The sequence below is a fragment of the Triticum urartu genome, chromosome 7A (genome assembly GCF_056163025.1).
Source record: "Triticum urartu cultivar PI428250 chromosome 7A, HENAU_Tu73, whole genome shotgun sequence".
NCBI classification, from domain to species: domain Eukaryota; kingdom Viridiplantae; phylum Streptophyta; class Magnoliopsida; order Poales; family Poaceae; genus Triticum; species Triticum urartu.
The window spans coordinates 27,927,175-27,999,263 of NC_141879.1; the positions used below are offsets into that span (position 1 = coordinate 27,927,175).

Genomic DNA, 72,089 nt, shown 5'->3' on the forward strand with positions numbered 1-72,089 from the left:
TTGTTGGGCTAGGCCCATGTAGAAAATCAAATTGGACTGGGCTGAATCTTGTGCCACGTCAGATTGCCACGCTGGATGCCTACGTGGCCTGGAGGTTGCTATTGACCAAAACGCCACAGTAGGAATATTTTGGTCGTAAACGTCTTCGACCATTCCAGAAGAAAGGTCGCTATAGTCAGTTTACGACCGCCAGCTTTTGACCTTCTGTTTTTGGTCACAAAAAGGTCGCAAATGGAAATTTGTGACCTTTCAGTGACCAATAGTGGTGGTCACAAGTTGACATATTTCTTGTAGTGTGGGTTTCATCTATTTACTGTGGCAATGACAGGTCATGCAGAGGAAAGGGGTTCAGCTACCGCAGCATGTAACAGTTGAAACGTTGTTGTCCTAATGCAGTAAAAGAGAGCAGGAGCGAGAGAGTGGGATTGTATCGGAATGACCAAGGGGGTTTTTCTTGCCTTGCACTTCTGAAGATAGTATAGTTCTTCATTGGTGTCATCGATCACATCGTCGATACCCGTCTACCGAGGGGGGACAAACACCGGCAACTGAGAAAGAACACAATCAATGCAATGCACAATATGATGCATGATCATGACATGGCAATAATGTTATGAATTGCACTAATGCATCTAGCAACAATTTAAATGAAGTCCATATGGACCAAGGGTTCATATGCAAACTCCATATTTAGCATTTAAAATGCCATTATCATGTTTTCACTTATACAGTCGGTATAAGTTGGTTGATCATGCATGAAAGTAGCCTAAATGGATAGATTGGATTTTTCTGATAATTTGTCATATATAAATTATTTCATTTGGAGTCACGGTTTAATTTCTATGAATTTTAAAAGTTTTGGGCATTTTCTGAAAATAATAAATCATTTAAGATTTATTTAAATTCCAGAAAGGAATTATTGCGTCAACATGATGTCGGTGTGACGTCAGTAGGTCAAAGGGGCTGGTCCAAGTCAAACCTGACAGTGGGGCCCATATGTTAGTGGCTAACTAACTAATTTAATTTAGATTAACCCTAACTTACTTGGTTAGCCAGGCGGGGCCCGTATGTCAGTGACCCAGGGGGGTCAAATCCCTGGTCAACCAGGGCTAATCCACCGGCGACTCGACGCCGACGAGGCTAGACGCGGCGGCGAGGTGCGGGATTCCTCCTCCGGCGGCCAAATGGCCGGCGGAGGGTATCTACGTGATGCGGACGCTCGCCCGCATCTAGTGGTGACTGTGTTTGGGCCTGGGGTGGCCGGAATCGTCGCCGGCGATGACAAGCGCAGCGGCCGGAGTTCGGGCGAGCTCGGGTTCGGTGTTAGGGAGCACGGTAGGAGGAGCTAGTGCATGCGTTCAGCTCCTGGGAGCACGGTGAGAACGGCGACACGCTCAAAAGCGGGCGGAGGCAGCACTGGCCGCGGCAGCGACATGGCACGGCGGCGGCGAGGTTCGGCCGCGGTGGCCAGCGGGGTTAGAGGAAGACATCGGGTGGGTGGAGAGAGGGGTTGGGAGCAGAAGCTCATGGCGATCACGTAGGGAAGGTCAGCGAGCTCGGGGAGGTCCTGGCGGCGCCGAATTGAAGGTGAGGTTGCCGGCGGCCGGAGGTTGAAGACAAGCTCGAGGGCGACGCTGCAGGGCTTCCGGCGAGGCGTGGCTCGGTGAGGGGGTCGAGGATGACGTTGTGGAGCTCATGGACCCGTCGGGAAGGCGAGGGAGGCCCGGTGGTCGCGGAAACGATGAGCGGCGGCAACGTGCATGCTCGGTGGTCACGTGGGAAAGAGGCAGAGGAGGGGAGAGCGCTCGAGGGAGAGTGAGGGACGGTCAGGGAGGCTGCGTCGCGTGCGCGGAGGCATCCAAGGCGGCGGGGACGCTGGCAGGAAGGGAGCTCGCGTGGCACGTGGAGCGCACGCGCACGTCAGGCACGCGCCCTGTCCGACTGGCGGGAGGACAGCGACGACTGGCACAGGCCAGTGGGCTGGGTCGTGCTGGGCCAGGCCAGGTGAGCGCCAGGTAAAACCCTCTCTCTCTGCTTTCTATTTTTCTATTTTGTTTCTTGGCTTTTGATTTAGTAATAATACTAAACCTTTTTTTAAAACTCCTGAGAAAATTTGTGGGCACTTTTAAAATGTTTACTAACAGCCCTCAAATGTTCTCAGAATTATAAAAGCATTTAAAATATTTATAGCCATTAAATGCTCCAATTCAAATACTTATGATTTAATCCAAAAACCTTAAATGACCAAGGGAAAATATGCACCAATTTTTGTCAGAGGTCTTCACCAATTTCAAAAATGACGGACTTTTCCTGAAGTCACTTTGTGTTTATTGGAAGTGATTTTATTGGAGCCTATTTTAATTCATTTGGTGCTAGGGTTTGGTCAGTCCCCATTTCAAATTTCCATGAAGGTTAAACATGATGCATACAAGATGCAAACACTAGGCAGCACCATAAGCTAGGGATGTGACACATATATGCATGTAGTATAGCCTATTTCTGTTCAATACTCTCTATGTGTTACATTGCCAGCATATTCCATGTGCTGACCCGTTTTCGGGCTGCAACGTTCATGTTGTAGACTTTTCAGACGACGAGTATGGAGCCTTAGGTCGTGGTTCTATACTCAGTGATGCCGTTGGAGTTGATGGACTCACTTATCTTCCAAGCCTTCCGTTGTTATCGTTATTAGATGGCCTTAAGCCATATTGTTTGTAATAAGTTCTCTTTTGAGACACTTGATGTAATAAGTGTGTGATTGCTACTCTGTTATAAATCCTTCAAGTACTGTGCGTGTCAGCATTACTGATCCAGGGATGACACTGAAGCACAGAGATCGGACCGTTTGAGGTTTGGTCGCTACAAGATGGTATCAGAGCACACGCTGACTGTAGGACACGACCACTAAGATAAAGACCTAGATCACGCAACCGGATTCAAGTACTATGCGTGATTTCTGACTTCTCATCTTTTCTACTCTTTTAGGATGGCGGATGCAAGGAACAAGTTCACGCAACCGGATCAAGATACACCCTTTGGACGCCACCTGAAGGAAGTCACTAAGTACCTGAACATCGGAGTACCAAACTTCACCGGGACCTACAACGCCACTTTACCCGAAGAGGAGCGCTGGATGATTCAAGTTCAAGTTCCAGGAAGGACGTTCGCGCCAGTCACCGAGCCCATAGAGTTTTCCTTTGATGCACCAACTTGGAGTCTAGGAAAGAGCATGGCAGTCCACATCACCATGGGACATATTGGAGAAGTTTACCACAATGATCTCAAGGATACTATCTACCAAATTTGTGGGCGCCGAAATGAGCAATGGGAGATGAGCAGCACCAGGAAGGATAGATCAATCGCAACTTCTATCCAGGTGTTAAACCAGCACATTCGACGTCAGGAGAACCAGATGTGCGCATGCATGATAGATCTGAAGAAGGCGATGACAAGAATCACGGAGCTGGAGGAAGAACTCAAGGCTACACGTGAAGAGTATGAGGAGGAAATCGTCGTTCTAGTGGAGAAGAATGATGACCTGATTAAGAAGATCAGAATATTCACGGGAGACCCCACACCAGTAGAAGAAGATGAAGAACCCAAGGAGATTCGCCCGGAAGACTACATCATCATCGACGACACCGACTCTGGCATGAGCGATGATGACTATGAAGACGAAGCTGGAGCAGATATCATGGAGTCTGCAACCGAGGAATATTTCTAGTAGACCACCACATCAGTAGTAGTATTCCACCATGTAAATACAGTAGTCCGAGCACTTTTGCGATAGTTCTAGATCGATTGTATGCCCTTGTTTGATTTGAGTGAAGTGATTTTGTTTGCAATTGCCTCATGTGCATATGGTTAGTGTTTTCTCTCTAGACCTCACTCTATTCTTAATTCTCATCTTTTCTAAACCCTCAGATGCCTCCGAGACGTGACAATAGATTTGCATTTCCACCGGAGCTTACTCAGTTGATCCAGCAGCAGAATGCATTGATGTAGTTGCTAGTCCAGAATCAGAATCAGGGGAACAACAACAACAACCCACCACCACCACCACCTCTTGATCACTTAACCCGTTTCCTTAGAATGAATCCGCCGGTGTTCTCCAGTAGCACCGAGCCTATAGTAGCATATGATTGGCTCCGCAAGATTGGAAGGGAGTTAAACACTACAAGATGTACTGACACTGAGAAGGTGCGTTTTGCCGCACATCAGTTGGATGGACCAGCAACATGATGGTGGGAGAATTACACTGTCACCTACCCTATAGCCACGGTGACATGGGACCAATTTCAGCAGGCTTTCCGTACAGCCCATGTTTCAGCAAGAGCTATGGCCATGAAGAAGCGTGAGTTTTGCAACTTGCGCCAAGGAGGACGAGCAGTTGGCCAATACGTGGATGACTTTAGTAAGTTAGCACGTTATGCCCCGGATGACGTTGCCACGGATGCAGTTAAGCAGGAGAAGTTTCTGGAAGGACTGAATGATGAGTTGAGTATGCAGTTGATGGTAGAAACTTTTAACAACTACTAGGAGTTGGTAGATCGTGCTCTTATGATAGAAGGGAAGCAGCAGCAGATTGAGAACCACAAGAGGAAGTATGGACAAGGGAAATACAATTCAGGAGCTCAGCAGAAGCCACGTTTTACCCCGAAAACGGGAGTACATTTTCAGCATACCCATGGAGGAGGGAGTTCGCATAATCATAATGGCCCCAAGAATGGTAATGGGAATGGGGGGAGCAACGGTCAGAATCGTACCAACCCATCAACCCCAGCCAAGAGAGACCTAAGCCAAGTCACTTGTTATAAGTGTCAGAAGACCGGACATTATGCCAATGAATGTCCTAAAGCCCAGAAAGGAAATGGCAATGGAAGCTCTGGGAAGAAGCCGAACCCTTTCAACAAGGGACAGGTGAACCACGTTAACGTGGAGGAGGTTGAAGCCCAGCCAGATGCAGTAATAGGTAAGTTTTTGGTTAAGTCTTTTACTGCAATCCTTCTTTTTGATACTGGTGCATCGCATTCATACATATCAAGGGGATTCGTGGATAAGTATAAACTGCCCACCAAGGTTCTTAGAACACCTATGTTAGTAAACTCACCAGGAGCGGAGTATATGGCCAGTAAAGGATGTTTTCAAGTGCCATTGAGTATAGGTAGGCATGTGTTTCCCTCGGATTTAATCATTTTGGAATTGCAAGGTTTGGATGTAATTCTGGGTATGGATTGGCTACCGATGTATGGAGGAAACATCGATTCCGCCAGTAAGTCGATTTTGCTTACCACCCCAGAGGGAAGAACGATCAAGTATGGATAACGGCATGTGCCGAATAGGACCCAAGTAAATTCCTTATCAGGAGTTATACAAGAGGAGGTACCGGTGGTAAAGGATTTTTCGGATGTATTTCCAGAAGAGTTGTCAGGCATGCCACCGGATAGAGACATTGACTTTTTTGATTGAGATATTTGCCAGGCACATGACCAATATCTAAGAGACCGTATAGAATGCATGCAAAGGATTTGGAGGAGATTAAGAAGCAGATTAAAGAGTTATTGGATAAGGGATATATTCACCCAAGTTCGTCACCTTGGGGATCACCAGTACTTCTAGTGGAAAAGAAGGATGGATCGTTAAGGATGGTTGTTGATTATCGAGGATTGAATGAAGTGACGATCAAGAATAAGTACCCACTGCCGATGATCAATGATTTGTTTGACCAATTTCAAGGAGCTAAGGTATTTTCCAAGATCGATTTGCGATCAGGATACCACCAGTTGAAGATTTGAGAGCAGGACATACCTAAGACAGCTTTTACCACAAGGTATGGGCTGCATGAGTATACCGTTATGTCATTTGGTCTGACTAACGCACCTGCCTATTTTATGAACAAGATGAACAAAGTGTTTATGGAGTTTTTGGATAAGTTCGTCGTAGTGTTCATTGATGATATACTGGTTTACTCGAAGAATGAAGAAGAACATAAAGAACATTTGCGTTTGGTACTTGGTAAGCTCAGAGAACATCACTTATACGCCAAGTTCAGCAAATGTGAGTTTTGGTTGAAGGAAGTGGGATTTCTCGGACATGTTATATCCGGAGAAGGAATAGCTGTAGATCCCACCAAGGTCGTCACTGTGACAAATTGGGAAGCCCCAACAACAGTTGGAGAGATCCGGAGTTTTCTTGGACTCGCAGGATACTACCGGAGGTTCATTGGAAATTTCTCGAAGATCGCAAAACCTATGACGGAGTTGTTGAAGAAGGATACAAAGTTCAAATGGATTGAAGAATGTGAGGCCAGTTTCCAGGAGTTGAAGAAACGCTTGGTTACCTCGCCAGTGTTGATTCTGCTAGATCAGCACAAGGATTAGGAAGTATATTGTGACGCTTCACGTTGAGGACTTGGAGCAGTGCTTATGCAGGAGGGAAGAGTTGTTTCATATGCCTCACGACAGCTTAAGCCCCATGAGTTGAATTATGCTACTCACGACTTGGAGTTAGCAGCCGTAGTGCACGCTTTAAAGACGTCGAGACATTTTCTCATCGGAAACCATTGTGAGGTGTACATGGATCACAAGAGTTTGAAGTACATCTTCACGCAGAAGGAGTTGAATCTCAGGCAAATGAGATGGTTGGAGCTCATCAAGGATTATGATATGAGATTACATTATCATCCCGGAAAGGCTAACGTAGTAGCTGACGCATTGAGCCACAAGAGCCATGTCAACACACTAATGACCGGAGAGTTACCAAAGGAGTTAGCTGAGGATCTTCGTCAGCTATATTTGGAGATAGCTCCGAGATGCTATGTAGCAGCATTGGAGATTCAGTCTACTCTGATGGATAAAATCAGAGAAGCTCAGAGGACCGACAAGGAGATTGCCACCATAAAGGAGAAGATTGTTGGAAATATGCCCTAGAGGCAATAATAAAAGCATTGTTATTATATTTCCTTGTTCATGATAATTGTCTTTTATTCATGCTATAATTGTGTTATCCGGAAATCGTAATACATGTGTGAATAAATAGACACCAACATGTCCCTAGTAAGCCTCTAGTTGACTAGCTCGTTGATCAACAGATAGTCATGGTTTCCTAACTATGGACATTGGATGTCATTGATAACGAGATCACATCATTAGGAGAATGATGTGATGGAGAAGACCCAATCCTAAACATAGCACAAGATCGTATAGTTCGTTTGCTAGAGTTTTTCCAATGTCAAGTATCTTTTCCTTAGACCATGAGATCGTGTAACTCCCGGATACCGTAGGAGTGCTTTGGGTGTGCCAAACGTCACAACGTAACTGGGTGACTATAAAGGTATACTACGGGTATCTCCGAAAGTGTATGTTGGGGTGACACGGATCAAGACTGGGATTTGTCACTCCGTATGACGGAGAGGTATCTCTGGGCCCACTCGGTAATGCATCATCACAATGAGCTCAAAGTGACCAAGTGTCTGGTCACAGGATCATGCATTACGGTACGAGTAAAGTGACTTGTCGGTAACGAGATTGAACGAGGTATTGGGATACCGACGATCGAATCTCGGGCAAGTAATGTATCGATTGACAAAGGGAATTGTATACGGGGTTGCTTGAATCCTCGACATCGTGGTTCATCCGATGAGATCATCAAGGAGCATGTGGGAGCCAACATGGGTATCCAGATCCCGCTGTTGGTTATTAACCGGAGAGCCATCTCGGTCATGTCTACATGTCTCCCGAACCCGTAGGGTCTACACACTTAAGGTTCGGTGACGCTAGGGTTGTAGGGATATGAATATGCAGTAACCCGAAAGTTGTTCGGAGTCCCGGATGAGATTCCGGACGTCACGAGGAGTTCCGGAATGGTCCGGAGGTAAAGAATTATATATAGGAAGTGCTATTTCGGCCATCGGGACAAGTTTCGGGGTCACCGATATTGTACCAGGACCACCGGAAGGGTCCCGGGGGTCCACCGGGTGGGGCCACCTATCCCGGAGGGCCCCATGGGCTGAAGTGGTAGGGGAACCAGCCCCTAGTGGGCTGGTGCGCCCCCCTTGGGCCTTCCCCCTGCGCCTAGGGTTGGGAACCCTAGGGTGGGGGGCGCCCCACTTGCCTTGGGGGGCACTCCACCCCCTTGGCCGCCGCCCCCTTGGGAGATTGGATCTCCAAGGCTGGCGCCCCCCCCCTTGGGGACCCTATATATAGAGGGGGGAGGGAGGGCAGCCGCACCCATGCCCCTGGCGCCTCCCTCTCCCCTCCAACACCTCTTCCTCCTCCGTAGAGCTCGGCGAAGCCCTGTCGGAGTACTGCTTCTCCACCACCACCACGCCGTCGTGCTGCTACTGGAGCCATCTTCCTCAACCTCTCCTTCCCCCTTGCTGGATCAAGAAGGAGGAGACGTCACGCTGTCCGTACGTGTGTTGAACACGGAGGTGCCGTTCGTTCGGCGCTTGGTCATCGGTGATTTGGATCACGGCGAGTACGACTCCCTCATCCCCGTTCTCTGAACGCTTCCGCTCGCGATCTACAAGGTATGTAGATGCATTCGATCACTCGTTGCTAGATGAACTCATAGATGGATCTTGGTGAAACCGTAGGAAAATTTTTGTTTTCTGCAACGTTCCCCAACAAAGATGAGCAAGGGAAAAGTTAAAGGATTTCATGAGGATGAACACGATACCTTATGGTTTGAGGACCGCATTTATGTGCCTAATGACCCGGAGATTAGGAAGCTAATTCTGCAAGAGGCCCATGATTCACCGTACTCGATTCACCAAGGAAATACCAAGATGTATTTGGATTTGAAAGACACTTTCTGGTGGACCGGAATGAAGAAGGATATTGCAGAGTATGTAGCAGTTTGTGATGTATGTCAGAGAGTAAAGGCAGAGCATCAGAAGCCAGCAGGATTGCTACAGCCATTGTCGATACCTGAATGGAAGTGGGATAAGCTAGGCATGGATTTTATCACGGGATTACCCAGGACCCGTTCAAGCTATGACTCGATATGGGTTGTAGTCGATCGCTTGACGAAGGTACCTCATTTCATCCTAGTGAAGACCACTTACACCAGTGCTAAGTTGGCAAAGATATACATGACCAGGATCGTATGTCTACATGGAGTTCCGAGGAGCATTGTATCAGATAGAGGAACCTAGTTTACCTCAAAATTCTGGAATCAGTTGCACGAAACTTTGGGTACCAGACTAGAGTTCAGTACAGCTTTTCATCCGCAGACCGATGGACAGACTGAGAGAGTCAATCAGATTTTGGAAGATATGTTGAGAGCTTGTGCGCTAGATTATGGATCTAGTTGGGATGACAACTTTCCATATGCGGAGTTCTCTTACAACAACAGTTATCAATCCAGTTTGAAGATGGCCCCTTTTAAAGCCTTGTATGCAAGAAGGTGCAGAACACCATTGTCGTGGGACGAAGTTGGAGACTGCCAGTTATTTGGACCAGATTTGATTAAGGAATCTGAACAGAAGGTGAACTTGATTCGCGATAGGCTCAAGGTAGCCCAGTCCAGGCAGAAGAGCTATGTAGATTCTAAATGCAAGGAGATAGTTTACGAAGCCAGAGATAGAGTTTATCTTCGTGTATCTCCACTTCGAGGAGTTAAGCGCTTTGGAGTTAAGGGAAAGTTAGCGCCACGTTTTGTGGGACCATACAGAGTTTTGGAACGCATGGGAGAAGTTGCTTATAAATTAGAATTACCTGAGGGATTGTCGGGAGTTCACGACGTGATCCACGTTTCCCAGTTGAAGAAGTGCCATGCAGAAATGGCGGATATACCGTTGAGAGATACAGTGCCGCTGGAAGCGATTCAGTTGGATAGTGATTTGACCTATGAGGGGAAACCAGTCAAGATTCTCAAGTATGCCAGCCGAGTCACCCGCAGCAAGTTTATCAAATTTTGCAAAGTTCAGTGGAGCCACCACACCGAGGATGAAGCCACCTGGGAGCGAGAGGAAGATCTGCTGAAGGACCACCCTCACCTATTTTCTAACCAACCCGAATCCGGAGGGCGAGATTCATCTTAAGGGGGGTAGGTTTGTAACATCCCAAATTTTCAATTTGGAATGTTATACATTAGATCATCACTGCATATCATATTTTTTATTTGCTCTTGTCCAGATCCAGAAATTCTACGCAACTCAAGGACCCACGAGAGAGTTGGGGATTTCGTTATTTTCATATTTGAGTTTTTTCAAATTTTGAAAATTGGATCATTTGATTTTATTTATTTTATTTTCAATTATTTCTATTATACAAATATTAAAGAGGGAATAAATTGACTTTCCCAAAATAAAGAAATGTTGAAGATTTAATAAAAAATCAAATAACATTTTATTTTGGGGTTTTTGGCTAGTTTATTTGAATTTAGGAAAAAATGCACGTTTTTCAAAACTGCATTTTAGGGCCAAGAAAATGTTCAACTTGTTCTAAATATTTTATTTAGGCGGTGAAAATTTATTTTGGCATTTTAGAATTTTATTTTATTTCCTAGAATTTTTCTTAGTTTTGGCGGAATTGTTTTAAAAAAACTATGCACGCGCCCGACTGGGCCGAAGGCCCAGCCGAGCCGGGCCAAGCCCGCCCCGCCGCCGTCTCCCGCACCGGCTCGGGACCGGAGTCCCGAGCGAAGCCGCCCCCCCTCTCATAAATACCCTGTCGTTGCTCGCCGTCGCCTGCTGCGCCCGCCGCCGTCGCCGCCGACGCCGCCCCACCCTGCCAGAGCCCCGAGTCCCGCCGGAGTCCGGCGAGGTAGCCGGGCCGTTTCGCCGCCGGTTTTCCGAAAAAAACCGATCCAGTTTTTTTGAAAACCCTAGGTTTTTTATTTGTTTTTAGATCGGTTTTATCGGTTCTTTTATTTAGCGAGCGTTCGCTCGTTTGTTCGTTTTAACGGACGAGTTCACCGTTTAGTTTCAGATAACGAATGTTTGTTCGTTAATCTGTTCGTCAGTTTTTCTTTTTCTCGGATTTTCCGCGATTATTTCTGATCGCGATTTCTGATCCGATTTTCGTTTTAGTTTAACTTTTCGCTCATTTATCGGAATAAGGCGATTCAAGCGCCTAGAGTTTTTTCTCGAAACCCTCTTTCCGTTTAACCAACTCAAAAAAGTTTTTGCTTCTGTAAAATTTGACTTAGTTCCAGATTAGTAATCGAAGCTTGTTTTCTTTCGCTGTTTGACTTTCGTTGTTTCGTTCGATTTGTTTCTTTTGCAAACTGGAGTTCTTAAGTTGAACCTTCTGGTTAGATCTCTTATTTGAGTTTTACCTGTGCATTAGATGAGTACTTATTGTATGCTTGTTTGTTTGTTTGCGTTAGAGTACCCGGAGTGCACCGCTTGCTACTTCGAATCTCTAGGTTTCACGGATCATCAGCAAGGCAAGTAACACTTTGATAATACCTTTTACTACCCAGTTTTATTGCATTAGATCAATCGTCAAACCATTGCATGAATAGGATCTGATTAATATGTGGGTTTTGGGAAGTAGATGAGGTAGTACCTATTACCTGTTTTATTATCAAACCTTGGGAGTTACTTCTACGTTTGCTTATGCCATGCTATGCTTGTAGACGTGGATTGGGTTTGAGTGAGTGTATCTATGACAGATGTGAGAATGTTAATTAATGGTTCAACTTAAGGTGGCAACTTTAATACACATCTGGGTGGATTGAGGCACCTGGGTATTCCAGCGATTGCCTGTTGTTTTTCTTTATGGACCGCCACCCAGGCTCAAAGGGATCATGAGATTATTCATACTAGAAACTTCCGTGTGCAGCCACAAGCTACTATGGGCTCTAGCATAGTTGATTAAGTCGTGCGAACTCTTACAGTGGTAGACTAGCAGATGTAGGGGAAAGTAGGTGTAACGGTCCACCCGATAGTAAGGTGCTAGCGCTTCTGAAAGACTGTGTCTCGGTCATCCGTTTCTTAAACACCATGTAGTGCGAGAATCCCAAGGGAGGAGATCGAGTCTTGTGGGGAAAAGTGCGCAAACATATGCAGAGTGTATAAACTAATCATGATTAGCCGTGTCCCCGGTTATGGACAACTTGAGTATCTAGTACTTGGATTATCATGTGAATCTCATCATGTGACTTTAATTAATTTTGTTGGGTTATAATGATGATATTTAATTGGGTTTGAGAGGGTGTCTACGCCCTCAATGTTTAACAACTACCATGATAGTTAAATAAAACTTATTCCTTTGCAGTAGGGAAAAACTGGCTTTATGCAAAACTGTAACCATAGAGCTTTCCACCAGCCATATATGCATGTAGTATAGCCTATTTCTGTTCAATACTCTCTATGTGTTACATTGCCAGCATATTCCATGTGCTGACCCGTTTTCGGGCTGCAACGTTCATGTTGTAGACTTTTCAGACGACGAGTATGGAGCCTTAGGTCGTGCTTCTATACCCAGTGATGCCGTTGGAGTTGATGGACTCACTTATCTTCCAAGCCTTCTGCTGTTATCGTTATTAGATGGCCTTAAGCCATATTATTTGTAATAAGTTCTCTTTTGAGACACTCGATGTAATAAGTGTGTGATTGCTACTCTGTTATAAATCCTTCAAGTACTGTGCGTGTCAGCATTACTGATCTAGGGATGACACTGAAGCACAGAGATCGGACCGTTTAAGGTCTGGTCGCTACATTTGTACTATAGTATTTCTCTCCTGTTCTTTACAATTAATTTTGCACACTTCAAATCTCATCACTACACTCTTGCAATATTTCATTTCCACAACCTCTTTTGCTTTGGATCATTTTGTAAGCTCTCTGTTCGACCGATACTCTTACTTCTAAAAGTCTACAACTCAATTGTATGCCCTTGTAGGACATTAAGGATATGTCACTTAGGCGGTGGCATCTTGATGTAAAATTTTCAAACTATGTGTTTCCCAAATCTGTAGAACTTGATTTCTGTCGCTTCATGTATTTGTACGTTGGTTGACGTCACATCGATGGATCCAGCTCAGTGGAGTTGGGTTGCTCGGCCTGATTTTGTTTTTTTTCAAAAAGGGGGGCTTCCCAGCCTCTGCATCAGAAAGATGCATATGGCCAACTTAAATAAGTAAGCAAATAGGTCCAACAAAGGTCTTAAAGTCTCAACGAAAGGAAAAAATGCTCACACAGAGAACAACAAAGTAAGCAGAGATAAAGCCACCACCGGCTGGCAAAAGAAAGATAAGAAAACTAATTGCCTATCCTATTACATGACCTCCATCCAAACCGGTTGAAAATAGTCTGAGCTACCATCTCCCACCGGATAGATCAGTAACCAAACGCTCCCTGGCCACTGTCGAAGTGAGTAGCGACCACATACGGATCAACGCGGTGGCTTCGAAGATAACCTGCAAAAAATGAATATTTGTTGTTCTATTAAAAACCAAATCATTTATGCAGTTCCAAACTGCCCACAATAAAGCACATACTCCTACGTGAATGTGTCTCGCTGTTTCAGGATCTATCCTGTTAAGTCACGCCCCAAATAACGTGCTAACAGAATTCAGAGGAGTAATGTTAAATGCTATGTGAACCGTCCACCATAAATTTTTTGCCAACGGGCAGTCAAGAAAGAGGTGTTTGATGGATTCATCCATATCACAAAAACTACGTCTTGTAGGTCATGTCCAGTTGCGTTTTGCCAGGTTGTCCTTAGTTAAGATGACTTGTTTATGCACAAACCACATAAACACTTTAACTTTCAAAGGTGCGTTGACTTTCCAAACATGTTCTGAACTAGCAATGGAGTTAGAATTGATAACATCCATATACATGGATTTAACCATAAACTCTCAAGTCCTAGTAAGCTTCCAGCGTAACTGATCGGGCTGTTGAGAAAGCTGAACCTCCATCAGTCTACTCACAAGATGGATCCAGGTTTCCCAACGGTTTTCGGCTAGCGTCCTCCTGAAGTGAATATTGAGAGGGATGGACTGAAGCATTGTTGCAACGGAATCATCCCGTCGTTGAACAATGTGATACAGGGACGGATATTGAAGCGCGAGGGGTGTTTCCCCTAGCCAGATATCCTCCCAGAATCTCATGGTGGTACCATTTTCAACTATAAACTTTGTCCTATTGAAAAACCAATTTAACTCTCATAAGTCATTTCCAGAAAGGCGAATCCGTCGGCCTCACTGTCACCTGGGACAAAGTTTTGGACTGAAGGTACTTACTACGGAGAATATGCGCCCATATGGCCTCCGTTTCTACAGATAACTTATACAGCCACTTACTAAGAAGGCATCTGTTCTTGACTTCAAGATTTTCAATGCCAAGACCCCCTTGGTCTTTTGGTCTACAAATAATGTCCCATTTGGCTAGTCTGTATTTTCACTTTAGTTCATCACTCTGCCAGAAGAATCGGGATCGATAGAAATCCAGTCTTTTCCTAACTCCAACTGGAATCTCAAAAAAGGACAGGAGAAACATTGGCATACCCATGAGAACCGAATTAATAAGGATTAATCGGCCTCCGTATGACATCAGCTTGCCCTTCCAGCAGCTCAGTTTCTTCTTAAATCAATCCTCGATGCATTTTCATTCTCCATTTGTCAGCTTACGATGGTGAATTAGTATACCCAAATATGTAAAAGGTAAAGCCCCCAATTCGCCCCCCAAACAATTGCCTGTAAGCTTCTTGTTCCTTGTTGGCTCGGCCTAATTTTGTGAGTAGGGTTATCTGAGTGCAAACACACACACACACACACACACACCTACTCCACCACCAATCTGAAGGAAATATGCCCTAAAGGCAATAATAAAGTTATTATTTATTTCCTTATATCATGATAAATTTTTATTATTCATGCTAGAATTGTATTAACCGGAAACATAATACATGTGTGAATACATAGACAAACAGTATGTCACTAGTATGCCTCTACTTGACTAGCTCGTTGAATCAAAGATGGTTAAGTTTCCTAGCCATGCTCTACAGGTGTCTCCGAAGGTACTTGTTGGGTAGGCGTATTTCGAGATTATGATTTGTCACTCCGATTGTCGGAGAGGTATCTCTGGGCCCACTCGATAATGCACATCACTATAAGCCTTGCAAGCATTGCAACTAATGAGTTAGTTGCGGGATGATGTGTTACGGAACGAGTAAAGAGACTTGCCGGTAACGAGATTGAACTAGGTATTGAGATACCGACGATTGAATCTCGGGAAAGTAACATACCAATGACAAAGGGAACAATGTATGTTGTTATGCGGTTTGACCGATAAAGATCTTCGTAGAATATGTAGGAGTCAATATGAGCATCCAGGTTCCGATATTGGTTATTAACCGGAGACGTGTCTTGGTCATGTCTACATAGTTCTCGAACCCGTAGGGTCCGCACGCTTAAGGTTCGATGACAGTTATATTATGAGTTTATGTGTTTTGATGTACCGAAGGAGTTCGGAGTCCCGGATGAGATCCGGTACATGACTAGGAGTCTCGAAATGGTCGAGACGTAAAAATCAATATATTGGACGACTATATTCGGACATCAGAAAGGTTCCGAGTGATTCGGGTATTTTCAGGAGTACCGAGGAGTTACGGGAATTCGTATTGGGCCTTAATGGGCCATACGGGAAAGGAGAGAAAGGCCTCAAAGGGTGGCCGCACCCCTCCCCATGGGCTGGTCCGAATTGGACTAGGGAGGGGGGGGCCCTTCCTTCCTTCTCCATTTCCCTTCCCTTTCCTTCCCTCCTACTCATAGTACTTGGAAGTGCTCCTAGTTCTACTAGGAAAGGGGGAATCCTACTCCCGGTGGGAGTAGGACTCCCCCAGGGCGCGCCATAGAGAGGGTCGGCCCTCCCCCTCCTCCACTCCTTTATATACGGGGGCAGGGGGCACCCCAAAGACACAACAATTGATCTCTTGATCTCTTAGCCGTGTGCGGTGCCCCCTTCCACCATAATTCACCTCGATCATATCGTAGCGGTGCTTAGGCGAAGCCCTGCGTCGGTAGAACATTATCATCGTCACCACGCCGTCGTGCTGACGAAACTCTCATTCAACACTCGGCTGGATCGGAGTTCAAGGGACGTCATCGAGTTGAACGTGTGCAGAACTCGGAGGTGCCGTGCGTTCGGTACTTGATCGGTCGGATCGTGAAGATGTACGACTACATCAACCGCGTTGTGCTAATGCTTCCGCTTTCGGTCTACGAGGGTACGTGGACAACACTCTCCCCTCTCGTTGCTATGCATGACCATGATCTTGCATGTGCGTAGGAAATTTTTGAAATTACTACGTTCCCCAACACAATCTATTCACGCGTCGCCCGCGTGTCGTGTTTGATGAACAACCCTAGCCGGTCTTATACCCACACCAAATGTTGCCTCTACATTTTTCACATCTAGGGAAGGCGCGTACACCACTCGCAATGGACTGATTGCTGCTTTTCCTAGTCCTCAATCATTGACTAATTCAACCCTGTGGCTCCAAGTCCAATGAACACAATGGCATGATTGTCAAATAAGGTAAGAAAAATGGTTGATCATCAGCAATTTAACCATCTGGTTATTACTATTTCTCTTTTGAGCTCTATGGTTGAAAACAAATATACGTTCTAGACTCTCAAGCCTTCCGCAATTGCATAAAAATGATTGCAATGGCTTGATTGAAAATGTGGAAAGACAAAGGGGTGAACTGCAACATCATGTTAAGACAGAGTGCTAAAGGGATAATGGCATGCACTTGTACATAAATATGGTTAGTCAGAAAGACAAAAACTGAAAAATCGCAAACGGATAAGATTTTTTGTCCTATATTTTTTGCGGTACCAAATTGATTGGTTAAATTTGATTGAGTTGGAGGAATAAGCTAGATATAGATGACATAAATTCATGAAAAAATTTCTTTGTAGCAATTCCATTTTAAATACAAGTTAGAAAAGATATATGGATAATGATGACACGAAATTAGGTAGTGATCTAGTGACTGAGTGGGAGAAAAGCACAATGAATTGGTAAGATTGGAAGTCGATGGATCATGCGCCGCACCAACCATATCAAAATATGTGCTGAGCTGGGTAGCTAGCTAGCTAGATGTTAAACTGACACTTGTGGTAGAAAACATCAAAACAAAATCTAAGAAAATCAATACTGAAATATATGAAAATTATATGAGGTAAAATGAGCATTGATCATGGCATATGTAGTATCTCGATTGCTTGACTACTAGCTGGGCACTCTACATCAAGATTGAATCGCACATCTCATTTTTTTAGAGAAAAGGCATCGGCCATGCCCGAGAAATGGCTCCGACCTATTCCGAATTTGAATTAACAAAGTCATTAATCGGCTAGGATTACAGTGAAGCAAGGTACAAAATAAAGAAATAAGAAACAGCAAAGATATAGAGAGTTGTAGAAGCTTACACCATAGCAATGATACAGGCAAACACAAGAAAGAAAAAGGAGCCTAGCCTAAATCACCTATGCCAAACGCCAAGAGCAGGAGCCACACCAGCTACAGGGTGAGGTGCGGCAAGACACCAAAATCGGTAAGCAACAACTCCTCGCCTACTCCTGTAAGCCATGTCAAGACCAACAAGCCACTTGTTCTACCTTCGAAGAGGACCACAGTGCTCTCGCCCTGACTTGAAGGCGTTGTACCGTCAGAAGGCAGAGTGCTCACCCAAGAGCCGAATGGACAATGTCGACTGGCTGCTCGGGCCTGAGGGAGTAGAGCACCACCATCGCTGGGCTCCCACAACCTCACCATCACCTGGTCAGCAACACATCCAGATGCAAGCTGAAGAGCGCCGCCAGAAGACGAAGAACCATGCGATGAAGATAAAGAACAATGAACAAGTCACCACCACAATTGCATCCACGGGCAGGGAAGCACCATCAACACCTCTGCAATTAAATTTTGACATTATTTTTTTAAAATTCAAAATTGGTTTGGAAAATTCAGAAGAAAATAAAATCGACAATTCTTGAGATTTTTTGGAAACCGGGTTTTCTGCCTCCTATCGGAAAAAAGCAGAAAACAAAGAAAAACATTGGGGAGGGGGGCAGGAGGGGCCCCAGTCACAATCAAGTCATAATAACGAGGATGTCGATGCATCGTGCACCACTCCAGCCGTGACAGGTAGGGGGGGGGGGGGGGGGGGGGGGAGGGGGTTGTAGATGCTCTAACCATGCATATTGTACACAATGAGTTAAATATCATATATTTTGACGCAAATGTTTGTAATTCAAAATTCGTTTGGAAAACTCAGAGGAAAAAATCCGGAATTCCTGAGATTGTTTAGAACCCAGGTTTTTCAGCCCCTACCTGAAAAAAGATGAAAACACAAAAAAAAACATTGGAGGGGAGGGGGGGTAGAGTCACAATCAAGTCATAATAATTAGCATGTCGATGCATCGTGCGTCACTCCAACCGTGACCACATGCCAACCTTTGACTATTGTTGCTATGTTGATTCTTTCCTAGGTTAAAATTTTCTCATATATCCAATACATCTACCAACAACAAACACAACCACATACATGTAATCCTACCACAAATATCACATCGCATAACGTGTTTCCGGCCCCATCAAAATTGACATCAACACACCCTATACCACTTAATTCTTTGAATGGATGGGTGGCTTAGGAGAGCTCTTTGTTACTACTTGCAGTTCTTAAGAAATATGAATGCCAAATCTGCGTTGCCAGCACATGTGAAGCACAAAAATATGTACAATAGGTTAAATATAATATATTTTCACCCTAAACTTTTTTAAATTTAAAATTCATCAGGATAACTCGGACGTAAAAAATTCGGATGTCGATGCATCGTGCACCACTCCAACCATGATCATATGCCAACCATTGAGTATTGTTGCCATGTTGAATCTTTCGTATGTAAAAAATTGCTCATATATCCATCACTTCTACCACCTCCAAACACAGCCACATACATGTAAGTCTACCACAAATATCACATCACATAACGTGTTCCAGGCCCCATCAACAATGACATCAACACCCCCATACCACTCTTAATTTTGTGAATGGATGGGTCGCTTAGACCAACTCTCTGTTTACTACTTGCAGTTCATAAGAAATATGAATGGAAAATCTGCATACACAATGTTAGACTCTGTATATACTGGGCCCCACTTGTAATTATGTTGTACATGTCTATATAATGGAAAGGTCACCCCACGATTGGAGGTGTGCCACAAAACCCTAAATCCTTTGTTTAACATGGTATCACGCCTAGCGATCCAATCCAAGTCTTCCGCTCCACCCCCGCCACCAGCCGCCGCCATGTTGCACCCGGCCGCCGACACAGCCGCTGCCCTAGCAGCGGCCCTCGCTGCCTCGACTACCGCTGCCGCTGGTGCAGTTCCCCGTCCCGTCGCCACGGACCATGCCTTCCTCCCGCCGTCGCTCGCGGCTCTCCTCTATGGAGGGGCTGCGCCCGTCACGACGGAGAGTACCCTTGGCCCCTTGACGACGCAATCTGCAGGCTACCAGTACGCCGGCCCCGTCGCTTTTCAGTACGCCGGCAACTTCTCGTCGCCTGCTCCATCTACGCTGCTTCCGGCCGCCTCGTACCCCCTGGTACCTGCGCCGCCGCCCTCGGCCGCTTCGCATCCGTCGATGCGCTCGGCCGTGTCTGCTCCTGCTGCTTCCGTGTACAACACATCAGGCTATCCTGCCGCCGACGTCCCCCACGCGGACTACGCCGGATATGGTGGTCGTCCTCTGTACGGTGCCCCGTACGGTCCTTCGCCGACAGCGCGCCCTTCGTATGGCGCGTATCCTGGTCCCGGTGCCGCTGCGGCCCCGTCTCCGTCTGGTCCGCTGGCAGCGTATGGTGCGCCCCCGTCCTACGGCACCGCGGCGTATGGCGCTTCACTGCAGCCGCCGCCCGCGCCGTCACCCTACATGGATCTTGAAGCTGCCTTGGCTGCGATCTCCTCGCCGCCATTCCTATTCTCGCACCTCCTCCCGGTTAAGCTCAAGCCGGATAACTACCTCTACTGGTGCGCGCAAGTGCTTCCCCTACTTCGCAGCCATTACTTGGAGGGCTTCGTCGATGGCACCTTGCCGTGTCCACCGCCGCATCATCCAATGTTTCGCGCGTGGATTGCTCAGGACCAAGCCATCCTCTCGGCCATACAATCCTCCCTGGGTGAGGGTGTTTCCGGGCTGGTTCTCTTTGCCGCGACATCTCATGAGGTGTGGGACATCCTGGAATCGAGTTTTCCATCCCAATCTACTGCGCAGAGCATGTCCCTCCGCGCGAAACTTGCTGACACCCGCAAGGACAGTGGTACGGTGACCACCTTCTACAACAAGATCAAGAAGTTGGCTGACACTCTTGCTTCCATTGGAGAGCCCCTTCGTGACAGCGAGTTTACATCCTTCATCCTAACCGGCCTCGACAGTGACTACGACTCGCTTGTCGAGGTGATTAATGAACGTAAGGAGCCTTTACGTCCTCAGGAGCTCTACAGCCGTCTCTTGTCCACGGAGCAACGGCTCAATGCGCGTCGCCCCGACGTCTCCACCGACTCCTCCGTCAACGCCGTGTACCGCGGCAAAGGCGGTGGCCGTGGCCCCTCTGCAGCTTCCTCGGGAGGAGGGGGCAAGTCCGGTGGTGGTGGTGGTACGCCCTCCGCACCACAGCAGCAGGCCCTGCGCTCTGGCTCCTCGGTGGTCGTCGTTGATGGCCGCGCCTGCGCCTGCTGTTCCGCCTGTGGTGCTGCCCAGCCATGTCAGCTCTGTGGCCAGCCTCGCCATGTCTCCTCTCGCTGCCATCGCTGGTTCAAGACGGACTTCCTTGGCCTCGGCAATAATGGCAAGGGCAACGAGCGTCAAGTTAACATGGACCAACAGGGTCACACACCTTCCTATCCTGTTGATCCTTCTTGGTACATGGACACTGGAGCAACCACGCACGTCACCAACGAGCTGGGCAAGCTAACTGTCCAGCATCCTTACCGCGGGCATGACAAGGTTCACACAGCTAACGGGGCAGGTATGCGCATCTCACATGTTGGTCAGGCATCACTTCTCACAAACACCTCTAGGGCATTGCATCTTAGAAATGTTCTTCGTGTTCCCACAGTTGCACGTAACTTACTCTCTGTTCCTAAACTTACACAAGATAACAATGTTTTCTGTGAGTTTCACCCATTTCATCTCTTTGTTAAGGATCGTGCTACGAGGAACATACTTCTTAGAGGTCGCTACCGCCATGGTCTATATGCTCTTGACGCCCCCACCGACGTTTCCCCTCCTGCTGCTGCATTCCAAGTCTTCAGTGGCGTCCGTGTGTCTCCATCACTATGGCACTCTCGTCTTGGTCACCCAGCATCTCCCATTGTTCGCCATGTCCTCCATCGTCATGAGCTACCATCCGAGTCTAGTAATAAAGATGTCTCTGTCTGTGATGCCTGCCAGCAGGGCAAGAGTCATCAGTTACCTTTTTCTGTTTCTCCACATATAGTTAAAACTCCTCTTGAGCTTGTGTTTTCAGATGTATGGGGCCCTGCCCAGCTGTCCGTTAGTGGGCACGAATATTATGTCAGTTTCATTGATGCTTACAGTCGCTTTACCTGGATTTATCTTCTTAAGCATAAGTCTGATGTGTTTAATGTGTTTTTACAATTTCAAGCACATGTTGAGAGACTCCTAGATCATAAAATCATTCATGTACAGTCAGACTGGGGGGTGAATACCGCAACCTCAGTACCTTCTTTGAGAAACTAGGCATTGCTCATCGTGTTTCTTGCCCACATACACATCAGCAGAATGGTTCAGCTGAACGTAAGCATCGTCATATTGTTGAAACTGGATTAACCTTGCTGGCTCATGCATCTGTCCCGTTTCGTTTTTGGAGTGATGCTTTTACTATAGCCTATTTTCTTATAAATAGGCTTCCTTCGCGGCTCCTTCATATGAAAACTCCACTTGAACTCTTGCTTGGTCAGACTCCTGATTACACGTTTCTTAAAGTGTTCGGTTGTGCGTGTTGGCCGCATCTCCGTCTGTATAATAATCGCAAGCTTGAGTTCCGATCCAAGAAGTGTGTCTTCCTGGGGTATAGTTCTGTTCACAAAGGGTATAAGTGCCTTCATGTCCCGTCTAATCGTGTGTATATCTCCCGTGATGTTGTTTTTGATGAGCACGTTTTTCCCTTTGCTGCCCTTCCCTCACCTGACACAAGCTCCACACCGCCTGTGCACCCATCCACTATATTGCCTGATCAATTTGTAGATGCTGCACATTCGCCCTCTTTGTTGTCTAACCATGGTGCAGGTATTGGGAGATGTGCGCGCCTTGAGCTCCTGGATGAGGTTGATGCTCCGGCTCCTTTGTCCCCGACGGCCACACCACCACCGCCCGCTCACGTCGATCGGCTGGCTTCGTGCATGTCCCATGCAACGAGCCCGCCTTTGCCCGCGACCGCGGCTGGTGCACCGCGCGTCACCCCTCCGGCCCAGTCGCCGCCTCTGCTACCTGGCGCGTCGGCCCAGCGGGCCGTCTCGTCCGCGCCATCGCCGCCTGAGCCGTCCCCTGCACCGATGCCTGGGCCGTGTCCGCCTGGGAGTCCCCTGCCACCGACCCCTGGGCCGTCTCCGCCTGGGAGTCCCGCGTCACCATCGTCGCCTGTGCGGCACTTATCATGCTCGCCCGGATCGGCGTTGACCTCGAGTGGGTCGACATCTCCTGCTGTGCCTTCGTCGTCACCGCCACCGACTGCATCAGCCTCTGCCATGACGGATGCTGCGTCCCCTTCGTCCTCCTCGCCATTGGTTTCACCACCCGCTCCGCCCCCGGTGTTGCGCCCTCACACACGCAGCAAAAGTGGGGTGTTCCGTCCTAAGGAACGCAAGGATGGCACGGTGGCCTGGCTTGCGACTTGCATGGCACAGGCCCAGTCCGACCCTACTGCTGAGCCTCGGCATTTTCAGGCTGCCCTGAGTATCCCACACTGGCGTACTGCGATGGAATAAGAATACCACGCTCTTCTTAAGAATGAAACGTGGCGACTGGTTCCTCCCAAGGCTGGTGTCAACATCGTTGACTCCAAGTGGGTTTTCAAGGTAAAAAAAACATGCTGATGGTTCCATCGAGAGATACAAGGCTCGACTGGTTGCTAAAGGATTCAAGCAATGGCATGGCCTTGATTATGAGGACACCTTCAGTCCCGTGGTCAAACCGACCACGATTCGGCTTCTGCTCTCACTGGCAATTACCCGTGGATGGTCTCTTCGTCAGCTTGATGTTCAGAATGCTTTCCTTCATGGTGTTCTTGAGGAGGAGGTCTACATGCGTCAGCCTCCTGGTTTTGTTGATCCAGCTCGTCCGCAGCATCTTTGTCGTCTTGTTAAGGCACTCTATGGTCTGAAGCAGGCTCTGCGCGCTTGGCATGCGCGTCTTGGCACCACTCTTCGAGCTCATGGATTTGTTCCCTCTCTGGCTGACAGCTCGTTGTTTCTTCTTCAGCGACCTACTGTTACTATGTACCTCCTGGTCTACGTTGACGATATCATCCTGGTCAGTTCCTCGGACTATGTTGCGGATCGCCTGGTTTCTGCTTTGACTGCTGATTTTGCTGTTAAGGATCTTGGGCAGCTTCACTATTTCCTTGGCCTTGAGGTTTTGTCCTCTGGTTCTGGCTTGACTCTCACTCAGCAGAAGTATTCTCTTGATATTCTTCGGAAGTCTGGTATGCTCCAGTGCAAGCCGGCTACTACACCTATGTCATCCACTGACAGATTGTCTGCTCATGATGGTTCTCTCCTTCCTGCTGATGAGGCTACTGAGTATCGCAGTATTGTTGGTGGCTTGCAGTACTTGACTATCACACGTCCTGATATATCCTATGCTGTCAACCGGGTCTGCCAGTTTCTTCATGCTCCTCGAGACTCTCACTGGGCTGCAGTTAAGCGCATCTTGCGTTACATCCGGTCCACTTCTTCTTATGGCTTGCATCCGCAACCGGCCCCCTCTGGTGTTCTCTTTGCGTTCTCTGATGTAGACTGGGCTGGGAGTCCGGAAGACAGACGATCAACGGGGGGATATGCCGTGTTTCTTGGTTCCAACTTGATCGCCTGGAGTGCTCGTAAACAGGCAACGGTGTCACGCAGTAGCACTGAAGCTGAGTACAAAGCAGTTGCAAATGCCACAGCAGAGCTCATTTGGATACAGTTCTTGCTCAGAGAGTTGAAAATTTCTCAGAAGCAGCAGCCGGTACTTTGGTGTGATAACATTGGTGCGACGTATTTGTCTTCAAATCTAGTCTTTCATGCTCGCACCAAACACATCGAAGTTGATTACCACTTTGTCAGGGAACGTGTTGCCCAGAAACTGCTTCTTATCAAGTTCATCTCCTCGAAAGATCAACTTGCTGACATCTTCACGAAGCCATTGCCTCTTCCTCAGTTTGAAGGGTGTAGGCGCAATCTCAACCTAGTGAATTCTTCTGAGCACGATTAAGATTGAGGGAGGGTGTTAGACTCTGTATATACTGGGCCCCACTTGTAATTATGTTGTACATGTCTATATAATGGAAAGGTCACCCCACGTTGGAGGTGTGCCACAAAACCCTAAATCCTTTGTTTAACAGACAACACACGGTGAAGCACGGAAAATGTGTACAATGCGTTAAATATAATATATTTTGATGCTAATTTTTTTTTGAAGTTCAAATTCTTTTGGATAACTCAGATGTAAAAGTCCGGATTTTTCTGAGATTTTTTGGAAACCAGATTTTCCGCCCCTATCAGAAAAAGCTGGAATCGAAAAAAAATTGGGGGAACAGAGTCACAATCAATTCGTAATAATTAGGATATAGATGCATCGTGCACCACACCAACCTGACCGCATGCCAACCGTTGAGTATTGTTGCCCTGTTAAATCTTTTGTGGGTTGAAATTTGCTCACATATCCAACACATCTACCACCTCCGAACATAGCCACGAACATGTAAATCCTTCCACAAATATCACCTAAGGTGTTCCAGGCCCCAGCAATGACACCAACCGACCAATCGAAAGGGTTTGTTGAATTATTGGATCATATCCGCAATGACATACACCAACCACATACTTCGTCGTATGTTAGCTGAATTATTATTGGCTCATATCCATCTTATCCCAAGTTCCCAACTGACCAACCGAAATTGTCTGTTGTAATTCTACAAAAAAATGTCTCCTCAACACCAACGTGTTCCATGTTGTGAATGCGACCGCGCCACTGACACCAACCACCTCTTCTGCCACTTAATTTCTTTCAAGCTCACGGTCATTGTCATTGATGGCTATATCCATCGATATATCTGGAGGCCGGTTTTTTTCCTCCTCGAGAAAAAAAACTCAGCGTCACACACACACTGTACTGTAGGATTGATGTAGCTTTAAACTTCCTATATAACAAGCTAGCCACCCCACACTCTCTGCATAGAACTGCACCTCAGGAAGCACCAACAAGTAGAAATGGCAATGGCTACGGAGATGCTGCTCCTGCTCGCCGCCGTGGCTCTTCTTGTGGCTTCGAGTGGCGCATGGGAGACTAACATCCGCATGCCGACGTAAGTTGCCACAACCACCGCCATGGATGAGGCCGTGGCGCCGCTGATCCATGCACTGCGGCCGATGCTGGGCTCGGGCGGGCAGCTGGGGAGCCGCGCCGGCGTGGCATGTGACAGCTGGCGGCTGGGTGTGGAGGCGCACAACGTGCGTGACTGGAAGACGGTCCCCGCCAGCTGCGAGAGCTACGTCGGGCACTACATGCTCGGCGGTCACTACCGCCGCGATTCAAAGCTCGTTATTGACGAGGCCATCTCCTACGTCGACAGCCTCAAGCTCGCCGGCAACGGCAAGGAGGTGTGGGTCTTCGACGTCGACGAGACCACGCTCTCCAACCTCCCCTACTACGCCACGCACGGCTTCGGGTACCTGCCTGCCTATATATAGTATACATATATATTCCACGTACGTGCACATTATACTTGGATTATTGCAGGTGGATATATCTGAGCAGGACTTGCACTCATCTTGTCGTTCACATGAAGTAGAAATTTGATTAGAACTTGTTAAAAGCATCAACTCACTAGCTAGCTCCCCAGAAACCGCCGGTAAAACCTTAACTGGCACATAACATCTTCCAATGAATACAAGTGAAAAAACAAATGAGACCAGAAGTTGAAATAAAAACGAAATTATTGGACGTGTTGGACATCATTGCTGGTCACCTGCCTCCGTTCACAGTCACAGAGACGGCCAGAAGGACCATATATATGCATGCCCTGTGAGTGACGAGCCTAACCAAGAGGACTGCTCGGAGATAGTGATGTGATAGCTACTTTATCATGGATTTATTTCGTAACCGTCCTTACGAAAAGATTTTTGACATGCATGGTTGACAGGGCTACGCCGTACAACTGGACGAGCTTCCAAGAGTACGCGCGGCAGGCGAGCGCACCTGCCCTGCCCGAGACGAAGCGGCTGTTCGACAAGTTGCTCTCGGTCGGCATCAAGCCTGTGATCCTCACCGGCCGGAGAGAGGTCCAGAGGACCGCCACCGTCACAAACCTCCGCAGGCAGGGGTTCTCTGGGTGGATGACGGTGATGCTGAAGCCAGCGGAGTTCAAGGGCTCCGCGGTGACCTTCAAGTCCGGTGAGAGACAGAAGCTGGTGTACGCCGGGTATGTCATCGTCGGCAACATCGGTGACCAGTGGAGCGACATCCTCGGCACGCCAGAGGGTGCCCGCACCTTTAAGCTACCCGACCCCATGTACTACATCGGCTAGGGCTAGGCCGCCTCCGGATCTCACGTGTCGTCGTCGATTGCTCGAATAAGTTACATGCATGCATGCTCTCCGTTACATGCAATGCATGCTTGGTCGATTGCTCGAATAAGTTACATGCATGCTCTCTGTTACATGCAACGCATGCTTGGTCAATAATCCCTCCCTTGTCGCTGCTTGCTTCATTTCCATATATATAGTTGACCACTTGTTGTATTAATAAGATGTATTATGAAGAAGTTGCATCTATCTATCTATCTTCGATTATATCTGCAATTCAGAGATGAGCCTAAGCTCATCTACTCTCATTGAATAGTAAATTCGAGAAAAATCGTAAAAAAAATGAAATTCTTAGGGCATCCAAGATTCTTGGGTGCACTAGGAGTGTGCCAATTTTCATGGTCAAATGACATCTGAGGAGCTCATGGCAGAAGAACAAAATTGAGCCTGCATAGTGCTTTCTTTCAAATTTTCTTTTACAGTCAAATTTTTTATATTATTTTGCCAAGAGCTCCTCGGATGTCATTTGACCACGAATATTTTCATGCACCTAGCGCACCTGAGTATGTTAGAGACCTTAAAATTTCAGATTTCTTTGAATTTTTTACTATTTTTAATTTATTGTTTATCGGCAGCAGTAGATGAGCATGGGCTCTGAAATCGCTGCTCTCCTATTGTATGCACTATACTAATTATAGACTTCTTATGAACTCACACGTTAATTCATTGTTGAAACATATTTCCCACCTCTCTCTGTCAATTTTTACTTTTGAAGCAACTAATTGGAGCATAAATTCAATACAGTAATCAGAGTCAATCTGCCATATCTCATCTATCTTTCCAATCTACCTTCAATCTCGTCTTCATCATCTACGGCGCCTGCCCACTTCTCCAACCAAAAAATCTGAGGAACTTACGAGAGAAAATTTCCTCCTATGGAAATGAAAGGCTCAACTTCTTCCCCAGATTCGTGGGCCTGGACTTCACGGCTACCTTGTTGGCAGCCTTCCTGCGCTCGTGAAAACCATGACATCCACACCCAATCCCCTTTACACGCCTGGATGGTTACGGATCGGCATATCTTTTCCTATCTCCTCAACTCTCTTTCCAAAGAAATCCTCATCCATGTCCTACATCTTGATGCATCTCAAGTTGTAAGGAGTGCCATCACCAACATGTTCGCATCCGACTTTCGCTCCGGCATCAATAATTTATGTATCTCTCTCACCAATGCCCAGAAGGGTAACAAATATGTTTTGGTGTATTTTTTTCGAATGAAGGGCCTCGCTAAACTACTTCACTACTAGGAAATACCTTATACTAGGTAGAATCTTAGTAGTAGCGCGGGTTATATCTACCCCGCGTTGCTGATAATTAGTAGTAGCGCGGGATATAAACCCACGCTACTACTAAGTTGGTAGTAGTAGCGCTAGATATAAATCCCACGCTACTATTAAATGATTCCCGTCGTACCACCCGGACATGGTGTAGTAGTAGCGCAGGGTGCAAAACCTGCGCTACACTAACTAGATAGCTGTAGCGTATGTGAAACACGCCACGCTACTACTATTTTGTCACCAGCTATGCTGTAACTACAACATCCATGTATAAAATACCAACGCGTCCCGTCCCCTCGGTCTCTCTCTAACTCATACCACCTTACTCCTGGCCGCTGCGTCCTCGTCCCCCCCAAAGCTCCGAGCGGCTACTTCTCCAGCCTCCGACGAGGTGCAGATGTCGACCGCGGCGCAATATGTGGGGGGTTGTGTCGTTCCTTGTGCAGCAGCTCACGGCGACCTGCACATCCGCCACCGGCGAGGACGCGGCCGGCACGCTACTCAACATCTCCCTCCCCACGCGGGAGAGCTCATGTGACCCCCCGTCCCGGTCGTCTTGCATCCGGCCAGCAACAGTGAGTCCACTCTCCTTCCCGTCTCCCCGTTCTTCATGCTCCGAGGCAGAAAAATTAACAAGGGAGCCCCGTGTGCTTTTTTTTGTGGTAGATCTCGTCCTACCTAGCTTGGATCTGTGGACGGCGCATGTGGATCAGGCAACCTGGAAGCCGGCGGCTTCGGCAAGCTCATCTCCGTTGTTTAATCGATTTGCGGAGCCTGTACTAGTACTTGTGTTGGATTTCCAACCCAATGCACCGTGTACTAGTTGATGCAACTGATCGATGGATGTTTGGAGCGTATAAAATGGAATTGGTTGATTGTTTTTAAAATCCTAATTAGTTAGTAATAGCGTGGGTATTATAGAAACGCTACTACTAATAGTAGTAGTGCGGGGTAAAACACGCGCTACTACTAAAAAATAGCTGTAGCGTTATAGTAGTAGCGCGGGACCCCGTGCTACTAGTAGGCGAAAAACCAACGCTACTAGTAGTGTTTTTCCTATTAGTGCTTGCAGGCGTCGTGAAGCCTCTCACTGAAGATGAGCTTGTATCCTACATCCTTGCTGGCCTCAACATGGATTAAGTCCCTCTGGTATATTGCCTAGATACAAAAACCGAACATCTCTCACTTGATGCACTGGCGAACTGAGCACCTTCAGAACAACCGTGGCGGATTCAAGTCCTCAGTAAACGCGGCATCACGTAGATGTGGTGTATACCATGGACGCGGTGCACCACGTGGACGTGGTGGAGGCCGTGGTGGCGGAAACAATTGATTCAACAGCGGTGGTGCTCATCCCTCCTACAACAACACTAGGGATGGGCGTGACCAAAAACGCTATACACAATACTAGCAAAGGAGAAAGCTCAAGACAGAAAAATAAATGGCTCAAGCACTCACATTTGGAAGCCTGCTCAAGCCGGCGACACAATTCTTGCGCCCGTTGGAGCTCTATGGAAGATCTTTGGCAGGCCTCCGTCAGTCGCGTGAGTTGAGCCTCATGTTTTTTCTGGCCCTCCTCATGAGCGCACAGTGCCGTTAATAGGGTGCCAATGGCGGATCCTATATGGCGCGTGGGCACTGCCTAGTGCCGTAGCGCGCAGCCCAGCTTCCATTGCGCGCCTTCTGGGCCGGCCCATGTGGGGTGCGAGGTCCCCTAATTTTTTCTTTTTTCTTTGATGTTTCTTTTTTTATATTTGTCGATTTTCAATTTCTTCTTCATCTCCATTTTTTCTTCATTGTTTTTTTCTCATTGTTATGATTTTTTTGTCTTGAACATTGTTTTCACTGCATTCAAAATATGTTCATGAAATTTACAAAAAATTCAACATGATTTTAAAAAATCATCAAATACAAAAAATGTTCATCCAGTTTTCAAAAAGTTCATCCGATTTTCAAAAAAGTGTTCTTGAATTGAGTTTTTATTCATCAAGTTAAAAAAAATGAAAAATGTACATCTAATTCAAAAAATGTTCATCGTATTCCAAATTTGTTCACCGTAATTTTGTAAAAATGTTTATCAAATTCAAAAAATGTTCAACCATTTTTCAAAATTTTCATCGGATTTTTTTCAGAAAATGTTCTTTAATTGAGAATTTGTTCATCAATATCCAAATTTACAAACATTTTTTAAAATCATGAAGCTTTGACAAATTTATGAAAATTATTCGAATTCAGGGACATTTTTTTGGCTCGACAAACGTTTTTGAAATTCGCATTTTTTAATTTTGGAAAAAAATTTAATCCCGAATTATTTAAAAAAGAAAAACAAAAATGAAATAAAACGAAACGAAACGAGAAAATAGAGGGCTCCCCGCTGCCGCTCATGGGGCGGCCCAAAATGGGCACGCGGGGAGTGCGCGCGAGTCTGCTCCCTGGCGCGTGCTGCGCCATATAGGAGCTCTCGGTGCCAACCTCATGTTTTGAGAGTCCTTGCACTTCTTTGTTTTCTTCAACAGAAGCCCTCACGACGGCGGTCGACATCAATGGCGGCCTTCATCTGCTCCACGGTTTCCTGCATAACTCGGGCTTTATCGCAGGCATCCTGGGGCGCCAAATCAGAGTCATCCTGCTCCTTGTGCCCCCCCCCCCCCCCCCCCCCCCCCCCCCCTCCCCAGCGACTAGCTGTTGAAACCATTTGATTTCTTATGATGTTGCTCATCAACAAAATACACAAACTTGGTCAGAAAGGGAAAATTAAAGCGGTCAGTGTATGAATGGCAAAGCACGAGTATGTACAGTGCAAGTCGCTTACCCATGGCGCTGGCCCGGGATTTCTGCAGGGTTTCTTTGGCCCGCCGCTGCTCAGCTAGCTGTTCGCACAGCGCAGCAACTTCCGTAGCCAAGCCCCACGTTTCACCTGCTAAGTTTTGTGAACAACAAAAAGCAAAGATATGTGTCAGTGAAATGTCACGCCGAATGATTTCCGTCCATCATCGAATGCAAGTGAGCAAGGACCTGAGCCTAGTCAGGACGAGTTGTCCTCAGGCCCGGAGACTGCTACGGTGCTACCTAAATAAGGCCATTTGCAGGCATGTTTGTAGGTAAAACTTCATTTCAGTGCAAACCTACAGGGTATCTTCTAGCCAGATTGTAGACGGACCGACTCGATATCAGATGGGATTCTAATCATTCCACTGAAACAAGTTTTACGAAAACTACCATATGGATGTGATATTTCTAGCAACCGATCCTTCGTCCTCTTTACATGCCACGGCTTTTTTCTTTCCAGGAAGACGATGGAGCAATATAATCTACCTGTGAGGGAGAAACTACGCCCTAGAAAATATAAATTGTACAATAGCCATGTAGGCTTTCTGCTCCAACAACACTCACACCAGCACATGGAGGAACTCAGCATTGCCACTAACCAACAACCAAGAAAAGTATCAAACAAGGATTCACTCATGTACAGCAGCCTCCTAAATCTGGAGATCCAGATCCGGAGGGCCTGACCCTCGACTTGCCAACAACAACGAAGCGACCATAGTGACGGGTGAGGAGTCAGAATAGAGAGGCCATCGACGCCTCGACGCCTAGACCTGAAGGATGGACTGGAGCTTCGTCGGACACCTCTCGCTCACCAAGCAATAGAGTGTTCACCAAACATACGACTAGGAGAGATAAAAGTGGGTTTCATGAAATATGTTCAAGTGATTAGAGGGATATCATACCTTTCATCTCACCCATCGATTCGCAATCGGATAGCTTCGATTGAAAGTTTTCAGGTACGCACTAAAATACAGTTTTTCACCTGATATGTTGCCTTTAATTCAGTTTTCCTTCAAAAAACTACTTTTTTATTTATTTTATTTATTTATTAGTATATAAGTTTTTGTTTGCCAGGAAAAAGAAAAAGCAACCGTCGCATTAAAACATCAGTCACATGTTAAACGATTGGCCACTATTTAGCCTAGCTAGTGCTTGCCCTTGTAGTTAGCGGTAGGCGTTTTCCAATTGATTGTTCTGGTTAGTAGCGAATTGATGGGTAAGACATACATATCACTTTTATAGTATATCTGATGGGCAAGTCAGCGGTCAGGAGTTTTCCGTTTGATAATTTTTGTTAGCTGAAAATTGATGAGACGATGCTGGTGCCCGGTAGGGTATAGTTTTAATTAAACACTGATCTCATGTTGAAACGTCACGTCACTGTTTGTTCCCAGGCAGGGTGCCGTCTCATTAAACTCTGATGTTGAAAAAAAATGTATATATTGACATGGACCGTTGGCTGCTTTTTAGGGAACTACAGAAAAAAAATGGGGAGAGGAAATGTTGAACCCGGTTTGCTGAAGGTGGTATGACACAAGGCGCCAAGTAGCCCCACCGTAAACGCGACATGACACAAAAGGACACTACACAACACTTTCTTTTCCGGAAAGGTTACCAATATTTAGATGGTATGTTTATATATTTCTGAGTCAGACTACATAATGGCAATTGTTGGTCTAGTGGTTAACATTACTAGCTGTACATTTTTAAAAGGGACACTGAGAAAAATTAATTTGTTAATCTTCCAAGTTGCACATTGTCACAAGTGCAGGTGCACAATTTTTGTTCTTTTATGCCCCCTCTGTCGCACAGTGTAAGACGTTTTTGTAAACTAACTTTAAGGGTAGAAGTAAACACATAAAAGTGATGGTGCAGACAAGGGAGAAGATTCTGAGCATGACAACCTTCTTCTGCTAGTTTGTGATGGTTGATTGTGTAGAATAGTTCCCCATTTCTCTAAATGCCTATGTGTGCCACATCGCCTCTTTTTGTTGTCATGGGTGACTGTCTTCTTTCTTTTACATTTTGTTCGGATGGTTAGATACCTATTAAACGATCGTTGGTATCCTCAAATCCTGCTTTCTATATATACAAAGCAAGGTTGCATGGCACGTGCTCTTAAATCTTAACCATAGCCTTGCACTCCTCTAATGAATGGGACAGTGCAATAGTACACATAGCATATTCCAAATTAATGCAACAATAGTCGTTGGGTGGCAACATCTGAGCAACGAGGAATTTTTTTCTCTTTTCCTCCGAAATTATTGTCGCTCATGGCAATCGTTAGCCACTCGTACCAACTTTCTAAGGCCCCGTGTGAAAAGTAAATAAACATAACTCAAGCAAATAAATACAATATGAATGTATATTTAATGATAGGTCTAGTGCTATTGATTTGGTGTTGTAGATGTTGATATTGTTTCTATGAAATTGGTCAAACTAAAAGAATGACTTAAGAACATGTATCTATAACTTACGAAAACTCGATGACTTATGTCGATGGCAATAGGTGAGCGACCTAGATTTTTTTTCTCCTTTGATCCCAAAATTTCCTACTCATGTGTTATAATTTATCTTGTTTCCATGCATATGTACTTCTTGTTCCCAAGAAAAAACAAGAAATAACCCTCGTAAGTAAATACATGAATATTTTTAAAATTCATGAAAATATTTTGAAATTCAAAAACCTATTTTAATTCTTGAACATATTTGACTTTCTTGAACCTTTTTTGAATCCATGAACCTTTTTGATATCATGATCTTTTTTTGAATTCACAATTCTTTTTAATTCATGAACATTTTTTAAGTTCATGATATTTTTATTTAACCACCTTTTCCAAAACAAAACAAAAACTTGTAGTTAGTTTTACATAACTGAACAGTCAAGGACCGAGTGATCTGTACGTATCAAGTTGATAGAAAAAACTAAGTAGCGAGTGAGAGAAACAGAGAGAACAGTTGTTGTACCGGATCATACTGGCGCCTTTAGCAGCCATCACAGCGAACCGGTGCCATGGAAGAGCCTGTCTCGTGGAAGAACCACCACTCACAATCTTTGGAGAACTCCTGTTCCATCAAGGCTTTGGGTATTTCTATGGCGTCTCACTTGGCACTCCCTTATGACTCATTACTTTCTTGAAAATAGAAATATGGCTACCACCCATAATTGCTCTCTATGTGGAAGTGAGGACTCATGGCCTCATGCACTTAAAGGTTGCTCGATGTAAAGGTGTGTACAGGCTCCTTCAAAAGAGGAATTTGTGGAACGCATGATAGAAACTAAAGAATGCAGCACCAAGCAATGGTTAATTACACTGATGGGCTTGTTATCACATGCAGACTTTACTCTAGTCCAAGTGACACTATTGAAAACTTCGACGGCACGTCGAAAATTGATACAAGATAATATCTTCAAGCCACCCATGTCTACTCACATGTTTGTGAAAATCTTCATTGGTGATCTTGATCATATTCCAAATCGGAGATGAGACATATTGCTACTATAGGTGAATTTGGTGTTTGCCATGGTCTCCCCCGCATCATCGTTTCTTCAAAAATAATGTTGATGGTGGAGTCAACATGCAAGGTGGACGAGGAACGGTGGCTGCGGTATGCTATGATCGTGATGGAAATATATGGGTTCATCTTCTATCACACTCAATGGAGTCATTGATGTTGCAGTTCTCGAGGCTATGGCATGCCATGAAGCTCGTTCTTTAGCTTCTAATCTAATGGTGACCCACATTCTAATTTGTTCCGACAGCAACACCGTTATCAAGGATATTGAATCAACACGGGAGGAGTTCATGGAATGGTGATTAAGGAGTTGATTGTCAAAAAAATGATTTTGAAGAATGCTAGTTCATCTACGAGTCAAGACGTTGAGACTTTGAATCTGATAGTGTAGCCAAAATTTTCTTGTATCTTTATTTTGGTAGGCATGTGTGGCTTGGTGATCCACATGATTTTTTAAGAACCCCTGAGAACATCATTGTGAATGAAGCATGATGAAGTTTCTGGAAAAAAATGTTGCTCGGGCAAGAGGTGCAGGTTTAGTAGCAGCGACTCTTATTGAATCCGTCCTAAAAGCCTGATAAATCACAAGTGACCCAATCAAGCCACAAAATGGCGTCAAAGCAATGACATATGACTATCATACTTGGAAATGAAAAATAGTGAGGACATGGTCTAGGAACCAATCCACTCATTATCTTTCTCTATCCTTCATTTTATTAGAGATGGCCATCCATGCGCGCATGGCCCCCGCCCAATATGTTCTGCATTTAGGGTCATGTTCGGTTACCCAAGGTCTATTTGTGTTTTTTGGAAGCTTAAGCCAACGGAGGCTAGCTGGAGAACTATGTTGTGCACTGTGCTTGGTTGACCACAAAGGTGTGTGTTTCATGTACGTAGAAACACAAAGCATTGCGTTTGGTTGCATGACTGTGCTCTCTATATGCAATGTTCGGCTGTTTGGTTATGTGCACGCCGATGGTTAATCTCAGCTCCTGTGCACATAGTGAATTTACCACACACTACTACATTTGAACTTTGTCTATGAGCGTTCAATAAAAAAACTTACAACATGAGACTTGCGTAGAACAATGAGATGAAGGTAGTGATCAAAGAAAATTTAAAGCAATCAACCGTGTGTTATTAATTTGACAAAATTCATCTACCAGAATAGGCACGCATGAATATGTTATTACAGTACAGCGGGAAGATATAGATCTATTTGTCTACAACCATCAAAACAATACTTACAACATGAAAGTTGCGTGAAACAGTGAGATGGACCCACTCCTAAAAAAAAGCTCAAACGGTCGACCATGTGCAATGAATTTGAATTTTTTGTTAAGCTATAAACATTAACATGAAATTGAAGATTTACAGTCAACATAAGTACTATCCGGTCATAGGGAATGGAATCGCAACGTCGATGTGCACCTTTTTTGTGTAGAATTTATTTCAATTCAAGCACCATTGTGTAGATTAGAACGGATTAGGTGGAAAAGATTAAGGAAGACAAGGAGAATATCCCACATGCAAAGCTACTTACTAGGCTGCAACGAGAGAGCCACCACGTGCACTCCCTTGTGGTTGCTCGGGCCTAGCTCGGATGAACACTCGAGGCAGGAGAGAGTGCTTTGAGCTTCATGCCATACAGCCCAGCCTTACCCGTGGGCACAAAACAGGCCGTTTTTCTATTGTCCCGAACCATGTGTATGAAACTTTGTGGGAAACCAAACACGTCTGAAAAATAACTACTAAAGTAACTTTGTATATCTTGTTTGTGTCTAGACATTATGTCAAGACAAATTTTGAAACCTAACTTTTGTGACTTCTTCACCTATGGTTGCCATATCCAATTTTTTTTAAATCATATTCATACTTGCTTACAATTTTTCTACAGGAAAATGGTCCTTTGTTGTCGGGCTGTTCGTACTTCCAACATCTCCTGTAACCTATAGGAGATTGGTTTACTGATCAAGTCGCAGTATCATCGCATGTTGTAGTCGAGCCACCAAAGTCGTCTGAACCTGAATCACACCAGTGTGTTTCAGATGGAAACATCAGGACACCCAAGGTGCTATCACCATGAGTGTTACTCTTTATGTTTCATCATCCGTAAACCAGAATGGACTAGCGATACAACCCGAAGCTTTGAAAGGAAGTCGAGAGTTGTAAACACTACAGGCAGACTGCTCTTAGTGTTGTATAGATTCGTAACTATTCACTGCCATACTCTTTTAGAGTTCCTACGTGGAAACAGTTTGCAAATATATCTCTAAAATTCAAGAGGTACGTGTTGATCGAGTGACATGTTAAGACTTTTGAAAGTGTTGTTGCCGGGGTGCCACCAATTGCAAGAAAGAATGTTGTGCCTCTTGGTTCTTCCAAAGCCAAAGAAGAAGAAGAGCACAGAAAGAGGAAATAGAAGACCAGAATCGCTGCCGCCACCTTTGAGCTAAAACGGAACGCTGGATGACAAACACAGCCATCGTGGACTCATAAACTTAACATCCAATAAACTCGAGCTTATTCTACAAGCATTGATGCCAGTTTCGACCTTCTCCGCTCAGATGCAATCTAGTCGTTGTCAGCACATGCAAGAACACGATAAGAGAAAATATTTTGGTGCCACGATAACTTGTGGCTTTTCAGGATATTTTCCATAGCTTTATATTAGACCGACACTGACACCCAAGATGACACAAGACAATAGGATGCCATCCGGAATACAACTCCAACCCCGATTTACAAAACTAAGTAATTACAACAAATTAAGGTTTCTCACGACATCTCATGTGATTATTTAGGTGATTGTGTTGGTTTTTGCACTTATTATGTAGTACTCCCACCATCCCAAAATATAGTGCATATTAGAATTTTTAAAATCAAACTTTGTAAACTTTGACCAAGTTTATTAAAAAAATATCAACATCTATGATACCAAATCAATTTCATTAGATTCATGCAATATATTTTATTTAATATCGTACATATTTGGCAGTAGACAGAGATAATTTTCTCCATAAACTTGGTCATAATTCCTGAATTTGACTTATTTTAGCAAGTCGGGAATGTCCACCGGATACCTGTGGATAGACGTGGTCCATGGCCCATCGGTCTCACGGGCAGCTGGTTGGATGCACTCCCACACTACGCTGTTGCACTTGAACCCTGAGCCGAAGCCGATCATCCAAATGCGGTCGCCCTTGCGCATCCGGCCTTTGGCCTCGACGTAGGCGAGCTCGTACCACAGCGAGCTACTCGACGTGTTCCCGAACCGGTGAAGTGTCATCCGCGACGCCTCCACCTGCTCGTCGGAGAGGAGGAGCTTTTTCTGCAGCTGGTCTATGACGGCACGGCCGCCGGCATGAATGCACATGTGCTCGAATGCCGTGGAGAAGTCCGGGATGTAGGGCTTGATGCGCGCGCCAAGCACCTTGCGTGCGATGAAGGAGAGGACGAAGAGAAGCTGCTCGGATGCCGGCAGGACGAGCGGCCCGATCTCAATGATGTTGGCCTGGAGCGAGCTCCCTGCGACGACCATCAGGTTCTTGCTGAGGTTGATCCCGACGTTCCCTTGGTCGTCCTCCTCCTGGAACACGCACCGGTAGGCACCGTCGTCGTTCGCGCCCGTGAAGGTGCGCACAACGTGCTTGAGGCGGAACTGGGCATTCACGGGGGACGTCGACAGCAGTGCGGCCACTCCGCCGACACGGAACAGGCAGTTGGGCAGGAGCATGGCACGCTCGTTGCCGACGTAGTAGTTCGGCGTGATGGTCTCCGTGGAGACGACCAGCGCGCAGGCGCCTCGGGGAAGAACTTGCAAGAGGTTCCTGGCAAGCCCCGCGGCGATCAGCCCCGCACTGCAATGATTTTAAATTTTTAGTTTCAACGATATTTTAGCGGTTGCGAAAATCACTAAATTTCACTGAAATCCAGTATTTTGGTTCTCATTTCGGTTAAAGGATTGGAATTTTCAATTGAAATTCACTAGGATCGAACAAATTATTTGAAAAAATATTTTATATATATATATATATATATATTTATATATATATATATATATATAGGATAAATGTTTCCTACAAGCAGTGGTAGTTATCACCACTTGCGTTTTGTATGTTGTATGTAGTATCTGACGAAACCGAGAGTATGTACGTGTAGTATGTAGTATATAACAATGATTAGGTAGTATATACCTTGTTTTGAGTATGCTTTTTTTTACGTATAAATATGTACGTATTTCACAAATATAACAAAAACTATGGATTCATATGCAATTTTTTTATGTAACTTGCTTTGAAATATCTTAGATATATTATATAAACATATTTAAAATAATAAAATTGTATATATAGTACCACATGGTAGTATATGAGATATGTGGGGTAACTACCACCGGATGGTAGGATGGATTTTCCATATATATATATATATATATATATATATATATATTGAATTTGTGTGTACTGCTGAAATTGTTGAAATATTTTGACCGAAACACAATTATTATGTATGTACCAAAGTTTCAACGAAATTGCACTGAAAGTAAGAACCTGCAACCCATGCCGGAGAGGTTGATGCTGCGGATGTCGCCGCGCAGGTTGTAATTGTTGACGATGATGTCGACTAAGGACGGCGTGGGGCAGAAGAGGCTGCAGTTGAGGACGAGCGCGCCGATGGCGTCTGGAGGGACGCCCGTCTTGGCGAGGAGGTCGTCGATGGCCGAGAAGACGACGAGCTCGAACTCGGCGCGGGCGTTCTCGAGGGTGCAGTACTCCTGCGTGGGGACGTAGTTGTGCGCCGCCGGCAGGCATGTCTCCTCCCCGAGGCCGGAGCGCTGCAGCAGGCGCGACATGAACCGGACGCTGCGGTCGTCGATGGTGGGCGTATGCTTGGTGTGCTCGACGAAGGAGGCCATGGGGATGCGGCCGAGCGGGCGGTTGGAGGAGGAGTGGAAGCAGGCGTAGTCGACCAGGTACACCGCGCGCGGGCGAAGCATGAGGTGCACGGTGGCCGCTGCGGCCGGGACGAACCCCGCCAAGAAGAGGTGCGCTGGCTGAAGCTGGAGCTCACGGAGCCAGCTGATGAGCTCTGCTGGTCCGAGCCGCACCAGGGCGACGAGAGAGTAACTGGAGATTGCGGCGGCGACAACAGCGAGGAAGTTGTCCATGATGCGCTGGTACACGGCCTTGAGGCGCATGCTACTATTTTTTGAAACGTTGAGGCTCATGCTGCTTGGTTACGTACGTGTGGTTGTTTATGTTTTTCTTGTATGAGGGGCTACTTACATGTGGGTGTCTTTGCTGCGTTTAGAGCTTGCACTTATATAGTTGAGGTCATGGCTTCGGTGCTGCAGATCATGCCCGAATTATAGACGATGTGTGGGGAGCCCGCTTCGCCTCTGTCGACGGTACATGTGGACTCACTTGTGACCTCGACAGTGGTTATATATGGCGCCACCCACACCACCACCGTCGAAACCCAGCGTGGAGGATTGGCCGTTTGGGCGCATGTGTCTTCCACCTGCCTGAGCTCATCGGCCAGATGGTTCCCACAGGTGACTAGGTTGCGGCGTCCGGTGAGTTGGCACCTGGGCTCTCTTCACTATAAAGCTTCGTGGATTCATCGCCAGCTCGGAGGTTGCTAGACCTACATCTGCCAAGATGATAGCAATCGGGGACAAGAGAAAGAGGGTGTGCGCTAGCCATCGTTCTGGCATCCTAAGGACAAATCATTCCAGAGCAAAAGTAAGAAGAGTGGCACTATTAGGGGGGGGGGGGGGGGGGGGGGGGTTCTTTGTCGATATGTGTTTTCGATGGAGGTTTCTTTGGGATGTTGTGATCCATGTGCCAGGGGTTTGTAGTTGTACAGGGTTGCGGGTGTTTGTTCGTTTGCTGAGTGGTAGTTAAGATTCATGATTTGGGAGTAGTCCCCATGTGTTCATGTTGTAATGTTTTTTGCCCGGTCTTCCATCAATTAAATGGGTAATTTGCTTCTGCTTAATTAATGAGCAAGGCAAATACATTGCCTCTGTCGAAAAGAAAAAATAGTCCGCTTTTGCTATTATCTAGATGACAGATTTTTAAATTTATTCCTCCTTAAAAAATATTTTAAATTCTTTTAATATTATATATGTTTCTGTTTGCCGGGAAAAGGAAAAAACAACACATAACAAAAAACCAGTCACATGTTAAACAATTGGGCACTATTTAGCCAGCGGTAGGTGTTGTTCAATTGATGATTCTGGTTAGCAGCGAATTGATGGGTAAGTCAAGCAATTCACTTATAGTATATCGGATGGGTAAGTCAGTGGTTAGGCGTTTTCCGTTTGATGATTTTGGTTAGCAGCGAATTGATGAGACGATGTTGTTGGTGCCCTGTAGGGTACGTTTTTAATTAAATACTGATCTGATGTGGAAAATGCCGAACAATACATCTCACGTCAAGTCACTGTTTTCATTAAACTCTGATGTTGAAAAAAAATGTTGGCACCAACCGTTGGCTGATTTTCTTAAAGAACTAAAGAAAAATTGCGGCCAGGAAATGTTGAATCCTAAACAGGGTACCATTTTCGTTAAACTCTGATGTTGAAATAATGTATTGACACAAACCATTGGCTGATTTTTTTTAAGTAACTAAAGAAAAAACACGTCCAGGAAATGTTGAACCCTGTTTGCTAAAGGTGGCTTCGTGGTACGGCCCCAAGTAATCGCGACATGACACAAAAGAATACCACTTTTCACTTTCTTTTCAGAAAAAATTACCAATACATAGTCGATACGTCCATATATTTCTGAGTCAAACTACGTGATGGTAATTGTCGATCTAATGGTTAACATTACTAAGTTGTACATTTCAAAAAGGGTGACTTAGAGGTATCAATTTCTTTATCAGCCATGTTGCACATTTCCATCAAGTACACGTGCACATTTTTTTAAAAATATACAAAAGTCAGGTTGCACATACCTACACAAGAAAATGCACGTAATTTGAAAACATGTAACCACCATATTTTCTTGCATAACGATCCACATTCGTTGAATGATAATAAATAAGCGCATTAACAAATAGACCCTCTTTAATAATATGTGCAACTTTATTTATAGAGGAGTATAAAACTTGGTAATATCACATTTCCAGCAATGACTTATTTTATATTTGTGGACTTGATACGATGCAAAGAGTTAAATGGCACAAAGCTATATATACAAAACTACAGATTTTGTGGCTGCAGTTTCGCAGCATGCGTGCCCAAATAGCGTGGTCGATGGGAAAACTGTAGGTTTTGTCCTAACCTTTTACATCATGTCCAAATCGCACAGCTGAAGCATTTTATCAATAAAAATGACAATCTGGTCCCACCTGACAATGCATCCTTGCTAGTTTGTTTACATGCCCTCCCCTCATATGTACTCCTCATCCTCCTCTTCTCCTCTCTCTCCAGCATTGGATCTATGATTGCAGTAATTTTTTTAGGATGAGGAATATTGACATTTGTAGTTGTACGATCCCTGTTCGCACTGGTCGCCGTTCAACTGATTCCATGTTCACTAGACGGGGTCACTTTATAGGACCTATCTAGATCTCCCAGTCAGAGCAATTACAATTTTTATGCATGTGTCTGTCTGCACCTCCATCCGTCGCCTCTTGGGGTGGGGGTGGGGGGGGGGGGGGGGGTTAAGTCATGAATATTACTTGAGGATACTAGACGGCTACTGGAGGCACAAGACCCTGATGAACCATTGATATGCCATTAGTTCCACCGCTTCCATCTCCCAACTGGATCCGTTTTTTCTGAATTTCCAATTGGCATATTGCTAATGTTCTGAGAAAAATCTCCAACTCATTAATGTTTTGGTGAACATCTCTGGCCAATAGGGATATTGTAAACCATATGTTTTGGTCTACATGTCTACTGACTGGGATTCAAAGTGACATTGATTTGCATGGGGTCACTGGGTACCTTCACTTTCCTTGGTTTATCATTTAGTTAAACATTGATGTGATGCTAAAAATGCCAGCCGGACATATCACATCAAGTCACTATTTGCTCATGACAATGATGTTTTTTGAGAAACACGGTACAAATGCAAATGTTTACAAACACATACATACACTCATCCCTATGGATGTATGCACACACACCCTACCACTATGAGCATCTTCGAAAGACTGAGCCGATGGGTCTTGAGGTTGACGGTCGATGGGAACGTCGCCTCCCACTGAAAGAATATTCAACATTTATGAGACACCAAAGCATCGAACCTAGAGTTTGATCCCAGTCTGCCCTCCTAACCATCCAACCACATGTTGGTTCTCCATGACAATGATGGTGGTGAAACACTTGAAGGATACAATTTTAATTAAACTTTGATGTTGAAAAAAAGTATTAGCACGGATCAGTGTTTGACTTTTTTTGAGGAACTACGGAAGAAATGGGGCAAATTGCATGGTTGTGATGAAATTTTGTATCATATGATGATAAGAGAGGAGGCTGCAAAATGCCACATGATTAGTACCAATTAGTATTACATGGGCCTCACTTAGGAGCAATGTGTGCACATATATCACCTTGTATTTTCTTAACAACGCATGCATTTATTTTTCTTTCATGTTCAACAACGATGGTTGTATGATCAGTCGCTCGAATTAGAGAAAAAAGGGGATATGCAGCAGGGTTGAATTGAGCGGGCAACCCATGTGCACGGATGACAATACAATACTAAAGTATATACCTGTTGCATATCCCCTTTTAGCGCACGGGCTGCCCCCTCAACTCTTCCAGTAGGTGTTGACCCCTGCTAAGCATCTTGGGTGAAATGGAAGTATATCATGCCTATCCAGACATCAAACACCTTCTTCACATTTGACTTTTGCATTGCAGTCTTCGGTGAAATGGAATAGTGTATCTTGTGGCTAAACCTTGTTCCTAGTGTGGTGCCAAAAAAATTGAAGACAATTGGTCTTTGTGTATTAAATTCCAAGTTCGTTAATCCATAATTGTATAAAGCCATCAATTTGTGATCATAGTGGATGCTCTTATTATATGGAAGGTGCAATGAAGCGATGGTGCAACCAAGGGGGAAGATTCATAGCATGGCAAACAATCTTCGACTAGGGTGTGATGGTTGATTGGGTATGATAGTTCCCCTCTTCTCTCAGTGCCTATGGGTGCCACATCCCCTCCTTGTTGTCGTAGGTAACAGTGCTATATTTTTGGGTGTTTTGTTTGAATGGTTTGATAGGCTATTAAATGATCATTGGTATCCTCGACTATTGCTTTCGGTAGAAAGTAGGGCCATATGGACTTTACACAGTAGCCAAGGGGTTATTTTCCGTTCTACAAAAACTTTTTCAGTGAATTATATCATGGCTTATGTTGTCCTACTACTTGTTGTGCATGTGCCCCACAAAAAGGAGCAGACACAACTCCATGAAAGGTGCACCCTGACAATGCTACATCAAGGTAATGACAAAAGGTAACATACTCTAGGTACATCCAATTAATTAACTCGATGGTGGGTGTATTCTTGGTGTGCTCGACGAAGGAGGCCATGGGGATACGGGCTAGCGGGCGGTTGGAGGAGTAGTGGAAGCATGCGTAGTTGATCAGGTACACCATGCACAGGCGAAGCATGAAGTACACGGTGGCCGCTGCGGCCAGGACGAAGCCCTCCAAGAACAGGTGCACCGGCAGGAGCTCACGGAGCTAGCTGATGAGCTCCGTTGGACTGAGATGCACCAGGGCGACGAGCCAGGATGTGGTGACAACGGCGAGGATGTTCTCCACTATGTGCCGGTACACGGCCTTGAGGCCCATGCTGCTTCTTTTTTAAACTTTGAGGCTCATGATGCTTGGTTAGGTATGTGTGGTTGTTTATGATGGTTTATTATGTGTACGTATATGGGTGTTTTTGGTGCGTTCAATGCTTGCACTTATATAGTTTGTTGTTTACTGTATTGGCTACCTCTAGAAGCGGGGACATCGTCTAGGTGGTGGTTCAGTGTTGCAGATCCTGCCCGAGCAACAGACGGTGTGTGAGGAGCCACTTTGTCTAGTTAACCATATATGTGGACTCACTTGTGACCTCAAACGGTGGTTATGTCGTCACCCACAATACCACCGGAGCCCGTTTTCGTGGAGTGGAGGTTTGTGTGTTGGTGTCTTCCACTCGTGACTCACCTGAGCCCATCAGCCATTGGCACCCATTTTGGGGGCTTTTTCGTTAAAAAGCTCTACAATTAATTGTCAGCTTGGAGGTTGCTAGCCTTGGATTTGGCAAGATGATTGGTTACCTCCTAAAGGAGACATAATGAGGCACAAGAGAAAGAGGGTGTGGGCTAACCATTGTTTTGGCATTCCAAAGGACAATCACCTGGGCTCAAAAGCAAGAAGAGTGGCACCATTGGAAAGGCGTATGTGCCTGCTTGATGGGTGGTTCTCTTTTTTGGGGGTTGTCGTGTCTGATGTCTTTGTTCATGTATTTCGTCGGGGTTCCTATGCGATGTTGTGATCCATGTCGGCGGTTTGTACTTGTAGCTGCTTGTGGGCGTTTGTTTGTCTGCCAAGGTGGTTGTGGAGATTCATGTTGTAACGGTTTTCACCTGGTTTTTCGTTAATTAACTGGGCAATTATCTTCTACTCCCTCCGTAAACTAAGATAATATAAGATGTATCATATATTAGTTTGCAGAGAGAGTACTTAACTGATCTATGAGGAAAATATGTTTGCCTCCACTTTATTAAAAAGGCTGTTTTGCTATATTATCTAAGCGACTGGTTTTTAAAATGTATTATTCCTTAAAAAATTGTTAAACTGTTTTAGTATTAGATACCGTGTTTTTGTTTGGCAGGGAAAAGAAAAGGCAACCAACACATAACAAAAAGGAAAAACCAGTCACATGTTAAATGATTGGCCACTATTTAGCCTAGCTAGTGCTTGCAGTTGTAGTCAGCGGTCAAGGGTTTTTCATTTGATGATTTTTGTTAGCTGAAAATTGATGAGACGATGCTGGTACCCGGTAGGGTACGGTTTTAATTAAACACTGATCTGATGTTGAAACGTCACATCACTGTTTGTTCCCAGCAGGTTACCGTCTCATTAAACTCCGATGTTGAATAAATTGTATTGACATGGACAGTTGGCCTTTTCTTAGGACGCCGATAAGTCTCAAACTTTCGGGGTTTTCTGTTTGATGATTTTTGTTAGTAGCTTTGAATTGATGAGACGATGTTGGTGTGCGGTAGGGTACGGTTTTAATTAAACACTGATCTGATATTGAAAATACCAAATACTACATGCAGATCACGTCACGTCATTGTTTGTTCGTACGTGATGATGTTGTTGATTCTCCCACGCTGGGTACCGTCTCATTAAACTCTTATGTTGAAACAAATGTATTGACATGAACCGCTGGCCGTTCTTTTTTAAGGAACTACGTATACAGAAAAAATGGGGAGAGAAATGTTGAATCCTGTTTGCTGAAGGTGGTTGTACGGCCCCAAGTAGCCAGGCACCGTAACCGCGGCACATGACACGAAGGGACATTACTTTTCACTTTCTTTTCCGGAAAGGTTGCCTGGTATGTCTATATATTTTCTCCAAAACTATTTTCGCTTGCGGCAATCGGTACCCACTAGTACAACTTGCTAAGTTGATATGAAAAGTAAATAAACATAACTCAAGGAAATAATCACAATATAAATATAAATTTGAGGATAGGTCTAATGATATTGATTTGTGTTGTAGATGTTGATACTTTTTCCATGAAATTGGTCAAACTAAGCCAATGATTTAAGAAAAAAAATCTATGACTTCAGAAAAATTGATGACTTATGTCAGCGGCAATAGGTGAGCAACCTGGATTTTTTTTCTCCTTTGATACAATTTTTTTAATCATGAGTTATAATTGATCTTGTGTCCATACATATCTACATGTTGTGCCGCAAGCGAAAACAAGAAATAACTCCGATAAATAAATACACTATAAAAACATATTTCAATATCGATTTAGTGATACTGATCGACTTGGTCAAACCAAAACAATATTCTTGAGAAAATTATGCCTCATACTTTGGGGTGGAAGCAGTAACTACTACACACGTCCTACTCATAGTTAATGCAATAACTGTCTGAGGGCAACACACAAGCCAAGTTGGTGTTTTCTGTCCTCGAGAAGTATTTTGACTGAATTATATCATGGCTTATGTTGTCCCACGTATCTACTTATTGCGCATGTGCCCAAGAAAAGGAGGAGAAACAACTCCACGAAAGGTGCATCTTGACTATATGTCAAGAAAAAAATAAATGACAAAACGCAATAAGTATAGTCAGGATCGATTAGTTATCCTTAGCATGTGGACTAGATACATCCAGTTAATTAACTAGGAAATAATTCGTGCATAACCGCAGGGACACTACTAAAAATATATAGGCTTAAGACATTGATAATTAAGTTGATGTCGTGAATTATTTTGATGATCAATTATGATGACATGGTAGTCATGCTTGATTTAGTGATGTGAATAGACCGTATGCACACCATTTGACATGAATGGTGAGCTATATCGAAAACAAGGAAAGACTACATACACAGGAAAATATGTAGTGCTTGGTAGGTTGATGACATGGTGGACATACATAGTTTGTTGAAGTGGAAGACTAGAAGGGATACGTGCTTAGAAAAGAAATAGTTAGTCGGTTGCTACTATTTAAGAACAAAGGATATGATCATTATGTGGTTTTGCAAATAAAAAATAGTGGATAGTGATTTTCAGATATTTTTCTCAAACATCTAATATTTTACATTGTCATGATGACAATACTTTAGATAAAATCTATAATCGAGGGTTATGCACGAGCGACCTAGATATTTCTCCTTCATTCCAAAATTTTCTCGCTAGCAAATTAAGTCACTATTATTTCACCGGATACCAACTTAGTGTGGCTGACACAAAAAAACGAGAAAGAACTACAGTAAGTAAATACATTGCAAAAACACATTTCATGATAGTGATGTTGATTGAGTAAATAGGATCTTTTTTTCTATAAAGTTGGTCAAACTTCAAAGATTTGACTCAAGACAAAATCTACATGTCTTATTCTTGGAGAGGAATGAGTCAGTAATACACATGTCTTATTAGTAGTTAATGCAATAACTATCCTTAGATGGCAACACAAAAGCGATCTTGGTTTTTATTCTTTCATAAAAAAATCAATAAATTACTTATATCATGGCTTATGTTCTCCTACATATAACTCCAACAAAGGTGCACTCTGACGATACTTCGTCAATAAAATTAATAATAGTAACAATCACTGCTTATGCTATCCTACGTGCATATTTTAAAAGGAGAGGGAAAATATCTGGTAATATTTTCCCAGATCCAGGCATTTTTCGGTCAGATCATCCTAATGCAAAATGTTCAGGTTCATTATGTTAAATGGATCTGGCAGATATGTGGATAGCATATTCAGATTCGTTACATTTTTCTGATCATTTTTCATAAATACATTATTTTCATCTGACTTCCGATTTTATTTTCTATGAATTTCCAAAGTTTATATGATTTTTTGAATTTACTGGACTTATTTTAATTCGAACATCATTAAATGGATAATTGGTAGATACACCCAGAAGTGCACCCAGGCAGTGGTTGTGTGACGCTGTCAGTGGGGCCTGTTGAGTGCCCAGTCAGCAGTCAACTACTGACTGTCAACTGGTCAATTGACAGGTGGGGCCCATGTGCCATTGACACATTAAATTAACAGGGGGATAATCGTGTTAGTTAGCCGGGGGCCTAGGGGTCAATAGGATTAGGGGGTTAGTTAGGTGGCTAACTAAGTTAGTTGGCTTGTGGGCCCACCGTCAGTGACCTACTGGCCGGTTTAAGCCGGCCGCGCGCGCGGTGGTGCACGTTGGTGACCAACAGAACGGCGGCGACGCGCGGATCGACGATTCCGGTCACCATTTGGCCGGGGAGGAGATGCTAAGGGACCGCAGCGGCGTAGCGCGTCGATATGCACCAGCGGCAGCGACTGGGGTGCCCGGTAATGGCGACGGCGGCGAGCTCGAGCCACGACGGAGCTCGGAGCTTAAGGGGACGGCTAGAGGAATAAAACAAGCAGGGGGAGGGGAATCATGTGGGATCTCACAGAGAATCATACAGGCAAGCCAGTAGGGTCAGAGGCGCTCGGGTGGCGACATGGTTGACAACGGCGGCAGGCGGCTCCGGGGTTGAGCACGCGGTCGATTCGGTCATCTTCGGGCTCCTCTAGATGCTGTTGTTGGTGGAGAAGAAGAGGCCATTGAGGCGGATCTTCAGGACAAACAGCGGAGGCGATTCAAGGACGGTGGCCACGCGGACGAGCAGCGGCGGCGACGGCCATCTCGGGCGCGAACGAACCTGGGAGGGAGACGGGCGAGCGAGGGCAATGGGGAGGTGCTAGGGTTCATCAGGGGTTCCGGGGGACCTTATCCATTGCGGAGACCCGATGGATGACCGGCACGTGTCCATCTCAGCCATGGACGCGCCTGCGGCGTCCAGCGCGCCTCGGTGAGCAGTAGGTCGAAGACAACCTCAGGGGTGGGCTGGGCAGGCTGCTGTAGCAAGTGGGCTAGAGTGCACAGTAGGTACGTTTCTCTTTTCCTTTTTCTTTTCTGTTTTGTAATTTTCTTTTTCTTTTTTTCTGTTTCTTTATTCTTTTCTGCGTTGCATTTTAATCTCATACTAAATGAATTTAGTTGAATATTAAATTTGGCCCATAAATGTTAGGCAAAGATTTGAGCTATCCCAACAAGTTTGAATTTATTTTGAAATGTTTAAGTACTTGTTTAAACTAAACTGGCTCGAATTAATGTAGCTGGCACTGTTTTAATTAGGTTAAGGGCACTTTAGTAATTCAAAAGATCTTGGTTTATTTATGAAAATCACCTGGTGATTATTTTCCACCCAACGAACATTTTTGTTTCTCTGTTTGAAGAAATAATAATTTGATTTGCAATTTAAATTTGATTTTAACTTTGATTTTTATCAAGTGGCAATTGGCTTAGCAAAAAGGTGATGACATGGCATCATTAGCATGGGTTCATCATAGCTAATCATCAGGAGTGTTACACTATCGGGAGGCATCAAAGGCGCATGGATGACTGGAGGCAGCTGTGGAGACGCCACAAACCACATATACAGCAGCATCTCATACAAGGACTTTGAAGTTGTGCACCGCGACCAGAGGTCCCAATCCTGCAGTGTTCATGGTCGGGAGGGCCTCAACAAATGTTGCCACATGCATCAGTAGGGGATGCTATGAGGGCACCACTGAAGATCTATGCCCCACCAGTTAACCAGGGACTGCCACGACAGTGGCTCCACAGGTGCGTGTATGTTGACCGACAGTGGCCAGGTGTGTGCTTGCATCCGAGCGTCGAGGTTCAAGGCATGCAGTTGCTCGGACATGGGGGCGTGAAGCTTGCCGTTTGTATTGGAACATTTGTTGAAGTGGTCACCTATGCTCAATCTAAACGGAAGCACTTGGTACGAGGCTCTATATGACCGTAGTCCCAATGTGCACTACCTATGCACACTTGGGTGTGTGGCTCACATACGAAGGTAGGCTCTCATGTGAAGAAACTAGACGACACAAATAGTCAACTGTTTGTTAGATACGTGGAGGGCTCCAAATCCTAACATGACATGTCTACGAATTCGTTACGCACCGCCTCAACGTCAACACGGGTGTGCTACACGAAGCTAGGCGCGTGCATGCCATCTCTGGGATTTGAGTGGTGCCCACATCAACACGCTTTGTACCAGAGGGAGAAAGCATCATCCTACTTCCACGTTGGCCTCTGCATATGATCGGATGATCAAGCGCATGTGCGTGAACGAGATCAAAGAGTTCAACGCACATATGCATAAGCTCGCCATCGGCCGTCTCTAACAGGGACTCGAAGCCACACATCGCGCAGGTTTATTCATGGTGTGTCAAGCAAGCTATGTGGCGGAAGTTCCGGAGCTCGCTGGCATGAAAAATTGCAACTCGTGTCAGATGTCTTCGGAGAATACGCTCAAACTTAGCAGGAACACTGGGGGAGTAGGTGCCGTCTGTATGTGATACGCTATTCCAATAGAAGAACGCCCGTGCGTTGCAACGGGGCCACATTAACTTTAAGAGTTTAATATTAATCATGTTAATAATACATTTAATATTCTCATACATATCAAGTGATACTGGCGATCTTTTTTGTCAATTTAGCAACGGGCTTAGTTGCAACGGACTCTTTATACATATCAGACAACTCGCTACTACTTAAACTACAACTATGACTACCAATATATTTTTGTCAATTTAGCTCAGCAATAGTGCCTGGCTTAATAGACTGCTTTGCATTCACCCCCTCAGAAGACAGAGAGAACCAACTCAACATGTCAAAAGATTAACAGAAATTTCATTTGTATGGCATGAACATATAGCAGAAGCACCAACACATAGATCAGCAGAGAGCAGAGCACAGCATGCACACACTCGGGCCATCTATATCATACACACACAGCAACGCACACACGCATCACGCTGTCATACACATACAGAAAAGCAGGCACACACGCATCATGCGCATTGGCCGGTGACACGCACGTAGAGCAAGTACGTACGCACAGAGAGCAAACTAGCAAGCACGCACGCGTCCAACCCCGCCGCTACATGCGCTGGCAGAAGGTGAAACAACAACCGTGCTTCTCGGCTCCGAGTTTTTCTGTATTCCTTTTTATTGCCGGTTTTTTGGGTATTCGTTATGTTTTGGATTCTTTTGTTTTTTTCCCCTTTTTTGTGAAATTTTTTTTCACTGAAACATATTAACATGTGATCTAATTTAGAAGATCTCGACGAGAGAAATTCAATGAAAAAATGGTTCGGTATTTGGATGAATGGTTGAAGAGATAAAACATTTTGAATAAACAAATCTACGAAAAGAAGATAAAACTTACGGTTGCAACAAGGTGGCGCGCAGTCAGTGCACCACTTGTCAACAGCTGAGAAAGGTGGGGAGTGACCTTGCAATTGTATACCTTAACTAGGTTTTTTAGACAATCTCCGGAAGCTTTGTTCAAATCGTCACAATGTTTGTAGGGACGAACAAAAAAGCACGAGGGTGTCCTAACCAAACATGGTGGCCCATCCCTCAAATCAAAACATGCTTCGCTAAATTGTGAGTCTTAAAATTGAAACTCCTAAACTCATGACAAAATTACATAAATTAAAAGAACTACTATATTATATGATTTCATGATACATTAACTAGTGATTTCGATGAATCTAGACCTGGGTGCGAGTTGGGCTTGGTCCAAAATATTAGAAAAGCAAGCCGAGCTCCTCTTTCGGCCTAGCCACCTGGTGGTCCTTTCGGCCTTGGATTTTGCACACCGAAAAGATCCAGCCAGGATGACCTAGGCAGTGGTGCTTCTATTCTACTAGTAAGTGTGCACGTGCAACGCACGTCTATTTGAACTAATAAGTGTGCACACACAATACGCATCTATTTGGGTTAACATATTATACTAAACTTAATACAAGATAATTTATTCATAAATTTGAAATTTCCCTATAAAGTACCCGATCTCTTATTTCCAACTTGTACAAATAATTTGAAATATCGTTTCTTCTTAATCAACATGTCTCCTGTATTAAAAGACCACCCACTTTTATCAATGTATAAAATTCAAAATTATTTAGAAGATTCATCATGATTCTTCATATGCACACATGTATGCAAGTATAGTCACACATGAAAATGTCACTTAGGATAAGCTAAGGAACCGTTTCAGTGCCAACAAATTCCAGTCAAGAATTACACAAGATCGTCATGAACATATACAGAGGGAAGTGACCTCTCTTTCTCCGAGATTGATCGAACAACAAGTTTTTGTATATATCTATCCGATACTACTACATATATACAATATAACATCTCTTATAATCCCTAACATCTAAAATCGATTTCAACTTCCACATGGCATTCTCCGTCTTTATGTATGACATGGTCAAGAAAGAATCCCGCCAATTCCTCTTGAATTGCTCGTATGCGATCATGTGGTATGAGTTCATTCCGCATCTGTCACATCTAATTTAAAGAAGAGGGTCAATACATATATATGAAAGAAACTCAACACAATTGATGGTAATAAAATAAAATTGTGAATATTGTTTATGTACTAAATGATATGAAATTTACCATGACCACAAAATATCCTACATTCATCATCATCATAATCAACATGCAGTTTTTGCTTTTCTTATATGTAGTCCAAGTTTTCTATCAGGAAAACATGTTAACTCAACTGTAGATAAGGATGGTATGAAAATGCTCATGTAAAATTACAATTGCCATGTATGTGCTGGACAAACAAATACACTTATGCAAACTTCAGGTTTTTTTAGTAAAAATTATGCGAACTTTAGTTTTTTTCATTAAAACTTATGCAAACTTCTGGGTTTTTTCAGTGAAACGTAATTTCATGACTGCAAGTAAGGTCTTAGTTCAGCGAATTTGTCTGTGAGTTCACTATGTAGTCGTGAGTTGGCCATGTAATAACCGGTAGTCAGTACTTAAAAAAACAGGGATGTCTGTTGCAGGTACGTGAAAATCAGTGAAAAAATAAAGAAAGAAAGAAGGCGAACGTCTATGTGTGTGCTCCAACGCTCATTTGTTTCTCATTGCCTCATCTCTAGTTCCTGTACTTCTAGATGTGTCACCACCGGCGAGGTAGCGATGACAGTAAAAAAACAACACTCGATACTTACTTGATTAATGCGTGTGTGTGGTGCGTTCGCGTGAAGGCGAGCATCTCCATCGTTTAGGCCTGCGAGCGGCCGCGGCGACCGTGTCCTCTCACCAGCTGGGCGGCATTGTCGACGCAGGTGAGTCAGTAGTCCAGCTTTGAGGCGGCGGCCTCCACGCACCGGGATTAGCTTTGGACGACATCGTCCACGCGCGAGTACCAGACAAGTGTGTCCAACGGAGCAGCACGCGTCAGAGCTGAGGGAGTCGGCGGTGGCTTCGGGCGAGTGAGATGGGGCCGTGATTAGCTTCACCTGCTGCACAGTGGCCGAGACCTGCACCGCCCCGGGGACGATGATGGTTGGCGACCAGGCGAATCTACATGCATGGTTGTGGGGGCAGATTTTTTTTTTGGCCCGCTTATACTGGTCCAAAATACTCAGCGTTGCCCCCACTTGAAGGACCTTGGCGGTGGGTGGTTGTCAGCGTGGGTGTTGTGGATGGAGCCGAAGTCGACGCGAATGCCGATGGTTCCCGGAGAGCATGCCCAGGATGTGAACGAAGTCGTTGCAGTCAGTAGAAGTGTGTTCGGAGGAAGCCACAGCTCCTCCTCGCGTGTCTCCCATTGTGGCTCGCGTGGGTGGTGGGCTGGTGACGGCTGGCGACTCGCGATCACGATTCCCTGATAGGAGACGATAGGATGCGCTCGCGATTAGTTTCCTAATAATTAGATGCGTTCGTGATTAGTTATCTAATAGGATGCAACCATGATTAGTTTCCCAATAATTATATGCGTCCGTGATTAATTTCTTAATAGGATGGCTCGTAATTATTTTCCTAATAATAGGATGCACGTGTGATTTTTTTCCTACTAATAGGATGGGTTTGTGATTAGTTTCCTAATAATTAGATGTGTCCGTGATTAGTTTCTTAATAGGATGTGTCCGTGATTATAGTTTCCTAATTGATCAGGCATGGACTTTCATATTTTTCTCCCCAGTGGAATACGGTCAGTCAATGTAAATTGCTAAGTGCACACAAAGAACAGATTCAATTAAGGCTAGCCGTTAGATTGAGTTTAGTGGGACTAATCATGCGGTGGTAATGTATCCGTGTACGTTTTGTGAGGTGCACTTAGAGAAGATAATGTTTACTCTTTTATAAGTAGTATAGATGCCTGCAGGATCCTATTTTGCGCGTAGGTCACCCGACAGTGACCGAGTGCGTACCGCCCGGATCCGCGATGCGTACAAGAGGGCCGGCCCAATTAGCACACTTCCGATTTTATGAAGGTTCTAGAATGTTCACAAACCGGGTTTTCTTTTCTTTTTTTTCTTTTTTCATTTTTTTTGTAGATCAACGAACATTTTTGCAAATTGGTAATCTTTTTTTCAATATAAAAAAAAATCAAATCTGGGGTAAAAAAATTTCAAATTCATTATTTTTTCATCGAATTCAATAAATATCCATCATATTTCTAAAAAATCATTATTTTAAAAAAAATCATCAAATACAAAAAAATGGTCTTGAATTCAAATTGTGTTCATCAAATTCAAATAAATGTTCATTCAATTTTAGTTTTATTCATTAAATACAAAAAATGTTCATAAAAAATTATTTTTATTGTTTATAAAATTTCAAAAAAATATAAAAAAATCAATTATTGTTCGTCAAAATTTCTAAAAACTAATCATCAAAATAAAAAATCATGTTTTTGAAATTGTGATGTTAACATTTTTTGCATTAGTGAATATTTTTAAAAATTCTAAATTTTTTTGAAATCCCAAACTTTTTTAAAGTAGCCAAAAACGAAATCAGAAATGGAAACACAAATGAAAAAGACAACAAGGGAGCCCCGCCCAGCCCTGTGCCGGCACAGCGTGGGGAGCCATGGGGTGCGCGCTGCACCTTTTTGCAGTGTGCAGCGTGCAGAATAGAAGCTCCCGTATGCCCGTACCTTAGAATAGGATAGCAAATCGCTCACCCCGCAATATTGGCCTGACCCATTTATCATACATTTCACACAAATCATTATGTCCAGATTTTTTGGAAAAAGTTCCATCCTAATTTTCCCGTTCGTTTTTTATTCCAGTTTTCTAAATGTACTAAATTTCTTGAACTATGAGATGTACTAACTTTTAAGAACATACCAAATTCATACATTTTACCCAATTTTAGAAATACTCATGAGTTTTAAAAATATTTTGAATGTAAAAAGTATCAAATTAAAAAAAAATCTCCCATGTTAATGAAAACATAAAAGTGCCGGTGCACTAGAAAGTCGATACAGAAAAAGAAGATATGAAGAAAAAAACTAAAAACTAAAAATGAAATGGTAGGAAATGATACGAATATAAGGAAAAAGGAAATCCCAAAAACGAAATCGGAAAACACGGAAGAAATCCTGTACAAAAACACGAGACAGATTAAATCGAAAGAGCATGGGCTAGCCCATTCATTGCAGATCCTTTGTGATTTGGGCATCAATTCTACGTCGTGAGCATAGAATAGGAATTGCCAACCTAGGTAGCCAACCTGGCATCTTCTGCTTGCTAGGGCACCAAACAAGCGACAGATTCCCTCCCAGTGGCCACGCACGCCACCCACTCCACCGACGAGCGGAAGCACCAACGCAAGATTGTCCACCCTGCCATCAGCATCACAAGCTCAAGGTTTTCAACACCTACGTACATCACTTTGCATGAACGACACGACGTGTAGTCCTGTGTCCAACTCAAGGGATGACATGTTAATTTTGGTATGAGTGAGAGACAGGGGCGGACCCAGGACAAAATTTACCCGGTGTCCCATGTACAATAAAACATGCATACCATATTACATAAAAGTAGTCGTCTCCGCCGCGACGGCCAACAAAACAAAAAAATAAAAATAAAAATATATTTTATTGCATACGATTCTACAACATTATATTTGAAACCAATCAACATTTTCATTATGTATTGATCGCTCTTGCCTTTTTAGAAATGTTTCCTTCTATGACATGTGATTTGATAGTTATTATTTGATATTTGTGCGTGATAATTTATATTTGGGCAGAGAAGATTAAACCATGAAATAATATGTATCTAATACTAGGATTTTTTTTCCGGGTTATACTTGAATTGCACGGTTATAAAAGTAAGCTTACTTTGGTGCGTCTAGTCTTCCGAGAATCGTCCAGCACAAATGCCAATCACCTTCAAGGATTGTGATCTGACCTCCACTTTGTGAATAAATTTTGAATATTTCACGCAATTGTTTTTAGAAATATTTCAATGATCCAATCATTAACACAGTTAAGAGGCCTTGCCGGAATCCTCAAGGGTTTGAGGAACAAGAATTACAATCTAGAAGAAACACGTCGCATTGGAGTCTGTACTTCGTATGATTTACCTTATATTTCCTCTCCTGCTTCGGCCACTTGACAAGATCTGGGGACGGCGGCGTCAAAGTGAGTATGGTGACCCGAGTGCCGAGCCAACGATGGATTGATTTTATTAGAGTGACACGGAGAGGCGTACGCCATTTTTGTTGTTGTTGAGGAATTGTTTGTTTTAGATGAGAGCCTTTTTTGAGAATTAGATGAGAGCCTTTTTTAGAAATAATTCGATAAGAGCCTGGTCAATCGATTTAGCTTTTTTTAAGGGTGGTCGATCGATTTAGCATTTTTTTAGGGATGAAAAAAAATTATTCATCAAATACCACAATTTATGGGATACATAGAGGGTTATGGGATGCAAAAGCCACATGTGGCGCCCCGTGAGCTAAATTTAATGAAAACTTTGCTAAACTGTGGGCATCGCCATTAGAACGGCGCCCTTAGAAGACGATCGATCGATTTAGCTGCCACCTGGCTGCCTCGCTCGCTGCTAAGGCTGGGCCTCCCACTGGCTAGCTTTTTTTCTTGTTTGACGGATTCGCACTGGCTAGCTGCATCGCGCAGCAGGTAGTTGTTGAATGGGCCAGCTTGTTGTCCCGGTGTCAAGGTAATGAAATTACGGGGTGTCCCAGCCGTATATGGGCTATATATGTATAGGCAAAATATCTATGTACCCGGTGTCCTGTGACACCCCTGGCCCAACGTGGGTACGCCTCTGGTGAGAGATGATGATGACGAACTTGTCAAACTGTGGCGGGCTGATCATGTCAGAGTGGAAAGAAAAGGCGGACAAGGGAGACGGTGAGGCTGAGATTGAGCTGAGCAACCAGTTTGAGGAGCTAACCACGGATATCATCGCTCACACGACGTTTGGATGTAGCTATAAAGAGGACAAACAAGTCTGTCTGGCACAGATGGACCTCCAGTTTCTTGCTTTCTCCGTTGTTTACAACGTTGTCCAAATCCCGATATTGGGGTAAGCAAAATTGTTAAATTAATTAATGACTTCCTTTTTCAGTTGGTCATTCGCTTGCAATCAATGAAACATTAATACTAGTATGTAGTTTCACATAGTTGAGTGAAAATAATCATGCATGATTGTGTTTATGATCAAATTTGATCTTCAGGTACCTTCCAACCAAAAATAATCTCAAGATATGGAAACTCGATATGGAGGAGAAGGGCATGCTCACGACATCATCAAAAGTCAGCTTGGAACCAATGACACCAAGGGCTACGAAAACGATATGCTCAGGCTAATGTTAGAGGCGTGCACACCACAGGACCACAGTCATGACCCACTTCTAAGAATGAATGACATCATAGATGAGTGCAATACCTTCCTCTTCACAGGCATGACACTAGCTCGGACATGCTTACATGGGCCATGTTCCTGCGGAGCACACATCCAATGGCAGCAAAATCTCAAGGAGGAAGTGATGAGAGGGTGTGGCAATGAGATTCCCACTGCCAACATTCTCAACAAACTAAAGTTGGTCAACATGTTCCTGAAGGAAATATGCCCTAGAGGCAATAATAAAGTTATTATTTATTTCCTTATAATCATGATAAAGGTTTATTATTCATGCTAGAATTGTATTAATCGGAAACATAATACATGTGTGAATACATAGACAAACAAAGTGTCACTAGTATGCCTCTACTTGACTAGCTCGTTAATCAAAGATGGTTATGTTTCCTAACCATGAACAATGAGTTGTTATTTGATTAACGGGATCACATCATTAAGAGAATGATCTGATTGACATGACCCATTCTATTAGCTTAGCACCCGATCGTTTAGTATGTTGCTATTGCTTTCTTCATGACTTATACATGTTCCTGTAACTATGAGATTATGCAACTCCCGTTTACCGGAGGAACACTTTGGGTACTACCAAACGTCACAACGTAACTGGGTGATTATAAAGGAGTACTACAGGTGTCTCCAAAGGTACATGTTGGGTTGGCGTATTTCGAGATTAGGTTTTGTCACTTCGATTGTCGGAGAGGTATCTCTGGGCCCTCTCGGTAATGCACATCACATAAGCCTTGCAAGCATTGCAACTAATGAGTTAGTTGCGGGATGATGTATTACAGAACGAGTAAAGAGACTTGCCGGCAACGAGATTGAACTAGGTATGGGATACCGACGATCGAATCTCGGGCAAGTAACATACCGATGACAAAGGGAACAACGTATGTTGTTATGCGGTCTGACCGATAAAGATCTTCGTAGAATATGTAGGAGCCAATATGGGCATCCAGGTCCCGCTATTGGTTATTGACCGGAGACATGTCTCGGTCATGTCTACATTGTTCTCGAACCCGTAGGGTCCGCACGCTTAAGGTTACGATGACAGTTATATTATGAGTTTATGCATTTTGATGTACCGAAGGTTGTTCGGAGTCCCGAATGTGATCACGGACATGACGAGGAGTCTCGAAATGGTCGAGACGTAAAGATTGATATATTGGAAGCCTATGTTTGGATATCGGAAGTGTTCCGGGTGAAATCGGGATTTTACCGGAGTACCGGGAAGGTTACCGGAACCCCCCGGGAGCTAAATGGGCCATGATGTGTCTTAGTGGAAAAGAGAAGAGGCAGCCCTACATGGGCTGCGCGCCTCCCCCTTCCCCTAGTCCTATTAGGACTAGGAGAGGTGGCCGGCCCCCTCTCTCTCTTTTCCCCTCCGCGAATCCTATTCCAACTAGGATTGGGGGGGGGGGGGAATCCTACTCCCAGAGGGAGTAGGACTCTCCTGGCGCGCCACACCTTGGCCGGCCAGCCTCCCCCCTCTAGTCCTTTATATACTGAGGCAGAGGCACCCTAGAACACACAAGTTGATCCACGTGATCTATTCCTTAGCCGTGTGCGGTGCCCCCAGCCACCATAGTCCTCGATAATACTGTAGCGGAGTTTAGGCGAAGCCCTGCTGCTGTAGTACATCAAGATCGTCACCACGCCGTCGTGCTGACGGAACTCTTCCCCGACACTTTGCTGGATCGGAGTCCGGGGATCGTCATCGAGCTGAACGTGTGCTCGAACTCGGAGGTGCCGTAGTTTCGGTGCTTGATCGGTTGGATCGTGAAGACGTACGACTACTTCCTCTACGTTGTGTCAACGCTTCCGCAGTCGGTCTGCGTGGGCACGTAGACAACACTCTCCCCTCTCGTTGCTATGCATCACATGATCTTGCGTGTGCGTAGGAAAATTTTTGAAATTACTACGAAACCCAACAGTGGCATCAGAGCCTAGGTTATTTATGTTGATGTTATATGCACGAGTAGAACACAAGTGAGTTGTGGGCGATATAAGTCATACTGCCTACCAGCATGTCATACTTTGGTTCGGCGGCATTGTTGGACGAGACGACCCGGACCAACATTACGCGTACGCTTACGCGAGACCGGTTCCCCCGACGTGCTTTGCACATAGGTGGCTTGCGGGCGACTGTCTCTCCAACTTTAGTTGAACCAAGTATGGCTACGCCCAGTCCTTGCGAAGGTTAAAACGGAGTCTATTTGACAAACTATCGTTGTGGTTTTGATGCATAGGTGAGATTGGTTCTTGCTTAAGCCCGTAGCAGCCACGTAAAACATGCAACAACAAAGTAGAGGACGTCTAACTTGTTTTTGCAGGGCATGTTGTGATGTGATATGGTCAAGACATGATGCTGAATTTTATTGTATGAGATGATCATGTTTTGTAACCGAGTTATCGGCAACTGGCAGGAGCCTTATGGTTGTCGTTTTATTGTATGCAATGCAATCGCGATGTAATGCTTTACTTTTATCACTAAGCGGTAGCGATAGTCGTAGAAACACTAGCTTGGCGAGACGACAACGATGCTACGATGGAGATCAAGGTGTCACGCCGGTGACGATGGTGATCACGACGGTGCTTCGGAGATGGAGATCACAAGCACAAGATGATGATGGCCATATGATATCACTTATATTGATTGCATGTGATGTTTATCCTTTTATGCATCTTATCTTGCTTTGATTGACGGTAGCATTATAAGATGATCTATCACTAAATTATCAAGAAGTGTTATCCCTGAGTATGCACCGTTGCGAAAGTTCTTCGTACTGAGACACCACGTGATGATCGGGTGTGATAGGTTCTACGTTCAAATACAACGGGTGCAAAACAGTTACACACGCGGAATACTCAGGTTATACTTGACGAGCCAAGCATATACAGATATGGCCTCGGAACACGGAGACCGAAAGGTCGAGCGTGAATCATATAGTAGATATGATCAACATAACGATGTTCACCATTGAAAACTACTCCATCTCACGTGATGATCGGTTATGGTTTAGTTGATTTGGATCACGTAATCACTTAGAGAATTAGAGGGATGTCTATCTAAGTGGGAGTTCTTTAATTAATTTGATTAACTGAACTTAAATTTATCATGAAACTTAGTACCTGATTAGTATCTTGCTTGTTTATGTTTGATTGTAGATAGATGGCTCGTGCTGTTGTTCCGTTGAATTTTAATGCGTTCCTTGAGAAAGCAAAGTTGAAAGATGATGGTAGCAATTACACGGACTGGGTCCGTAACTTGAGGATTATCCTCATTGCTGCACAGAAGAATTACGTCCTGGAAGCACCGCTGGGTGCCAGGCCTGCTGCAGGAGCAACGCCGGATGTTATGAACGTCTGGCAGAGCAAAGCTGATGACTACTCGATAGTTCAGTGTGCCATGCTTTACGGCTTAGAATCGGGACTTCAACGACGTTTTGAACGTCATGGAGCATATGAGATGTTCCAGGAGTTGAAGTTAATATTTCAAGCAAATGCCCGGATTGAGAGATATGAAGTCTCCAATAAGTTCTATAGCTGCAAGATGGAGGAGAACAGTTCTGTCAGTGAGCATATACTCAAAATGTCTGGGTATAATAACCACTTGATTCAATTGGGAGTTAATCTTCCAGATGATTGCGTCATTGACAGAATTCTTCAATCACTGCCACCAAGCTACAAGAGCTTCGTGATGAACTATAATATGCAAGGGATGAACAAGACTATTCCCGAGCTCTTCGCGATGCTGAAAGTTGCGGAGGTAGAAATCAAGAAGGAGCATCAAGTGTTGATGGTCAACAAGACCACTAGTTTCAAGAAAAAGGGCAAAGGGAAGAAGAAGGGGAACTTCAAAAAGAACGGCAAGCAAGTTGCTACTCAAGAGAAGAAACCCAAACCTGGACCTAAGCCTGAAACTGAGTGCTTCTATTGCAAGCAGACTGGTCACTGGAAGCGGAACTGCCCCAAGTATTTGGCGGATAAGAAGGATGGCAAGGTGAACAAAGGTATATGTGATATACCTGTTATTGATGTGTACCTTACTAATGCTCGCAGTAGCACTTGGGTATTTGATATTGGTTCTGTTGCTAATATTTGCAACTCGAAACAGGGACTACGGATCAAGCGAAGATTGGTTAAGGACGAGGTGACGATGCGCGTGGGAAACGGTTCCAAAGTCGATGTGATCACAGTCGGCACGCTACCTCTACATCTACCTTCGGGATTAGTATTAGACCTAAATAATTGTTATTTGGTGCCAGCGTTAAGTATGAACATTATATCTGGATCTTGTTTGATGCGAGACGGTTATTCATTTAAATCAGAGAATAATGGTTGTTCTATTTATATGAGTAATATCTTTTATGGTCATGCACCCTTGAAGAGTGGTCTATTCTTGTTGAATCTCGATAGTAGTAACACACATATTCATAATGTTGAAGCCAAAAGATGCAGAGTTGATAATGAGAGTGCAACTTATTTGTGGCACTGCCGTTTAGGTCATATCGGTGTAAAGCGCATGAAGAAACTCCATTCTGATGGACTTTTGGAACCACTTGATTATGAATCACTTGGTACTTGGGAACCATGCCTCATGGGCAAGATGACCAAAACACCGTTCTCCGGTACTATGGAGAGAGCAACAGATTTGTTGGAAATCATACATACAGATGTATGTGGTCCGATGAATATTGAGGCTCGTGGCGGATATCGTTATTTTCTCACCTTCACAGATGATTTAATCAGATATGGATATATCTACTTAATGAAACATAAGTCTGAAACATTTGAAAAGTTCAAGGAATTTCAGAGTGAAGTTGAAAATCATCGTAACAAGAAAATAAAGTTTCTACGATCTGATCGTGGAGGAGAATATTTGAGTTACGAGTTTGGTGTACATTTAAAAAATTGTGGAATAGTTTCGCAACTCACGCCACCCGGAACACCACAGCGTAATGGTGTGTCCGAACGTCGTAATCGTACTTTACTAGATATGGTGCGATCTATGATGTCTCTTACTGATTTACCGCTATCGTTTTGGGGATACGCTCTAGAGACGGCCGCATTCACGTTAAATAGGGCACCATCAAAATCCGTTGAGACGACGCCTTATGAACTGTGGTTTGGCAAGAAACCAAAGTTGTCGTTTCTGAAAGTTTGGGGCTGCGATGCTTATGTGAAAAAGCTTCAACCTGATAAGCTCGAACCCAAATCGGAGAAATGTGTCTTCATAGGATATCCAAAGGAAACTATTGGATACACCTTCTATCACAGATCCGAAGGCAAGACTTTTGTTGCTAAATTCGGAAACTTTCTAGAGAAGGAGTTTCTCTCGAAAGAAGTGAGTGGGAGGAAAGTAGAACTTGATGAGGTAACTGTACCTGCTCCCTTATTGGAAAGTAGTACATCACAGAAAACTGTTTCAGTGACACCTACACCAGTTAGTGAGGAAGCTAATGATAATGATCATGAAACTTCAGATCAAGATACTACTGAACCTCGTAGATCAACCAGAGTGAGATCCGCACCAGAGTGGTACGGTAATCCTGTTCTGGAAGTCATGCTACTAGATCATGATGAACCTACGAACTATGAAGAAGCGATGGTGAGCCCAGATTCCGCAAAATGGCTTGAAGCCATAAAATCTGAGATGGGATCCATGTATGAGAACAAAGTATGGACTTTGGTTGACTTGCCCGATGATCGGCAAGCAATTGAGAATAAATGGATCTTCAAGAAGAAGACTGACGCTGACGGTAATGTTACTGTCTACAAAGCTCGACTTGTTGCAAAAGGTTTTCGACAAGTTCGAGGGGTTGACTACGATGAGACCTTCTCACCCGTAGCGATGCTTAAGTCTGTCCGAATCATGTTAGCAATTGCCGCATTTTATGATTATGAAATTTGGCAGATGGATGTCAAAACTGCATTCCTGAATGGATTTCTGAAAGAAGAGTTGTATATGATGCAACCAGAAGGTTTTGTCGATCCAAAGGGAGCTAACAAAGTGTGCAAGCTCCAGCGATCCATTTATGGACTGGTGCAAGCCTCTCGGAGTTGGAATAAACGCTTTGATAGTGTGATCAAAGCATTTGGTTTTATATAGACTTTCAGAGAAGCCTGTATTTACAAGAAAGTGAGTGGGAGCTCTGTAGCATTTCTGATATTATATGTGGATGACATATTACTGATTGGAAATGATATAGAATTTCTGGATAGCATAAAGGGATACTTGAATAAGAGTTTTTCAATGAAAGACCTCGGTGAAGCTACTTACATATTAGGCATAAAGATCTATAGAGATAGATCAAAATGCTTAATTGGACTTTCACAAACAACATACCTTGACAAAATTTTGAAGAAGTTCAAAATGGATCAAGCAAAGAAAGGATTCTTGCCTGTGTTACAAGGTGTGAAATTGAGTAAGACTTAATGCCCGACCACTGCAGAAGATAGAGAGAATATGAAAGATGTTCCCTATGCATCAGCGATAGGATCTATCATGTATGCAATGCTGTGTACCAGACCTGATGTGTGCCTTGCTATAAGTCTAGCAGGGAGGTATCAAAGTAATCCAGGAGTGGATCACTGGACAGCGGTCAAGAACATCCTAAAATACCTGAAAAGGACTAAGGATATGTTTCTCGTATATGGAGGTGACAAAGAGCTCGTCGTAAATGGTTACGTTGATGCAAGCTTTGACACTGATCCGGACGATTCTAAATCGCAAACCGGATACGTGTTTACATTAAACGGTGGAGCTGTCAGTTGGTGCAGTTCTAAACAAAGCGTCGTAGCGGGATCTACATGTGAAGCGGAATACATAGCTGCTTCGGAAGCAGCGAATGAAGGAGTCTGGATGAAGGAGTTCATATCCGATCTAGGTGTCATACTTAGTGCATCGAGTCCAATGAAAATCTTTTGTGACAATACTGGTGCAATTGCCCTGGCAAAGGAATCCAGATTTCACAAGAGAACCAAGCACATCAAGAGACGCTTCAATTCCATCCGGGATCTAGTCCAGGTGGGAGACATAGAGATTTGCAAGATACATAGGGATCTGAATGTTGCAGACCCGTTGACTAAGCCTCTGCCACGAGCAAAACATGATCAGCACCAAGGCTCCATGGGTGTTAGAATCATTACGGTGTAATCTAGATTATTGACTCTAGTGCAAGTGGGAGACTGAAGGAAATATGCCCTAGAGGAAATAATAAAGTTATTATTTATTTCCTTATAATCATGATAAAGGTTTATTATTCATGCTAGAATTGTATTAATCGGAAACATAATACATGTGTGAATACATAGACAAACAAAGTGTCACTAGTATGCCTCTACTTGACTAGCTCGTTAATCAAAGATGGTTATGTTTCCTAACCATGAACAATGAGTTGTTATTTGATTAACGGGATCACATCATTAAGAGAATGATCTGATTGACATGACCCATTCCATTAGCTTAGCACCCGATCGTTTAGTATGTTGCTATTGCTTTCTTCATGACTTATACATGTTCCTGTAACTATGAGATTATGCAACTCCCGTTTACCGAAGGAACACTTTGGGTACTACCAAACGTCACAACGTAACTGGGTGATTATAAAGGAGTACTACAGGTGTCTCCAAAGGTACATGTTGGGTTGGCGTATTTCGAGATTAGGTTTTGTCACTCCGATTGTCGGAGAGGTATCTCTGGGCCCTCTCGGTAATGCACATCACATAAGCCTTGCAAGCATTGCAACTAATGAGTTAGTTGCGGGATGATGTATTACAGAATGAGTAAAGAGACTTGCCGGCAACGAGATTGAACTAGGTATGGGATACCGACGATCGAATCTCAGGCAAGTAACATACCGATGACAAAGGGAACAACGTATGTTGTTATGCGGTCTGACCGATAAAGATCTTCGTAGAATATGTAGGAGCCAATATGGGCATCCAGGTCCCGCTATTGGTTATTGACCGGAGACATGTCTCGGTCATGTCTACATTGTTCTCGAACCCGTAGGGTCCGCATGCTTAAGGTTACGATGACAGTTATATTATGAGTTTATGCATTTTGATGTACCGAAGGTTGTTCGGAGTCCCGGATGTGATCACGGACATGACGAGGAGTCTCGAAATGGTCGAGATGTAAAGATTGATATATTGGAAGCCTATGTTTGGATATCGGAAGTGTTCCGGGTGAAATCGGGATTTTACCGGAGTACCGGGAAGGTTACCGGAACCCCCCGGGAGCTAAATGGGCCATGATGGGCCTTAGTGGAAAAGAGAAGAGGCAGCCCTACATGGGCTGCGCGCCTCCCCCTTCCCCTAGTCCTATTAGGACTAGGAGAGGTGGCCGGCCCCCTCTCTCTCTTTTCCCCCTCCGCGAATCCTATTCCAACTAGGATTGGGGGGGGGGGGGGGAATCCTACTCCCAGAGGGAGTAGGACTCTCCTGGCACGCCACACCTTGGCCGGCCAGCCTCCCCCCTCTTGTCCTTTATATACTGAGGCAGAGGCACCCTAGAACACACAAGTTGATCCACGTGATCTATTCCTTAGCCGTGTGCGGTGCCCCCAGCCACCATAGTCCTCGATAATACTGTAGCGGAGTTTAGGCGAAGCCCTGCTGCTGTAGTACATCAAGATCGTCACCATGCCGTCGTGCTGACGGAACTCTTCCCCGACACTTTGCTGGATCGGAGTCCGGGGATCGTCATCGAGCTGAACGTGTGCTCGAACTCGGAGGTGCCGTAGTTTCGGTGCTTGATCGGTTGGATCGTGAAGACGTACGACTACTTCCTCTACGTTGTGTCAACGCTTCCGCAGTCGGTCTGCGTGGGTACGTAGACAACACTCTCCCCTCTCGTTGCTATGCATCACATGATCTTGCGTGTGCGTAGGAAATTTTTTGAAATTACTACGAAACCCAACAGTTCCTACTAGAAACTCTTAGGTTATACGCCCCCGTTTCGGTCATTCAGAGGAAGGAGGGTTCAAATCTCGAGATCAGTGGCATCAAAGTGCCTCAAGGCACGCTCATGACGATCCCCATCTCAATGATACGTCATGACAAGGAGATCTAGGGAGAAGAAACATTTCAGGTAAGAAAGGGGTGACGAGGGCAGCAAAGCATCGAAATGGGTTCTCGTAATTTCTAGTGGACCAAGACCGTCCATTGGACAGAACTTCAGAATGATCAGGCCAAGGTCATGATTACTATGATTCTTCAAAGGTTCTCCTTCTCCTTATCTCCTAGGTACATCAATATCTCCATGGACGTGATCACTCTATGACCCAAGTTTGGTCTTCCCATGATCCTCAAGAGCCTAGAGATGTAGAGATAGATGCATGTGTTGGGTATAACACAATGTTTGTATTTATTCGGCTAGGCTGTCGTTTATGTAATCGATATGTTTACATAAGCTTTATCAACTCTTGTGTTCGGCTTGGAAAACCCCATAAGTTCATCTTCATCGATGTTGCTATATGACTGATTTTGAATAACTTTCATACCAGAATACCTGTCATTAATGGTTCTAGTGGTTTTATTCTTCTCAATCAGGTTGTAGCATGTGTTTCTGATGCTCACGTCTTCAAGTTATGATTTGAAATCATGGATGGGCTGGCTATTCGATGGTGGTCTTTATGCTTTAGAATCTACCGTGCCAACATTTGACTTGCCACGTACAACATGTATTCACCAAGGTATCATGCTTTATTTTGATAAAAACCAAGATATCATGTGTATCTCATTCATTGCTTCAACGGCCACCTTTAGTAGCATATCTTTAACCCTCATTCAATTTCACTCAGCATGGATATATCAAACGGCTAAGTGCGTCAAACTTAGATATATGAAAAATATGAAGCAACTTAGGTTTGCAAAACCATAAAAAATAATATATAGTGCAATCTCTCCCCACACACAAAAAACATAGTGCAATCAAAACCTCGTCAAACAACCATGCTTGGTATTTAATATATTTTTCTAGTATGGCAACAAACAGAAATTACGCTGGAACTCTCGGCTATTGTACAAACCCTAATGAATATTTCCATATGGTTATATATACTTATTGTGCCAACTTTCTCTAGTTCATGTATAAACAAGGCCCTGAATTGTTGTTATATATAGTACCAATTAAATTAGGAAGGCAACTGGCTGCTGCATGTTGGGTTGCATGGATAGTCGCAATCGATCTCTTTTACTCTTTGGCCTCTGCTGAAATGCCAATCTCCAACAGCTTGTGCGATCGTCTGATCGGCAGAATGAAAAGCAGAAGCTATCAATCCAAACTATAAACATGTATATGTTGCATCAAAGAAATAACTTCATAAATAATAGTGATGAATATTTTACATCCTAGATATCGAGTTATTTGATTTAAACACACCCATAAAGAAGAGTCTACCTTATTTCCAAGCCTTGGGGAAATTGGTGAATCCCATGAGATTCTAAATGGTGTTTGGCAGTGGGTGAAGCACGAATCAATGAACAATCCCCACTCCTCCTTATCTTGGACGACTTTCAGATCACCCACCATTGTTCTCTTTAATCCTAGATGTAGAATGTTGTTCAGAAAACACGAACGCTAGTATTCCTACCCTATGCTAGAGAGAAAAGATGCACCCACCATGGAGGACTTCGATTTGTGTGGAATCACAGTCTCTGATGTTAGCCTTGCAAGTAAGCCATGACTTTTCAGGAGAGGATTCATCTGGTACTAGTACATTTTTTATCTACAGATCAACAAGGAGAATGTGTAAATATATAGCTAATTAGAACTTTTAGTCCAGACAGATGCATGCTTACAAGAGAAATGAATATAAGGAATTCATAAATATAAGGATCAGTTGACACTTAATTACCTGCCAAGAGTCATATCCAGAGTTGAGAATAAAAGTGGGGGTGCTGATGCTCTTAATAAGCTCAGAAGGAAAGAAACACTAGGAACATGCATTAAGTACGTCAGCAAATGATTCTGTTCAATTACTAGTGAGCAAGACACAAGAAAATCTGTGTGTGCAAGAAAATTGAAGTAAACAATGGTTCGGGACTTCTAATTAATTACGTACATCCAGTGGTTCCATCTTTGCGAGGCAGTCCTTGGGCAAAACTTTGTTAACATTCTGAAAGAAATTCATCAGCAAGAAAAGACTCAGTGACAAACTGACAATGCATGAATGTTGGCATAAGTAGTAAACCACATATAAAGATAAAACATAATAAAGGTTTTACATATCACATTATAGCCTTTTTAATATAAAAAATGCAACACAAATTAGAAGAGGGCTAAACACAAGGCTAGATCAATCATAGACTAAGAAATGTTTCTTTTTGGTTTAAAGTATTTGTCTCCAAAGCAGCTCACCTGGAGGTGAACAACCCCATTGTACATGGACCGGATAAACCTTTCTCCGTCCATATCCTTTCTGCCGAAGAAAAGTAATTAACACGTAAAAACATGTAGAGTGGAATAGCTAGTGACCTATATTTATTTAGTTCTAAGAGTGGCCTTACTTGTCAAGAAAAAATCCAGCATCAGAAAAGCATTTAACTGCAACCTTCGGAGGAAAGCGTGCATTAAAATCATCACAATGCAGTAGTGTGGCTAAACCACCAGAAGAACAACCTGCAAGGAGGGCCTGATCGACGATGATAGTTCACATGGTCAATTATTGTTCAAGAATCGCAAGAAATATATGCTTCTTGGTAGCTTAGAACACAACAGCATTGAAATATTAGTAAATTGTTGTTATCTATGACCTGTTTAGCATTAGCAAGTCCTTTCTCCATGAGTTCGTCAATGATTGCTTCCCATATGCGCAACCCTCTGAAGAATAGCTTGTTTCCATCCTAATAACACCATCCATTAAGTAACAGAAGTGACAGAACAATACAACGTATCATTGTAATTAAGAAAATAAGTAAACAGTGGAATATCAAACGAGAGCACAAAAAGAAAATAGCCCTACTTGATCTTCGTACTCCGCATCCCCAGAAAATGACGCCCCATCACAATACCGCACGAAAACTTTATTCCAGTTGTAGAAATCTAATTGATAATAATGTAAGTAATCAGAACTAGTGCAAGGTCGGCTGGCAAACATATTCAAGATAGGTAGGCGGCAACTAAGAAATGGAACTCAGGCGAGTAAAAGCTTTGATCAACCAAACTATGTAAGAATAACAGAACATTGCAGATTACCAGAATTTTGGCTCTGGTCATTGCTGAAAATTCCAGCATACTGCACCGCTTCCATGAAGTTAGATGAACCAAGCGCGGATTTTGTGTGCTTCGAACAAGCCTCAACGGTGCTGCACCACCCTCCTCCCTGGGAAACACCGCATTTACTCGCTGGTCCGAAATAGATGATATATTTCTACCTTTTGCGTGGTGTTTAATTAGTAAGCAACGTTTAGCATCAATCTTGGTGTAGATATGCGAATGAAAAGTACATACAGTAAATTAAACTGTAAGTAAATTTGTATTAGCTGGTGGTTAAACATGGATTAAATTAATTTCAAACACTCTAGCAGGTCAGGCATTTTGAACCGAGGTGTGAAGCAACTAGCAGTCATAAGAAACAATATGAAGGATAGTAACCTCTAGATAGACGAGCCAGCTGTGAGATCCAGAGCCAAAGCCTCTCTCCAATTGGTAAGCTGGCGGGCTTCCATCCAAGCACACTGAAATGTATATATGGGATCACAGTTCACAGCGCCAATATTTTGCATAAGAAATCGCTAAAATTTAGAGATGTGTCGAAGCAAAACGAAACTTTGGAAGAAGCTAACTGACTCAAATTAGCGGCCGATGCTAGCCCTCACTTGAATACATGATACTATGGGTACCTGCGCCCTTCTCTGCCGCTCCGGCGAGGAGGGTTAGCTCCGGCGGCCGACCCACGGTAGTCGGCGGTGAGGACCAAACGAGAGGGCACATCATCACGGAGGCCAGGAGAAGGAAAAGAAGCACCAAGCAACCCGGTCGACGCTGGAGGAGCTGCTCGGCCGCCATGGCCTTCCCGGTCGCCGGTGTGGTCAATCAGAGACTACTGGCTCGATCTGCAATATCTAATCCTTGCTATGCTGAACATACAAACAAACGACGCAGCAATTTCTATTAGTCTATGACCTACCGGGCTGTGGCTGGCATGCATGTTACAGTAACATGCATATGGCCTCGATCGTCGATGGCATCCCATGACAACGTACATATTCCCATGAGATTTCAAGGAATCTCTCGTACAATGTGTAACCAACCACTTTTAAAAATGATCCCATGAACCAGCTGACTTCTCTTTACAAAATAAACGAATCTGGGCAATACTCACGTATTGATCCTAATTAATTGTATAATCTTTTCGAAGAATAAGAATGCAATGAGTTGTGTACTAGTATCGTACACATTCCTTAATCCTAGTTAATGCAATAATTTGTTTTTGATGATTAACCAATGCAATAATTGTGTGATTGCTTCGCTCATACACAAGGATACCCAGCTGCTAGGGTTTCTCGTGCCTCCCGCTGGCGCCGCCGGCAGTCTGCCTCGTTTCCTGTGGCCTTAGGGCCATGGAGACGTGATGGATCCTGACCATTGCCCATTGGATGCTTTTCTGAGTTTTATTAGGGTTTGTGTCCTGCTCAAAGAGGTGACGCGGCGGCGGCTCCTTCAAAATGGAATAAGGTTCTCCCCGCCTATCCCTTGCCCCAGTGGTGCTTTTAGCATCCTTGAATGACATGTGGGGGTTTGTCTTAGACGGATCTCACAGGATTCGGTCGGCATTTGTCTTTAGTGGATCCATGTGGATCTAATATCCATTTTGTCTGTCTTCCTGTGTCTAAAAATTCGATCATTCCGATTTATGCTTCTCTTCAATGGCGGTGGTTGCTGTTCTGCTACGTTGGGCTTGTCGGGTCTTAGCACGACGACTTCTCGACTGTCTATTACAACAACGTTTGCCCGACTCAGATGAGGGAGGGGCGATGAAAGGAGAGCGCCTTCGGCTCGCTCCAGTACTTGTAGTCGTCGTAAGATGCTCTACAGACCTGGATGTAATTTCTACTTTTGATGTTCTTTGTACTATCTTGAAAGTTGATGAATAGATCGGAAATTTTTCCCCATAAAGAACAACACTTGTGTATTGGATAGCAACATGTGTGT

At 44.3% G+C, this 72,089-nt stretch overlaps 4 protein-coding genes across 5 annotated transcripts; 2 read left to right on the forward strand and 2 right to left on the reverse strand.

Moving 5' to 3' along the window:
• The first annotated feature begins 19,280 nt into the window (after nt 1–19,280).
• LOC147957237 (uncharacterized) lies at nt 19,281–24,467 on the forward strand. Its single transcript, XM_087531616.1, has 4 exons — nt 19,281–21,000; nt 22,284–22,375; nt 22,576–22,806; nt 23,247–24,467. Exons 1-4 carry the CDS (start codon nt 19,281–19,283, stop codon nt 24,465–24,467), a joined length of 3,264 nt encoding a protein of 1,087 aa, XP_087387742.1.
• Nucleotides 24,468–25,435: 968 nt separating this feature from the next.
• Nucleotides 25,436–27,046, forward strand: LOC125524929 (acid phosphatase 1). The gene is made up of 2 exons (XM_048689958.2): nt 25,436–25,923; nt 26,398–27,046. The coding sequence occupies exons 1-2, from the start codon at nt 25,583–25,585 to the stop codon at nt 26,780–26,782; spliced, it is 726 nt and encodes a 241-aa protein (XP_048545915.2). The 5' UTR covers nt 25,436–25,582; the 3' UTR covers nt 26,783–27,046.
• A 10,347-nt stretch (nt 27,047–37,393) lies between these two features.
• On the reverse strand, nt 37,394–39,922 carry LOC125523901 (3-ketoacyl-CoA synthase 5). Its single transcript, XM_048688963.2, has 2 exons — nt 39,015–39,922; nt 37,394–38,321 (listed from the first exon to the last, which is right to left on the reverse strand). Exons 1-2 carry the CDS (start codon nt 39,689–39,691, stop codon nt 37,511–37,513), a joined length of 1,488 nt encoding a protein of 495 aa, XP_048544920.2. The 5' UTR covers nt 39,692–39,922; the 3' UTR covers nt 37,394–37,510.
• A 27,880-nt stretch (nt 39,923–67,802) lies between these two features.
• LOC125522498 (pectin acetylesterase 5) lies at nt 67,803–71,082 on the reverse strand. 2 transcript variants are annotated; one of them, XM_087533296.1, is made up of 12 exons: nt 70,754–71,082; nt 70,530–70,612; nt 70,131–70,257; nt 69,898–69,977; nt 69,689–69,778; nt 69,443–69,567; nt 69,294–69,354; nt 68,998–69,051; nt 68,791–68,868; nt 68,556–68,661; nt 68,334–68,479; nt 67,803–68,178 (listed from the first exon to the last, which is right to left on the reverse strand). In XM_087533296.1, the coding sequence occupies exons 1-12, from the start codon at nt 70,941–70,943 to the stop codon at nt 68,068–68,070; spliced, it is 1,251 nt and encodes a 416-aa protein (XP_087389422.1). In that variant the 5' UTR covers nt 70,944–71,082; the 3' UTR covers nt 67,803–68,067. The 2 variants fall into 2 exon arrangements, with proteins under 2 accessions (XP_087389422.1, XP_087389423.1); XM_087533297.1 differs by having other exon boundaries at nt 67,809–68,178; nt 70,778–71,078.
• Between the last annotated feature and the right edge of the window lie 1,007 nt (nt 71,083–72,089).

Coding starts and splice junctions, on each gene's coding strand:
- LOC125522498 (XM_087533296.1), bottom strand. CDS start 70,943: ATGGCGGCCGAGCAGCTCCTCCAGCGTCGACCGGGTTGCTTGGTGCTT. Junction 69,978..70,130: donor TGACCAGAGCCAAAATTCTG/GTAATCTGCAAT, acceptor ATTATCAATTAG/ATTTCTACAACTGGAATAAA. Junction 68,869..68,997: donor CAAAGATGGAACCACTGGAT/GTACGTAATTAA, acceptor GCATGTTCCTAG/TGTTTCTTTCCTTCTGAGCT.
- LOC125523901 (XM_048688963.2), bottom strand. CDS start 39,691: ATGAGCCTCAACGTTTCAAAAAATAGTAGCATGCGCCTCAAGGCCGTG. Junction 38,322..39,014: donor CTCTCCGGCATGGGTTGCAG/GTTCTTACTTTC, acceptor AAATCATTGCAG/TGCGGGGCTGATCGCCGCGG.
- LOC125524929 (XM_048689958.2), top strand. CDS start 25,583: ATGGATGAGGCCGTGGCGCCGCTGATCCATGCACTGCGGCCGATGCTG. Junction 25,924..26,397: donor TACGCCACGCACGGCTTCGG/GTACCTGCCTGC, acceptor CATGGTTGACAG/GGCTACGCCGTACAACTGGA.
- LOC147957237 (XM_087531616.1), top strand. CDS start 19,281: ATGTTGCACCCGGCCGCCGACACAGCCGCTGCCCTAGCAGCGGCCCTC. Junction 21,001..22,283: donor TCACACAGCTAACGGGGCAG/GTATGCGCATCT, acceptor ACCATGGTGCAG/GTATTGGGAGATGTGCGCGC. Junction 22,376..22,575: donor CACCACCACCGCCCGCTCAC/GTCGATCGGCTG, acceptor TCCGCCTGGGAG/TCCCCTGCCACCGACCCCTG.